This window comes from Vigna unguiculata, chromosome 7 (assembly GCF_004118075.2).
Source record: "Vigna unguiculata cultivar IT97K-499-35 chromosome 7, ASM411807v1, whole genome shotgun sequence".
NCBI lineage: Eukaryota > Viridiplantae > Streptophyta > Magnoliopsida > Fabales > Fabaceae > Vigna > Vigna unguiculata.
In genome coordinates this window covers 6711331-6783419 of record NC_040285.1, presented here as the reverse complement: position 1 = coordinate 6783419, position 72089 = coordinate 6711331, and the positions used below count along the sequence as shown (strand labels likewise).

The 72089-nt window shown below is 30.4% G+C and overlaps 5 protein-coding genes and 1 long non-coding RNA gene across 10 annotated transcripts in view; 2 read left to right on the top strand and 4 right to left on the bottom strand.

Annotated features, from left to right (window-relative positions):
• Positions 1–4435, bottom strand: part of LOC114192678 (GDSL esterase/lipase At5g03610-like) — a 6029-nt gene extending 1594 nt beyond the window's left edge. The window contains exons 1-3 of the mRNA XM_028082457.1: positions 4288–4435; positions 3926–4117; positions 2615–2886 (exon numbers count right to left, since the gene is read on the bottom strand). Coding sequence (XP_027938258.1) covers positions 2615–2886; positions 3926–4117; positions 4288–4357 — 534 coding nt within the window. The 5' untranslated portion in view covers positions 4358–4435. The remainder of the gene's footprint in view (positions 1–2614; positions 2887–3925; positions 4118–4287) is intronic.
• Positions 4436–29774: 25339 nt separating this feature from the next.
• LOC114192277 (protein LITTLE ZIPPER 3) lies at positions 29775–31586 on the top strand. 5 transcript variants are annotated; one of them, XR_003606075.1, is made up of 2 exons: positions 29775–29953; positions 31049–31586. XR_003606075.1 is itself a non-coding variant. In XM_028081952.1 (2 exons), exon 2 carries the CDS (start codon positions 31073–31075, stop codon positions 31298–31300), a length of 228 nt encoding a protein of 75 aa, XP_027937753.1. In that variant the 5' UTR covers positions 29976–30226; positions 31049–31072; the 3' UTR covers positions 31301–31586. The 5 variants fall into 5 exon arrangements, 4 of the variants coding, with proteins under 4 accessions (XP_027937753.1, XP_027937750.1, XP_027937752.1 ...); XM_028081952.1 differs by lacking the exon at positions 29775–29953 and adding an exon at positions 29976–30226; XM_028081949.1 differs by lacking the exon at positions 29775–29953 and adding an exon at positions 30360–30584.
• A 12611-nt stretch (positions 31587–44197) lies between these two features.
• LOC114192432 (CAAX prenyl protease 2) lies at positions 44198–50108 on the bottom strand. Its single transcript, XM_028082149.1, has 8 exons — positions 49667–50108; positions 48902–48961; positions 48528–48740; positions 48194–48305; positions 46668–46739; positions 46438–46500; positions 45587–45664; positions 44198–44627 (listed from the first exon to the last, which is right to left on the bottom strand). The coding sequence occupies exons 1-8, from the start codon at positions 49871–49873 to the stop codon at positions 44470–44472; spliced, it is 963 nt and encodes a 320-aa protein (XP_027937950.1). The 5' UTR covers positions 49874–50108; the 3' UTR covers positions 44198–44469.
• Positions 50109–54422: 4314 nt separating this feature from the next.
• LOC114192610 lies at positions 54423–55150 on the top strand. The gene has a single exon (XM_028082390.1). The coding sequence runs from the start codon at positions 54436–54438 to the stop codon at positions 54787–54789; it is 354 nt and encodes a 117-aa protein (XP_027938191.1). The 5' UTR covers positions 54423–54435; the 3' UTR covers positions 54790–55150.
• An 11067-nt stretch (positions 55151–66217) lies between these two features.
• Positions 66218–67478, bottom strand: LOC114192774 (CEN-like protein 2). The gene is made up of 4 exons (XM_028082586.1): positions 67226–67478; positions 67028–67089; positions 66657–66697; positions 66218–66565 (listed from the first exon to the last, which is right to left on the bottom strand). Exons 1-4 carry the CDS (start codon positions 67424–67426, stop codon positions 66348–66350), a joined length of 522 nt encoding a protein of 173 aa, XP_027938387.1. The 5' UTR covers positions 67427–67478; the 3' UTR covers positions 66218–66347.
• Positions 67479–69285: 1807 nt separating this feature from the next.
• LOC114190081 lies at positions 69286–71154 on the bottom strand. Its single transcript, XR_003605764.1, has 3 exons — positions 71065–71154; positions 70894–70963; positions 69286–69511 (listed from the first exon to the last, which is right to left on the bottom strand). It is a non-coding gene; the product is annotated as an uncharacterized LOC114190081 (long non-coding RNA).
• Positions 71155–72089: the final 935 nt, after the last annotated feature.

Genomic DNA, 72089 nt, shown 5'->3' with positions numbered 1-72089 from the left:
TAAAAAAATAGAAATAATAAAACGTGTAATATAAAAGTTATTTAATTTAATGAAATTAATGTTTTTGTTGGTAGTAGAGCTATAAATTTGGTCCATCCCACAGGGTTTGGTCTTGCTCAAGTGGGTTAGGGCCAAAAAAATCCCAAAAGGCTCGTCTCGACCATCAACTCAGACTAGTTTGTCTCGACCTTTGATCTTGGCTGACTCGTCCCTATCTTCGATCCCAGTGGACCTATCTCTACATTTGACCTCGATCGGCCAATCTCGACCTTCAGTCTTGGTTGGCCAGCCTTGACCATCGCCCGACCAACCTGTTTTGACCTTCTTCTTGGGTCAGCTGTCTAGAACTTTAGCCTGGGCTTGTTCGTCTCAACCTTTGACTTAAGCTTGCATGTTTTGACTTTTGGCCTAGGCGACCCATCTAATTCTTCAAACCAAGACAACTCGTCTCGTTCTATTGCCTGGACCGAACAATCTTGACCTTCAACTCGAGCTGACTCGTCTCATCCTTCAGCTTGGACCAACCAATCTCAAATTTTGTCCCAGAACAACTCGTCTTAAATTTTGGGCAAAGACGACCCATCCCGACCTCAACCTGGACCGATCTTTCTCGGCTTTCAACCCGAAATAGCCCGGCTCGACCTTTGACCCAAGATGAAACTATTGTTTTTAAGAATTAATTAAACTCTTGTAGTGGGGCCAAACCCACCTTGACTTTGACCCTAACTCACTTTTAGAGGGACTTTGGGGGCTAGACTTTTTTTTCCCCTGATTTTGTACCCCCTGAAATGGGATTGTTCTTGCATAAGCTGAAATGGATGCCTAAGTTGGAAACACTTGTTATGTAAACTCTCTTTCACTCTCTGGTCTCTAGTATCAGTTGAAAATCTACACTGCTTAATGGAAGCATCCCATATTTATACAAATCAGACATTTCCATTTTTCTTACGCTCGTTAGACGATTATCCAACCCATGATCGAGCCATCACAAGAACCACCTCTATGTCTTGCGGCACAAATATAGGGAGTGGTGTTAGGGGGCAAGACAATTATGTGATATTGCTCCCTACTTGACTTCTTGATGACTATTGTGGCCGAGCATTGTGATCTCTTGCCTGTTAAATGGTTATCAAACGCATGATCTACCTATTACAGTAACCGCCTCCGTGTCTTGCGACACAAATATAGGGAGTGGTGCTAGGGGGCAAGACAGTTATAGGATATCACTCCCTACTTGACCTCTTAATGATTGTTGTGACCAAGCATCATGACCCATTCCCATAATACAATACCTCGACCTCTAACCGACATCCGAAGGGAGGAGGGAGATATGTTTCCCTTGCTATGTAAGGTCGTAACCATTATGTACATTACGATGATTACTTACTCCCGCCCCAAGGCCAAGGCACGAACCACTAGCCTCCAAACTCAAAATTGCATTAGTGAGGGGTGTGTAGAACATAAGAGTGAGATCAGTTAATCTCGCCCTAAGGTCAAGGTACGAACCCCTAGTCTCCAGGCTCAAACTTGCATCAATGATGGGAGTGAAGATCTTAAGAGTGAAATCACTTAATCTTACCCCAAGGCTAGGGTACGAACCATAGGCTTATTCAATGGTGGGTCATGGCCATGGGTCAAATTAACAACTCTAGTGGGAAGTAGTTCTCCAAAATTAATTTTGAATATGGTTTAATTGGATATAAACCAACTAATAGTAATGTCATTCATTTTGTAAGGTTGAATTCTTATGAAGGACACCTCCTACTTCTTTTAGGAGAATGATGGAAAAACTCATATATTTGATGAGTACAACGCTTGATACTATTTTTGTTGTTCTACAAATTACCTCCCTTATAGGTAGCATTAATGAACTAAAAATATTTGAAAGGAAGCCTATGAATTAGATTGTTTTATTCATGTTATAATACTAAGTGGATTCAAGCCTTTTCCCATTTAGATTGGGATACGTCTAAAGTTATCATAAAGAATGTTGTTGGATATCATGATTTCTTTTATAGATATTTAATTTTGTTAAAATTCAATAAGTAATGGTTTCATATAACATAATATTTTGAGATCTAAACTTTTTTTCACTTATTTGACACTATCCTTCCAATTTTGTCTTTTCTACAAATACAAAAAAAAACTCACTTTTTAAATGACTATTATACTCCTAAAAATATATTTTCAAAAAACCATTTTCAATATATAAAATCTCATTCTACTCTTAACTTTCATTACAATCGCAAGATGATATATATATATATATATATATATATATATATATCATCTTCATAAAAAATGATATATCCCAATCTCTTTTAAACAAATGTATGCAAGTCGAGGTCTTGTAACATCCGTGACTCATCTAGAAAGAGGATATGAGGTATGAGGTATTATAATAATTGAGTTTTGTTATTAGCCTTTTATTATGTTGTTATATATGTTAGAAACCAACTCAATTAAATAGTTAGTTTTGAGTTTTAGTTCAAGTTACTATAGTTGATTTTGTACTCCTTTTATTGTACTATTAATTAATAAATGTACGACAAAATTCTCTAAATCTTTTATTTTTCATTGCAAAAAACTCTTTCAATCAATAAAGTTAATTTACCTTAGTAGAGCCATCTTTGATCATGAAAGTAGTGTAATCATTTCCACAAATGGAGAGATAGGCAACTGATTTATTGAGACTTGAGGTGGTGTACACACCTTCTTTGATCAACTGCTCTAGGTAACTGATTTGGATTGTCATATTTGGCCTGTTCACCAATGTGTCAAACACACCACTTCCACCATATGCAAAATTTATCCCGTTATGCAATTGATGCTTCATCAGTTTCCATAATTTATATGGACCTGGGGATCTCAGTCCCAAATACCTAGCTGATGAAATATATAGAAAACTTTAGAACAGGGAAAATTATATTTCTACACATTAAATACAACTTTTAAATGGTGTAGGCTCTCATGTCCTTAAAAATCCTGTTTTCGGTACCTCTCCGCGTAGATCGTGAATTCAAAATTTTAAACTTCATTTAGATTCAATCAAGAGTGTGTCACATGTAATAATTTCAAATGTTACAATAAGATCTGATACTACTTTCCTCTCCATGTAAATCATAAATTTAAAATTTTAAACTTCATTTAGATTCAATCAAGAGTGTATCACATGTAATAATTTCAAATGTTACAATAAGATCTAATACTACTTTATATCACAATCAAAACCACCCAAATTGCCACACTACATAAAATCAATGAACTCACATTTCAACTTAACATGTAATAATTTCAAATGTTATAGAATGATGTGACACTGTTTTATATCACACTCAAAACCATCCAAAGTGTATCACCAAACGAACCCTATGAACTTTATGAAGAAGAACTTGCCAAAGCAATCTCCAAAAATTGTTGGATGGCACAAACCTACCGACATGATAGAATAATGAAAGTCTCACATCGATTAGAGATAAAGTCAATTTATAATATACAAGTGACCTCGTATTGAACTTGAAAATTCCAACGAAACTTGGGCATCGATGCCTCTAGCATTGGACATAAAGTCGACGTGGAAGGAACATTTTTTTTACTAGGCTAACCATCTAAGAAACGAAAAATGGTCGAAACCTCCCCCAATAACAGGAAACTGAAAGACTTAGATGGAAAAACGTTGGAGATTATGAAGATGGTGATAAAGTTGAAAACTTTACAATTATTAAACGTGACATGTTTTTATTAAATCTACGTGAAAGGATTAAAATTTTTTTCAAGGGCCAGGGAATGATTCACCCTTTTGAAATGTTTTGAAATTTTAAAATCCTTAAAGTTAAGAAAAGAGCATCTGAATTGGACAGAGAAGAGTCTGAATTTGCATAGTTTTGTTAATTGTGTGGAAGAAGAGAAAGAGAGGAAAACGTACCAATGTAATCGGTGAGAACTCTACCGTTGGAGAATCTTCCGGATGGTTTTTCGGGAAAAGTTACACCGTAAGGGTCTTTCCAGGAACAGGGTTCGCTTAATTTCAGGTTCCCGGTATCAGCGTAGGAGTCTCCAAAAACGAACAACGTTGTCGGGGAAAGATACTGCATAATACGTTTCGATTGAGCCTCACCTAATTGCACACAACCCTATATATGTCATTTTCTTTAATCTCTTCTAACATCGTATCATTTTAAAACATAATGTTATGATACCTTTTCTTGGTTTTGAACCATAGGCCCATAGTTATGATATGTTTCTGGTATAAAATGTAATGAGAATGATGCATAGATAGATAGATACCTGAGAGAAGTAGAAGTGTTAGAGAAAGACATAGGACAGAACATAGTTGTTTTTGAGTGCCCATCATCATCAATTATTGTTGTTTCAGTTTTCAAGTAAAGTTGATCAAGGAATAGTTATTGCTTAATTTGTTGAGGGAAAGGATTCTAAATGTGCTTGATTTAGAGTAGGAAAAGTAAAGATGCATAATCGTAAATTATGATGATTGATGGATGTGAGTTTTCATAGTGAAAGGCGAAAGACGTGGCCATCGCTTCCACTTTCCTCATTTTCACACCAAGAATTCAATTTTGAGTGCCGTTTCATTTGTCTTAGGCTTAAATATATAGATTTCAATTTTTTATATTCTCAGTAACTAAAAATAAATAATTAATACCTTTTTCATATACTAAAGTTTTTTTAAATAAATATTCTTTTTGTTCTTTCTTATTTTAAAGATAATTTTCTACTTAAAAAAATTCAATAGGCAACGATGATGTTGTCTTCAAGGAAAACTCAGGCCCTCTTCCGGCGCTTCTGTACTCGTAAATTGTATTGGGCCAAAGAGGCCCAATTATCACAAATTGGATCTTTCCATATTTGTATGAGAAAAAATGGTACAAAATGTGTTCTCCCCACTCATGATTCATGTCATGAGCAGTGATGTATGTGGCTCGGTGGCTCGGTTTAACATATACTTAAGTACTCCTTTAGCACCAATTAAGGTTGTGGAAATTTACAGCATCAATATAAAATGTTTTTTTCTGAGAATAAAAAAAAACAAATAATGTTTGGACTTTGTAATATGTAAGCACAGTCCTCCCTAGTTAAAAAAAAGTAAAAAACTAGAGTATGTAGTTCACCAGTCTCACCATTTAATGTTTGTTTTAATATTTTATATTTTATATATTAAATTCTTCATAACTGGAGTGATACATTTTTTTTACTATCACGATAAAATCATTAATGTTTACAAGGTAAAACGTGTGATGGGACTCCGCGTTTTCGTTTAAAGTTAATTAATCATCCTTTCATATAATTAATTTTCCATAAAATAAAATAAAATGTTAAATTGTATGAAAAGAAACGAAATTTATTGAATAACATAAAACATAAGAAGAAAAGGCATTTGGAAAAATATTTGTTGGGAATTAGTTGTCAGACTCATGATGGGCACTCGATAGGATTGCGACAAGAAGTTAGAGAATGAAAATTTATGATTAGGAAATGGCATCCTTATAATGAAGGCTATGTAGGCTATGAAATCCGAAGCATAGTTGATTCATGGCACATGCAAAGTGAAAGTGTTACTATTTGAAGTTGAATTCTCATTGATAAGCATCATATCTTGTTCCCAATTGACACATAGATAGATAGGTTGCAATGATTCCGTTGTAGTAATTAAAGGCATTTTTGCCCCCCTTTTGTGCATCCTAAAACAAACTAATTTCCTTCTAGTACCATAACGATGTTCCTAAATAAGTCAAAGATATATATGTCTCTATGTTCTTAATCGTTTCTGATTGCACTTTTTACTTTGATGTGACCTTAAATTTGTGACACCATACCTTCTTTACCCTACCAAATATGATTGGATAAAGTTGTCTTGTAAAACCATTCTAAAGGTTCATTCATTGGTTTTCCAAATAATCTTTAAAGGAGATTCATTTTCTTGTCTTCTTCTATAAAACCTATGAACAAACAATTCTCTACCGCATTATTCTTTTTCAAAAAATAGAACATTATGAAGCGAATAATGTTGGAGCAGAAGAAACCTTTTTAATTTTCAGATTTTTCGAGTGAAGATATCAAGAAGATTTCAAATTAAGAGATGTAAATATGATTACGTAGAAATTAGGACTCTAACTTTAATTTAAAATTTTAAGGTAATGGATTTGTTGGTCTTTTATATTGTTCATCTTAGTTACTTTTATCAACGTTAGACTTTCAACTCGTCTTGAATTTTGTTCTTGCAGGACTAAAATATGCTTACAATTGGTCTCCACAAGAATTACTCCTGGATCTTCCTCTTCTCTGTTGTGGATTTAAGATGTATCATCCTATTTACCTACAAAGATCGATATGTCTTTCCTATGAGCTCTCTAGACCAGATACCTGCAAAGACACTTTGACACTCTAGAATGTGCACGAGACAATAATAAATGTCAGAATGAATACTTAAGAGTTACCTTGTGAATAATGCTATTTATAGTATCTTCATGGACTTTTATCTTGATAGGCCTAAATTACCTTTCTTAGACATTTTAGTGTTTCGCTAATCCATCTTACTTTCTTAATCTTTTTACAAGTCATATTATCCTTCATATGGAAATCCAATATGATCAAGGTGTGCATTGTTGTTGTGACCAAGATGTTTGTTCAATTAGGATGTCATCCTAGGTTAACAACATCATTTCGGTCTTATATGACACAAATTTTTAACCATATCTCTTTCAAGTGTGAATTTCTCTATATTGGAGCACCCAGAAGTATTTTACCGGTAACCAACTTTTAAACATTAGAATTCTTCACCTACTTTGTAATATACTCATATGAGTCGTCATCATAATGAACTATCAATTCTGGTACCACTGTGAAGTGTTGTTAGGGGAGACACCGAGAAGATTCGACACCACTGAATGGTGAATAAACTCATATAAGAGATTAAGACACCACTTTTAACCTAAAACCTTAAGATAATGGATTTGCGAGTCATTCTACTTATATATTCTTTATCTTAGTCATTTTTACCTAATGTAGAATTTTCAACACACCTTAAACTCCTTATACTAGAATATAATTTTGTTTTGTATTATGAACTTAGTTTATTTGAGTAGGATTAATTTACTATTAAAAGAATAATTGGTTGATTTATTCTTAATCTTAACATTTCATTCTTCTTATTCTTAGTCACATTATGCATTTTTACTACATTACATGTTCACATTAATTAATCAAGATATATGTGTATGTAATTTTCTTTTACAAAATCATTAGCATATCTTTTAGAATATGTGAATATTGAGATATTCTCTTTTTTCTTTGTAAATATATAGTTAACAATTATTCTAACAAGAAAAATAATATTATCAAAATCTTTCGTACCGAGAAATTTAATTTAATTAGACATAGTTATATTATAATTACTTTAAAATTTAATTATAGTAATATTGAAATCAGATATATTTGGATATATTTATTTATAATATTCACATTATGATTGACACAATTTATTATTATCATGAAATTTAAGTGTGTAAAGACATAAAAATTGGATATTTATAAAACTAGAGGAGATTTAACAAAATATATATGGATATTTATTAATAAAAGACTGAACTGTAAATAGGTTTTATGATTAAAAGTTCAGAAAAAAAAAATTTTTGTTCATTTGTCTAAAAACTCTTCTTATCAAATCTTCTTTGACTTCTTTCTAAGCTTCGTCATCCATCTCTCATATGTTTTTCAATAAGAGATCACTTCTGAGCTCACGACAAAAAACTCTACGCATCCATCCAATTAGAATACTCAATAGAGTAAGTTCTTCCTTAACTCCTTTTCTAAAAAAATGATTTGTTTTGTCCAGGCATATGAGCTAAGCAAGTCATGTGTAACTCTTTCTTCTTCAATTTGAGTCTCTGTGTGGTTGTGATCCTTGTAGTGGGGTCAGATAATTGATTTGAGGTTGTTTTATGTAGTTAGAGTTACCAGATGAATGGGTTGTGAAGGGAGAATTCTATAGCTTTAGGTAGAGATGCCAAAAGGGGTTCTAACTCGTGACCAAACCAGGCTCACCATAGGTTTGAGCTGGGTTGGACTGAGAAAATTTCATTTGTTTTAAAAATGGGTTGAACTAAACCCGGCTCACTTAACCCACGGGTTAAACAAGTTCGAGCGAGGTTGAAGATGGGTTGACCCACAACCCAACAACAACAACACTATTTTTTTTATAACTTTTATTTTTTTTATTATAATTATTTACTACTTCTATTTATTTAGGTTCACAATTTGATATTTTTAAATACTAGAATGTTGATCAATAATATTTGAATAATTTGAATATTAAATTTATTTGTTTGTCAAGTTATATACGTTGATACTTTAATCTTTAACTTCTATTTTTAGAATAGTATTTTGAGAATTAGGTGAACACTTTGATTCCACTATTATAACCCAACCTACCAATCAAATTTAAAATCCATTATAACTAAACCTACCCAATTGCTTCTTCCAATCTCCAGACCGGAAACCACAGCCACACCATCACAATCCTTACCTCAATCACAACCACACAAACCTGAACCACCCATATCCCAGACCATGGCTACTTGTAGCATGCATGGGATCTTTAAGCCAAAACACCAATCTAATTTGATGACAATGGTTACACCATCCCCCTTTCTCGTAACCCAGAAGTTGCCTTGTCCGACTCAAATTGGTAAACTACCATGTTAGAAGAATATTAAAAACAAGACTTGGGAGTTGGTGCTTTGTCCTCTTGATGTAAACATCATTCGCCCTATATGGATCTTTCAACATAAATATAAATTTGATAGCTCTTTTGAGTAGTACAAAGTCTGTCTCATTTTTTATGGTAGGTCCCAACAAGTAAGCGTGGATTGTGAAGAAACATTTAGCCCAATGGTGAAACCAATCACTATTCAAACTATTCTAAACATATTTGTGTCCAAATTGTGGCTCATTCATCAACTAGATGTTAAAAATGCCTTCCTGCATGGTCACCTTCATGAAATTGTTTACATGTATGAACGTTCCTAAGATTCAATCAATCTGCAATATGTGTGTCAGTTGAAGAAATCTTTATATGAACTTAAACAAGACCTACATGCTTGGTATCAACAGTTTGTTGATTTTGTCTCCACTATTGGTTTTTCACATAGCAAATATGATCATTCTTTATTTATTTATCAACAAGGAAATGACATGGCATACATACTCCTTTATGTTGATGACAGTATTCTCACTACATTCCCCAATGTTCTTCGCCAATCTATAATGTCACAACTTACTTCTGAATTTGATATGAAGGATTTGGGATCTCAAGTTATTTCTTGGGAATAGGAGTTACGCAACATGCAAATATATTATTTCTTTGTCAAAGAAAATATGCATAAGAGATTATTAAACGAAGTGGCATGACTTCTTGTAAACCTACAACCACGCCAATGTGCACTAAGGCTAAACTCATTATCTATTCAAGATCTTCCTACAAAAATCCCACCCATTATCGTAATTTAGCAGGAGCTTTGTAATATCTTACATTCACAAGACCAGATATATCTTATATTGTGCAACAAATTTGTTTACATATGCATGACGCAGAGGATGAACATATGAATGCTCTTAAACGCATCATGTGATACATTCATGGAACTCATGATTATGAATTACATCTTTACAAGTCTACAGTCTCAGGTCTCATCTCTTACATTGATGCTAATTGGGATGGATGCCCAGATACCTGATGTTTCGTGTAACATCCCTAAGGAATATTACTGATATAAAATAAATAAAATTCGAAATTTCATTAAATTCCACATTGAATGTGAACTATTTCCCAAAAAACACGGGAAATTTTAAAACTTTAACAATTAAAATCCATAAATCCAAGAATCCATGATTTATAAAAACTGGAATAAAAGTCAACGGCTCCTGTCGGGTTTACATAATATTCTCAAAAACAAAATAGTAAACGTATACATATGTATCTACAAAACATCCCATGCTAGCCCTCGCTCCGAGTCTAAGCATCTCCTGGCCCACCTGTCACATCATTTGCTCCCGGATAACAAGTTATCCGATTATCGCCACACACACACAGAAAGGGTGAGCTATGCACAATATATAAATAAAACATGAATATAATTATATTTCCCAACCCAAAAGAACATAATTAACTTCATAATTTCCAAATCACCCAAACCATGACCTCATAGTCCTTCATGAGTCATATGCATGAACTAGGTTTTGAGACTTTCCTGTGCTCCCACGAAACTAACTCATTCGTGGTCCAACCCTATGAGCCTATCCCGCTCATAGTCCTGCCCTACAGACTCCTCGCCTATAGTATAAACATCCAAGTCTCACACTTGGAGCACGCACACAATCACCATACTATGGACTCCTCGCCCAATAGTAGCCGACGGGAACATCACAGTTCCTTGCCCATTGTGCGCCCGACACATGCAATCACCATACTAAGGACTCCTCGCCCATTAGTAGCCGACGGAAACTCAACCAGTTCCATGCCCATCATGTGTCCAACCACCGAGCACATCCCAGACCCCTATTGGACTTAGTCCTTCAAGCCCAGACATCACACCACTTGCATATACAATCTAAACTTGGTATAAACAACCAAAACGCACTCACAAGCACATGTAAAACATAGCAACTCACATCAACTGGCTTAAGCCAGGGACACTCGCCCAAGCTAAGCCTCTAGCCTCGCTTAGGCTAGCTCACCTCGCCTGAGCGAGCTTAAAATAGTTACCTCAGCACGTTATCTCGCCTAGGCGAGATCCCCTCGCCTGGGAGACTCACACTTTCGCCCAACAACAAACAAACCTCGCCTAGACGAGAAAACGACAAAACCAACATGAACACACTTCGAGAACTCGCTTAGGCGAACCACTCTCGCCTAAGCGAGAGTGTCAGTCGCTCAAAATCCAAAGCCTCTCGCCTTGGTGAGAAATCGCGCTCAAACCTCCAAGTTCTCCTCGCGAACTCGCTTAGGCGAGTGCCTCTCGCCTGAGCAGGCGAGAGACTATGTCGCTCAAAACCTCTCCTGGGTCGCCTAGGCGAGACCCACGAATCAGAGCTCAACATGAGACTCTACAATTCTCGCTTAGGCGAGGTGGACCCGCTTGAGCGAGACTTGCAGGGTTTCGAGTCTGATCACGCATCCACTTCGCCAAAACCATACCAAAATACTAACCAAACGCTACCAACACAATGTAATGGAAAACAAACATCAGAACAAGCATTATCTCCAATTAAGCTACCAAAACACAATACTTAGGATTCCACAACCATTCCATACCTAAAACCCTCATTCCCAAAATATATAATGCATTACAGGATTATGTGCACAACATCAATTAATTAAGCTTTCTATCACCACACATAATGTACGAATTTCATGCCAACAGAAATCAATTGAAAACAGAATTGAACCAAAAACCATAACACATGTCAATCAATTTAAGAGCATAAGGACAGCTCCCCTAACCTGTCAATCTTTGCTTCCAAAGGTTGCCTAATCCCTGACTTTGTGATTGCTAGAACCCTCCCTTTTTGCTCTCTCAACCACCACCGCTTTGCTCTTAATCCCGTTTAGCTTTCGCACTCAAAACTCGTAATCCTTTCTCACTCAAATTTTCAGACTTCCAAAATCCTTCTAATGGCCTAATTCTCCCTTTTTATATGACTCCCAATTGTGGTAAAAAAGAATAAAACGAAAATTGACTTTTTAATGCCTATTATTACCTTTCATAAGCTATTATGGACTATTTTTTCCAACTCCCTTGGTTGCCCACTACCTATAGGGCTTTCCCACCCTTTCACATTCAAACCACAAACATTATAGCAAAAATGAAGAGATTAATTTGCTCTCATCAAGGTTTGAACCCGTGACCTTCCACCCATAATGCCAAAGTACAACCACTATGCCAATTCACATTTGATGATACACACAATCAACATATGTTTACATTTCCAACTCCACACTCTTACATATTATTAAAAAAAATCATAAAACAACAACACGAAATTGGCATACATAGGACTCGAACCCAAGTCCTCTCACATAACCAAAGTACTCTCAACCACTTAAGCTAGTACTTTTCCACATCACATTAGACAACAATTAATGCCATAAAGGCGTCTTCTACCCGCATTTATTAATTAATTAATTATTTAATTAATTAATTTTCCCGGGTCTTACATTCTGCCTCTGGATGTTGTGTTTTTCTTGGTGACAACTTGATCTCCTAGTCCTCTAAATGTCAACCTACTTTCTCTCAATCTATTACTGAAGTTGAATATTGAGGGGTTGCTAATGTTGTCTCCGAATCTTGTTGGAATCGAAACCTTCTTTTAGAACTACATTTTCCGATTCCCAAAGCTACATTGGTTAATTATGATAATCTTACTGCAATATCTCCTGGGCAATCTCGTCCAACATTAGCGCAATAAACATATTGAAATGGACATCCACTCTATACGTTAGAAAGTTGCTAAAGGACATGTTTGTGTTCTTCATGTATGTCACACTATCAAATTGTTGACATCTACACTAAAGGACTATCACACATCCTCTTTGATGATTTCCGAGCCAATCTCAACGTCCGACCACCTCCTGCTTCGATTGAGGGGGTTTGTTAGATTATGCAGTGAATATCTGCATAATCTTTTATTACTAATATGCAAATAAATGAGATTATATTTGCATAATCTTTTATTACTAATAGATTATACATTTAATTAGAGCCTAATTTCTCTTATGTACTCATGTATATATTTCACCAATAAATGATAACAAGGCACGCATAATCTCTTACAAGAAAAATATTATGCATAATATTTTTATTACTAGTAGATTATACATTTAATTAGAGTCTAATTTCTCTTATGTACTCATGTATATATTTCACCAATGAACGATAGCAAGGCACACATAATCTCTTACAAGAAAAATATTGTGCATAATATCAAGCATGTTGGTAGGATGATAAAGTAGAGAGCCTATCATACATTTATAAATTGTTTGATCTACTTTCTTTCCATTTTTTTCCTTCCAAGGACTTTAAATGTATGCATCGATGTCTTCATAGGTTTTTCACTTGACATGTTGAATTTCTCCAAATGTCCTCAATATATTTTGTTGATGGATGATGTTCTTTTCTCTTTGCTTGATATGAAATTTGATAAAGAACTTGAGCTCACCCATCATATTGTTGGGAAACACACACTAAGAAAATATTATCCTCAAGCATAAGCACACACAAATAAGAGTATAAATATAAATAAAAGCACACAGTAAATTTACCGTGGTTCGACTCCTTAAGGCTACATCACAAATACTCAACAAAAAGTATTATCACTTAAAGTGCAATTTTTCTAGCAAAAATTGCAAACCTTCGTACATTTTTTATGGACAAAACTGCAAACCTTTCAATAACACACAACTACCCAAGCCCCTTATACACCCAAGAGACTTTCATACACTTTTTATTGACAAAACTGCAAGCCCTTCAATGACACATGACTACTCAAGCTCCCTATACACCCAAGAGACTTATTGAGTTGGGGTGTTAACTCTTAAATCAACTCATCACTTTCATAGTAGTTTCCTACTTTTTCTTTCTTCCCTTTAGTCAATGTGGGACTTTGGTAAATACCCACCTCAAAACAACATATTCCCCCTTCACCAAAAGTCTCACATATCATCTCCATCATTGACTACATTTGTAGAATGAGTACTCTTAGATTTCCCTATCATTCATTCCATTTGTTGCAAGTCCTTTTTGAATTCTCGACATTTAACTTGTACGTGATCAAACTCTCCACAATAATGTCATTGAACATTAGTAAAATCTTTCGGTTGAAATTTACCTTGTTGGTAACCATATTTATTTTTTTGGCTCACCTTTAGTTACTATCAATTAACTATCTTTTGAACTTTGATCATCACCCATCATTTGTTGACCCTCCTTCAACGATCTCACCACATCATCTAGTCCCAATGTACTTTTCCCAACTAGAATTGACTACACTAGTGACTTATAAGACTTGGGCAGTGATGCTAACAAAAGTAATGATTGTTCCTCATCTTTAATCTTTAATACTCTTATCTCCTACATTCATATGTATGGATATTAATTCATTGAACTTATTAATATGATCAAACACATTACCTCCATCTTCCATCTTCAATGAGTATAAGTCTATTTTCATCATCAATCAATTGGTGAGAGATGTTGATGCAAACTTACTTCCAACAAATTCCATAAGTTCCTTGGAGAGGCCTCTCTCAACATAGTCACTTTAATTTGATGAGCTAATACCAATATAATTGTGCTCACTGTTTTTTTATTGTATTCCACTTTTAAAAAAATGATCAAAACTAACCTCTTTCCAAAAAGAACCCATGTAATGTTGACTTTGCTCAACACTTCAAATTGTTCCTCTTCCTCTCTTGATCAGAACCTCGACTTGGATACCAATATACCAATATTGGGAAACAAAGACTAAGAAAATAATATCCTAAAGTGGAAGCATACACACAAATAAGAGTAGAAATATAAATAAAAGCACACAAGAAATTTAACGTGGTTCGGCACCTCAAGGCCTACATCCACAAATACTTAATAAAAAGTATTATCACTTAAAGTGCAATTTTTCTAGCAAAAATTGCAAACCTTCATACATTTTTTATGGACAAAACTTCAAACCCTTTAATGACACAACTATCCAAGCCCCCATACACCCAAGAGACTTACTGAGTTATGATGTTAACTCTCAAATCAACTCATCACTTTTATAGTAGTTTCCTACCTTTTCTTTCTTCAATTTAGTCAATGTGGGATTTTGGTGAATACCTACCTCAAAACAACACATATCCATCTTGAACTTTCCCTACATGAACTAAAAACTCTTTGTAAAGGAACTCGTTAGTAACACCAAATATTATGTCACCAACATATACTTGGACAATAATAAAGTTATTTATGCTCTTGTCGAAATAAGCTTGTATCAACCTTTCATTTTTTGAAACTATTTTCTAAAAGAAAAATTTTCAAATATGTCATACCAAGTTCCAGGAGCTTACTTAAGACCATACAAATCCTTTTTAAGCTTGAAAGCATAGTCTTATTTAGAAACGTCTTTGAAATCTAGAGGTTGTTTAGCAAAACTTCCCCTTTCATTCAATCATCTAGAAAATCACTTTTAGCATATATTTGATAAAGCTTGTTTTTAAAAGCAATAATAAAATCATTATTGCTTCAAGCCGTGCAACTAAAGAAAAAAAGTTTTGATAAAATCTATACTTTCTTACTTATTGTAGCCCTATGCTACCCATTTGACTTTATTTCTTATCACTTTTTCATCTTTATCGAGCTAAGCTTGTTACCAAAGACCCATCTTGTCCCATTCACACTTTAATTAAATGGAGAAGGCACCAAAGTTTAGGCATAATTTCTAGTGAAATGGTTTAGTTCTTCCTCTGTGACTATAGTCTAGTCTTTATCTGTTAAAGTCTCTTCTATGTTTTTGGTTCAATCTAAGACATCAAATCCATAATAACTTCGTCTTTGAAATAAGATCTGGTTTTGATATTATCATTTGGCGGATTGAGCACTTACCATTAGGTCAAAAGTTATAGCTTATAGTCAAGTGCAACTTTTTTTACTTAAGAACACAACAATAGGAACGTCATGGTTTAATTGTAAAACTCACCTCTATCATGGAATAATTAATGCTCCAAACAACATAATTTCTCTTTCTTAAGATTTGAACTTGAGGATGAAGTGAAATATATCTCTACTCTCTCTTAGGGGTTTGCTTAAATCGAGAAGGATCTTAAAATTAAGATGAGAATTTTATATTTTTATTAAATTTTTGTTGGTATTTGGTTTTATATTCTTTGTACTTAATATGTTTTTATGAATATTATTTTTTATTAGCTAATTAGATGTAATTAGATGTCTCATTTAATGGGTCTACTTAAGATGGACTTAGTAGCTTAAACTATGATTAGAAACTTTTTTTTAGCTTTTAAAATAGAACTTTCAATTCTTATGTTTGATTTTTTTATTAAAAGAAGTTAATTTTTTTCAACCTATCTAATTGTAACTAGAGATGACAAATAAACCCGTCCCTGTAGGTATTGCCCGAACTCGTCTCCGTTTTGACGGAGAATCCCCGCATTGACTGGGTATGGGTATGGATATGGGGAATCCCCAACTTTTTCAACTGGGTATGGGGATGTACATATCCCCGTCATAATACCCGTCCCCGCCATATCTCGTCATCATTTAAATTATTAAAATATTCACAATTAATTAAATAACCCTATATATATATATATATATATATATATATATTTTTTAATTTTTTATTTCTTATAATTATTTGGTTTTTCATGAAACTCATTGGCATCTCCAATATATTTTTCATCTTATCATAACATTTATATAATTATGTTAAAATGATGTATGTCAATTAAAAAAAAATTATGTCTCATATTTGAATATTTCTATTATTTTTTAATATTTTTATTTATTGTATATTTTCCTTTCACATGAGTATGTTTAATACTCTCAATTTAAGTGTTTAATAGCATAAACATTTCATTTACTAAGTAATATAAAAAAAATTCTTTACTTATTTTTATTAATTTTTGTTTCATTTGAATAACTCTTTTGTTTTGCTAAAACAATTATTTCTCAACCATTGAGTATATATGTTGATATTTGAAAAGTGATTTTAGATGTCTAAGGTATTTTTCATCTTATCATACCCTTAATTATACATTTGTTTTCCTTTGTGCGATTTCTTTCAATAGTTTCCAAGACATACATTTGTTAATTTTTTAATATTTTTATTTGTTGTTTATTTTCATCATGTAGAATACTATTTCAGTTTATTTTATCTAATTATTTTTTATTTTCTAACTCATTATATCAATCATACTGTAATTTTTTACTATAAATAACTTTTCTTTACTACAATATCAAAATTTAATGTAATTGCCATGAATATTTTTTATCACCATCCAACATATATTGGAGTTCAAAAGATACAATATCCATATTAAATTTTTTTTATTATGTTTATTATTTGTTATTTGCGTCTTTTTGATTAAGTAATGTATTATCATTTTTATTAGTGTATACAAAAAGAGATTCATTAGAATTTAAAAAATTGAAGTAAACAAACATTTAAAATATATTTTAATTTGAATATTTGTTTTTCTTTAAATTTTTTAAAAATATTTTTAAATTTCATTAATGTTTGCAGTTTGCAAATTTAATAAATGTTTTAGTTCTCATGAAATTTTATTTGGTATTCCAATCTAAAATGTAAACAATTATAATTTATTTCAAAATTTTTGATATCGAAGAAACAACCATCCTCCTAATATTGAATATTTGATAATATTATGTTTCCTTTACCGTAATTTTTTATTATTTTATAAAAATTAATTAAAATTTATATTGAAGTAGTAAGGAAACGGGTATGAATATGGGTACGAGATTATACTCGTTACCCGGTGGGGATGAGGGTGAGATAAAACTTGAATACCCGTTGGATTTGGGTATGGGGATGAGGATAAATTGTTTTACAGAAATGGGTATGGGATAGTGAAACTCGTTCCCGCCCCATCTGGTTGCCATCCCTAATTGTAACTGCATTGCATTATCATTCATTATTATAACATTTTTCTCATTTCTATATCCTTTCACATGTTTTATCTTTATTATCCTTGGTGAAAATTGTTGAAGATAATTCATTAAGTTGGATTAAATTAGATATTCATCGTTTTTTTTATCAATTTTTTATTAAAAATAAAAATCTCTATTTCACTCTTCATAATTTTTTTAAAAATATTGTCTTTAATTTTTTTTATTAAACAAATCTTATAATTAATTTTCTTTCTGATCAAATAATAATATAACTAATCACTTTAGATTAGGTAATTGAATTTACATCAATTTATCAATTTATTACTTGCAACATATCAATACACTTACAAAAGAGTCGTCAAATTAATCATGTCATTATCAGAAACTTACATAATATAATAGTTTGTTTTATTCATACTTATTCTTAATAATTTTAAACAGTTTAAATTTTTGCAATTCTTTAATTTTGAGTTGAATTTCATTAGTTCTCTTACCAATTGATGTGATAGATTGTAAGTAATTGACCACTTTGTGAAAGATCACTCATTCATACTCTATATGAGGTTCCATCACTAGAGCAATTGTACATTATAAGAATTGTTGATAACAAGTTCACATCTTCACAATGAGTGAGTTATTTATTCACTAGGAAAAAAATTAAGAATTGTTAACAATGTGTTTTCAAATGTTATGGAGAAAAGTATTGTTTCCGAGTATCTTATAAATCTTTACAAAGAGAAATACATTATTTCTGAGACTTACTATTTCACACACACAAAAAATTACATAATTCAATTTAGGCCCTTATTTTTTGTTTAAAATTTATCCTGTTTCACAAGTTTTCTTGAATTGGCCCATTAACCTAATTCAAGGCCTATATATCCAACTAACGTTAATGAAGACTGATAATTACAAACAACATTTGAAGTATAAAAATAATTATATACATTATCATAGTTAATAAGATGAAAAAAAATGATAAATTCTATTAATGTTAAAAATGATGAATTTAACAAATTTTCATATTAAATATTAGAATCAACACAAAATATATATTAACATCCTTATTATCAATTTGACAGTTGTTATTGTCAAAAAAAATATATTAATTTATTTAAAAAGTAATTAAATTAGAAATACTAAAATTAGTGTGATTAATTAAAAAGAATGTTAATGAAACAAAAGAGGTATTAAACTCTTAATTCTTTAAAATAATGATAAAAATTTATGGTGTTACTCTCCATGTAGAAGGAAATGTATGATGGATGAGGTGATGTAATAAAGATTAATCCTTGTAGTACTATAAATGCGCCTCACATCTTTATATAAAGAAAGAACGAAAGCGTGCCTCGTATCTGAAAAGGCTAAATCTAGGTAAGAAAAAAGACAAAAATAGTTTTTGCCTAAAATTGCAAAAGGGAACTCAGAAACAGAACGTCATATTTTTGTTTTATTTTTTCCATTTTAACCAAAAATATTCTTCAACTCTCATACTTTTTATCATGGTTTTTCTATTTATTATTAAAGAATAATAATGTAATTTCATCAAAATTTTCCACCAGAGAAATTTTGGAACACCTCTGTTTTTTGTTTTTTTGTTTTCTAAACCAAAAGCACATTCTGTGAAATCAATGTTTCTCAAATAGATAAGATCACCATAAATGTCAAAGTAGTCTCTCACATATTAAAATAACTTCTTTCATTCTATCAATAAATATATTAGGTTTATCCGTTTCAAATATAAAATATATTCATTTTTTAAATAAATTAATGTTTTATTAAAAAATAAAAACAAAAAAAAGAATTTTTTCTTTAAAGATCAAAACTGTAACAACTGTAAAAAGAAAAAAAAAATAGAATACTATGTACAATCCCTATTATATTTTTCTTACAATCATACCATTAATATATATATATATAGCATAGTATGATAAATCACCTTTAGATAGATGTTCCATTTCATCAAATTCTCTTTTTCTGTAAGAAAGTTTAATTTTATATAAAATAATCGAAACTCAATACCATTTAGACCAATACCTTTTATTATAATTACCTTAAAAATTATTAGTAAAAAGGAAAAAAATGTAAAATAATTTTTATGAAGAAAATACAATCAGATGTTTGTGGATGAACAGTTATACACGTACACTCTTATTTTTATAGAGTATTATGTTGACATAAGTTATATTTATTTGACACCAATCTTTTTCTAAGCAAAAGATATTGAAAATAAAGATGTAAAAAAGGAGAGTAACTTGTGTCAAGATTATTTTATATATATTTATTAAATAGGTAAAATTAGTAATGAAGAAAAAAAAAAGGTGTTGGGAAAGCAGCAAAGTAAAGAAGGTGAAACCAAAGGATTTTGGATTTGTTGAAGTGGTCCCCCAAAGCGAAGAGAAGAGAGGCTAAAAAAATTGATGGAACCCCTAAGCTCACGTGTAGGGTTCAATGCACTTACGGACCGTAATAATGTAAAAAACCATCATTAGCAGTGCAGGGATTGGTATTATGCGAAATCATTGTAAATGACCTCAGAAAAAGAAGTAATGGAAGCTTTCAAATATTCATCAAATCATGCCATTTATCTTTCTTTCTTCTTCCACACACGCTCACCCATCATCAGCACACACATAACAAAATTCAAACCCTTTCACGTGTGTGTCTTCGTTTTCCCTCTTCTTTCTCACTGTCTCATGCAATCATCTCTCTCAAAAAAAAAATTATTTTTTAGTGTAAAAATAATAAAGATGCCTCATTACCACGCTGCATAATTGTAATTATAGACAAGGTATATGATGATGGTGGGTATTGATGAGTGCCAGTTATTTCTGTGGCCATGCAAATATTGTAAATATTTACCACTGTCATACTCATTTATGAAAAAACTAACCACCCTTAAATCATGAATGAATAAACTATTAAATGGGACTTTGCCATCATTGTTTCATTCTGACCAGATTTACCACACCCTTTTTATTAGATTCACACAACCAGCATTTAATCCAATTTACTGTCTCTGTTTTGTGCTTATGTCTTGCTTCTTTGGAGATAGATAAGATACCCTTTTTTGCTTCTTTCACTGCCACCGTCATTATTATTATTTTTATTGTTATCTCACAAGTTGAATGCAATATTGACCGAGCACATGTTTGTGTAGTGAAGGTGTTTGAAGAAATGATGGGGTAGGAACTCATGAGGCTACTACTTTTTGTTGAGCAGAGGAAGCTCTTAGCCGCAGCTATATCGCCGTTACAAAACGCAAAAGATATAGATGGGGTACTCATTTCATTCACACTAAATCAATTATGCTTCACCAATCACTACTGCTACTAATTACAAACAAATTTTACTCCAATTCCTCAAACTAAACTAACCACACTGTGGTAAAAGAAACCAATAATTTAGAACTAACCATCACAGATCATCAATGTTGGAAAATCATCATCATGGTTGTGCTCATAAATTTCCTATTCTAATGAGAAGAATATGAAAAAATTAAAGAGTGAAACTTTTCTTTTTTTATCATGTAAAGTTCATATGGGTTTGGTAATCTCAAGGGAAGCCTCTGTATGAAAGGTGTTTATTAAGATATTTGCTTTCAATAATATTATTATATCAATAGCAGAATTAAACTTATGTTTGTAAAATACGATAATAGTCTTCTGAGTCATATCTTAAAATTAATTTCAACCAAGAGTTACATTAAAAAAAAAAAAACTAAACTACTAAAATGCTATTTTAAGTTGTGATATATATAAACAAGTTGTGAATGATAAAATATATAAATATTTTAAGTAATTATATGATTTTTTTTCATTCTAAAATAAGAAATTCATTTAATAAATATATATAAAATATAGTTTTTAATTTAAAATTAACATGTTTTCACACAACTTAAATTTTTCAGTGATATGTATATAAAATTGATTACCTAATTTCAATGTGTAACAATCCTATTTTTTTAAGCAAAATTATAGATCATATTTTAACATCTTAGAAATATCATCAATTATAATTAAACTTAGTTTTATTACACTTCTTAAACTAGAAAAAGTTAGGTTCTAAAAATGTGATCAACATAATTCATATCTCAAAAATGTGAACTAAGAGCTTAATACATTTTGTTCAAAAGACTATAAAAAAACAACATATAACATATTTCTATACTACTCCATTAGTAACTCGTTCCAATTATAATGTTACTATCGTCATCAGCTCCTATATTTAAAATACGATCGTCACACAAAAAAATAAATAAAAGACACACAAAATTGCAAGGGTAAGTTAATTATCAAAGAAATGAAATCCAATTCAACAATTCTATAATTTTCACACACAAAAAATTGTCAAAATAAATCCTTGGGATGCATAAAATAAAAATCAGTCAAATATCAAAGTAAAAAGTAATATCTAGATTCAATATTTCGGAAGACTAATGTACTGAATGGACCCATGAGACTTTGCACATGTCAACCCGTCATCTCTTCCTTCTTTACAACTTTTTGTCACGAGTAACTTATACATTTCACCAGTACTGACATGGTTAACTTCACTAGTCTCATAAGTATGACTCTCTTTCATATCATACCTTTTGCCAAGTGAAACCTCATTTGACTTTCATCACCTAGTTATCTTTGTCTATATGAGTTAGATACTAGTAGAGTCAGGATAGTCCCACATAAAAAATTCCCTTTAATACACTTCAACTTACCCTAGATTAGCATTTTTTTCTTAGAAATAACTAATTTGACAACCCAAACACACTAAATCTTCACAATTTACTCATACAATATCAAGCATAACTCAACATAATTGGTAGCATACAAAGAAACTATTTAGTAACATATAAACCATTTCTAATAAAAATAATTTTAGGACATTAAATAATCACATAAATATACTACTTTCTTTATATATATATATATATATATATATATATATATATATATATATATATATATATATATATAAACATCGTGCCACATTCAATACTACATTATTCGATGCATTCTCCCATCTCTACTTTTTACACACCATGAGGATTATCAATTTAAGCATGTATCTAATTAATTCATCAATTTTATAAGAATCGCTATACCACAATAATACATTCCATCTTTCAAATACCAGTGATAAGGTTACTATAACATCATCAAGGTCACACTCATTCTTTACTTTTCTTATAGCCCAGTTCTTCTTTAACCCCTTCATGCAATATCATATTTCCAATATTTCTTTCACAACTAATTTTTCTATTTCAACTGTTTTCCAACATCATATATTTATACTCCCAGAATTCAAATCAAACACATTATTCAAATTTTTATAACTTTCTCTATTCATAAAAGACCATACCACTAACATTATTCATCAAACTCACTCTTCTCACAAATATTCTCAGCTTTACATTAAAAAGCAATCACACTATTTGTACCACAGTTTTTGAATTTAACTATAAAACATTAAAGTTTCCAAAAAGATTAGTTTCCCTTACTTTGATAAAAATTTTCTAACTCTGCTCTCATCTCTTAAACAACGTCACACATTATTCATCAAACCCACTCTTCTCACAAGTATTCTCAGCTTTACATAAACAAGCAATCACACTATTTGTACCACCGTTTTTTAATTTAGCTATAAAACATTAAAGTTTTTAAAAAGATTAGCTTCTCTTACTTGATAAAGTTTATCTAACTCTGCTCTCATCCCTTAAGCAACGTCACACAAAAATCACTATCTTCAAAATCAAATGTCAAATGTCCGATAAACGATTAAGGCAAAATTTTCAGATCATAAACAAAGAGAAATTCATTAGAAACGAAAGAGGCTAAATATGAACTTGTATGTAAAGGAAAACGGGTTGCTCTTAGAGAATGAGTAAAATTTTCGAACTCACCATTAAGAGAAATTGACCTGAGGGTTTTGATAGAGTTTTTCATGTAAATTACTCTAGTAGTGTTGAATTTTCAAAAAGGATGGAAGCTGATGATAGAACTCTATCCTTTCATTGTAGTTTTTCTTTTTAATATAACCATTTTATTGTAGATACTTTAAATAATATGAGTATATATGTTATAGAAGACACCAATAAAATTAAATAATTAAAAACATTCTAAATTTATTCGACTTATAGAAAGTGAGAATAGTGAGAAACAAAATAATTGAAAGCACACCGTTTGTGAACTAAAATGCTATGGATTTTGTTGTACCAAATAAATGAGAGTACAATGATAGACCAATAACTAATTTACATCTCACATCCCACTATGTAATCATAATTTTAGTCTTGGTCATCTTATCCTTCAATATATATTAGGTTATTTAATAAACTAGTTAGTTAAAAAAAATTAGCTTATAATTAATAAATTAATGTTTATATGATAACCTATTTATTAATAATAAAATTTTACTTAGTTGATAACTATGAAAAAATACAAATAATATGATTATATAAAGTTTATTATATATAATTTGTGTTTTTAAATAAAAATTTATTATTATGTAATTATGTTTTTAAATTTTTAACATAATTAACTAGTAATTTTATTTACCTTTTAAAAGTTATATATATTTTAGTGACTTCAAAAATAATTTAAATATATTATTTAAATGATAATGAGTATTAACTAAATTTTCTTTTAGGAATTTAATTTTTTTAATTTATAAAATTGAATTATTGATTCTGTTCTTGTATGGTTGGAATCAAGCGATCTCAAGAGCCTTTAGTCTTCTTTCTCCTTCCCTCCTTTCCTTATCATTGACTCTGATCCATCACCGGGAGTGGGGTATCTGCAAGCACTCTGATGCTTAAGTCAGAAATAATCTGATATCCGATATGAATTCAAGATTAGACACCTCTGTTAGTCATTGAATCGTTTCTTATATTACCTGACATCACTCCCGACTTTATTACCTACAGGGCGGTTTTCTTCTTTCATTAAGCACTAAGGAATCAAATGAATGTCATAACTATCCCAGACCTTAGTATAGTAACATTTCCAAATTCCAATTGATGTTGAGCCTTTGAGTTTTTGGACCTGTATGTTATCTCTTCCATCACTGGAAAGATCCTCCCCTCTGCACCACCAGTCCAAGATGTACCCGGCCCTTTAGGCTGAGATATGCATGTTGCCTTGTTGGGCCTTGGAACGCACATTGCCCACAGTGGCCCGGATGTACACGGACACTAGGCCGAGATGTACGCGTTCATCCACACCAAGCTGGGTCCATCCTCTTTTCTCCCTATCTCCTTTGATAAATGCGTCTTAATTTGAACAACATCCTCTCCGGCTGTGCACGTGTCCGGGTACATCTCTCCCACGCTTCCCTACTGTACTAATTAGTGGGACATACATGGACACCCTATACAGATTCATTGGTTCTTTTATAATTTTTATTATCTATAGTTTTTACATAAAATTATTTAATAAATATTTTAATTTTTAATATTAAATTATTTTTAAAATAGATTGCACAAAATTTAAAATATATATATATATATATATATATATATATATATAGTTATTTAATATTTTTTTTAACTTATGAGGAACTGAGTAATTTAATATAATTGAATATAAGTTTATTTAATCATTACAATAATAACTTAATATATTTTAGAAATATTAGTTTTTTTATTTTGAATTAAATAATTTTTTGTAACTCCCAAATTTCAAAGTATTAATTTAAATATTATAGAATAAACAAATTTTGATTTTAGATGTAAATGTTTTTTCAATGTCAATTATTACTTATTTTGATTCCAGTAGTTTAGTGTAAAATATATAAACACAATCTCTTTCAGAAATCTATATTTTTGTTTGGAAGTATCAAATTTGTCATCATACATGTATGATCTTCCTCTAAACAGATAAATCATGAGTGTCATTGATAATATAAATAAAATAAAATGTATATTTAGAGAAATGAAAAATAATAATTTTTTATATAAGGTAGGATAGAAATTAAAAATATATTTAAACTCTAAAAAAAAAGTTATGTTTCTAACATTTTTCTTAAGTAGTATGATTATTATGTAAGGTACAGACATACTTTTAGCATTCAGGAAATATACTCCATGTTTACAATTGAATCATTATATTGAAGATTAAAATATCATTTTGACCTATTAATTATATTTTCATTTCTATATGCTCATATATAATTATATAACAAAATTTAAACAAATTACAAAAATTCAAAATAATTATTTATAGTAATTTTCAATTAACCAAAACTAAAATAAATATTAATTTATTTCCTAGTTATATATTGATAAATAGTTTAATTTGTTTCTCTCTTTTTTTTCTTTGTTTAAACATATTTTTAAATTTTATAAAATGAGTAAAATTTACATATATTGGACAAACGAGTTAATGTCATTAGGATAGTTACCTTTCATCAAATACATAAAAATTTAACAACCTAAAATCCACTTCTGCATTTTATAATCTTACAAAAATGTGCAAATTTTATTCCTAAAAAAATCAACTTTATATTTAATACTTCATTTTCTCAAAATTAAAATAATTTTATTTCACCTTAATATATACTTTAATTAGTAAAAATATTTTATAGTGATGAAACTATTAAAAAATAAAAAATATATTTCACCAAAAGTTGATAAATATCACATTAAAATAGTAACTAAAATTAATAATTTCAAATATTTTAAAAATAATATATAACTGCTTATCATAATTCTAAATTAAATTTAGTCTTTTTTTGAAAAGCTAAAACATCATTATAATAATAATAATAATAATTTTCATTAATAATAATAATAATAATAATTTTCATTAATAATAATAATAATAATAACATGTTGTGAGTGTTATTTTTTTATAATAATAAATTACAATTTTATTATAAGTAGTTTTTATTTATTTTATAATAAATGTTTTTATTATAAATCATTATTTAGTTTAAAATAATTAAATAAAAAGAATTTAAAAAATGAAGTTAATAAAATAATTGTTTTAATTTAAAATTTTATTAAAAGATAAAATTAATATATAAAAATTAATTAAGCAAACTTGTTATCTAGAATGAGTTAGGGTTTAAAATTAATATATAAAAATTGATTGACTGGAAACATCAACAAACTTCATCATTAATTTTTTTATGGGTGAAATATAAGAAGAAAAATAAATTAATGTTTAGAGCTAAATAGTAATTTATATATAAAATAAGTTATTAAATTTTTTTAAATTTTTTTTTTAATTTATGTAAAAGATAGTTTTAGTTTAGAAAAACTTATTTTATTTCCCGTACTAAAAGTAGGTGAAATTTTTGAAGGAGTGAAAAACATAACTGAAACCTTGCAGATTAATTTTGTACAAGGGTTTTAATGTAATTTGAATTCAGGTATATTTAAATAATTGAAAAATCTCTACAATCTAATTTCAATCAAAGATTTGGTGTTGACTTTGTGTGAAATTAGTTTCTACTTTCAAAACAAAGAACATTCATACAATATCTGATTTGCATGTTATTGTTTAAAATTGCATTAAAAAGTAGTCAATTAAGTTTTTCAATAAAAAATAATCATCAACAAAGCTAATATACTTCATATCAATATTTTTAGAATGAAATAAATTATTAAACAAATAAAAATATTAGTTCAAGATCCAGTGTTCAACCCATACTAATAACAAGTGAATAAAACAATAAAATAATATTAAAGAAATGTTTTATGTCTAAAATACTAGAAAAACTAAAAATAAAACAACAATGCATAAATTTTTAACTTTATATATAATATAATAATAAATTTAGGAGATATAATGAATTAAATTTGAAAAAGTAAAATATGTAAATTGAGGTCAAACTAACATCTCTAAAATAGTTTATAGTGGTTGTGTAATATGTAATCTACTTTTCTTCTAAAATAATTTTTATAAAGTAAAACAATTCAATATTTTTCTAATTTTTTTTTTGACATATTGGCGTGTCTATGATTTCTTTTCAAAAAAGACAATCTACATAGATTCACATTTGAATTTTAAATATATAAGGAGACGTTAGAATTCTATTTTCATATCTTTCTTATGTTTTTATTGATTTGAGCTCGAGCTTAAGATAATTTTTTAGAGGTTAATTTTTTTCTAATTTTATTTACATATCAATAATTTAGTATATTCTCGTCATCTCCAAATACACAAATTTTGATAAGAACATATATACTTAATCTCTCAATGATATGGAGACTCATCCTTTCAAAAAATTGTTTTAATGTTTCTACCATTTATTATTTTTAAGATTAATATTTAAAAATAAATAAATAAATATATATGTTTGTTTTGTCTGATAAATTAATTTTACCAAAAAAGTAATATTTTACATAAATTATTAATCTAATTAAAATCATCAATTTAAATACTACAAAATTCACATTTGAATTTAGAATTTTAAAACAAAAAAAAAAAACTAAAAAGCGTGTTAAGGATGAAAGAGTAATTTGAGAAAGAGGCATCCCAGAATTAGATAACATAGATTGATGCAAGCAAAGTCCGAAAGAGGGATTGAAAGGGGGGAGTTGAAGGGGGGCACACCCATCAACTGTTTGACAACTTCACTCACAGAAGAAAAAAAATAGACGCATCCAAAATACCACCATCTGTCAACCATGATGCTTCACGTTTCTACCACTCATAACCCACGAGGCCCAAACTCTCATCCAAACAATTATTATCTCAACCTCATCTCCTTCTTTTGGCAACAAAACCAGTGCTTTACTTAACATACTACCATACACATTTCCTCATAATTATTAGTATTATTATCATTATACATAATAACGTAAAACAAAACACCATCACTGCTTCTAATTAACCTCAATAACCCACCCACAATGTGAATGGAATCTGATTTAAGAAGAGTAACAGTTGATTCTGAAACAGAGCCTGTGCCACTAAAACAACCCTGCTTTAGTATAATCACAATGCTTAACACCCCTCCATCCTTTTCTTTTTTGCCCTTTTTGTGGAACCTTTTTAATGATTTCACATTTAGTTTGTTGAAAAGTTAAAGCACTCTCTCAACCATATAAAAACAAGAAAAGCGAATTAACTCATATCATTTCTTATCATATCTTATGATACACCTACATAAATGAACAAAATCGGGTATGATCACTGAAATGTAAAACTAGGGATATTCATAATTAATATGGGAAACGATGATGGTGAAGAATTAAACACACACAAGTAGCCACTAGTAGTAGCTAAGTAGTGCCGTGCCGTGTAGTGGAGACAAGTCCATAAACAAGTGGCAGTGTTTTCCTTTCTTTCTCTCTCAGGTCTTCACAAAAATCGCCATTTTGAAGAAAAGGAGGAATAACATTACGGTAAGAAGAATGATTACTGCCAACACTTCCCAACACATGAAAATTACAGAAACGAAAGTGTAAATTATGGAGACCTAAAAATAGAAGAACCAGAGCATAAATAAAACAAAAGAGTAATTGATGATAGGGGTGAGGGGGTAAGGAAGGGTGCTGATGGTGGTTTTGGACCCAATCCGAACCATCATTGCATATCTTGGGACGGCCTAGCCCATCATCATTTTACAAACCCTAACTGAAAGCCCCCATTATTGTTCCTTCCACTTTTATTCCCACTCTACCCTCTCTCTCTTAAACCAGATCAGTTTCTTACCAAATTACTTTCGACATAAAGTTAAAGACTCATATCTAAACATACACACTTACTTGTTTCTATGTAATGTAATCTAGATTAAATATATGTGTACCAATCATGTGAAACTATAGTTGGTGCCAAATGTGAATCCTAACCAACATTTTGGGTGATGAAAGAAGAAGGAACGTACCCTTAAAAAAATACAAAAGCAAAATCAAAGGTAGAGCATCATGATTGGCATGACGCCATAAGCATCATCATAGAAGCCAAACATAAAATCTTTTAGGCTACTAACCGGCCGCCTTCCATGCTTACACATGCATGATTGTTGTGTCAGAGAGAAGAGGGGCACGTCCCCCCACCCTTTCTCTCTTTTTTTTTTTTTTTCTTTTTTTTTTAATTTATCAACATCCTTTGTGTCTGTCTGTCTGTGACTCTCTCTGCTCTTCCTCTCTCTTCTGTGTTTTTTCCTCTATAAATTAACACCCTTTGTTCCCTTTGTCCCTCACTTCCTCATCTCAAAAACTCACCCTTTTCACACTGCTACTCCTTCCACAATCCAGACTCTGCTTTCTCCACCAGACCTTCCCAACCAAAACCACCCTTCTTCAAAAGGTGATCTTTTTCGAAAAGTTCAGGAGGGAAAGACAAGGGGACCCCACCTCTTTCTCTCTCTCTCTCACACACATTATCCATCTTCTTCTTGTTGTGTTGTGCTGTTTGTTTTGTTTTTCCTCGTTACTTTCACAAACAAATGTAGACATGGTATTTTAGGCTGCTGTTGCAAAGTTAGTGTTTTTTGGTTTAGATGTCCGAGTCCGAATCACCTGTACTACTACTACTCTTGGTTGCTTCTTCTAACATAACAAGCCTTTCACATAGTTTGAGGTATCTTAGTTAGTTTCACTCCACCTTGTTTTGTGGAGGGAATGTTTTTGGCCTATCAAACCTTTTTCTCTGTAGATTCTGTTTTCTTTTCTTTTATTTTATTTCTTATTTTATAAGTTTTTTTAAAAGAATAAAAGAGAGAAAAAACACCCTCAATGTTTTCTTTGTCTTTCTCTAGCCATAGCCTTCCATTTATTTATTTCCATTTTACTTTTGGCAACTTTTGGCACTACTGAGGATATTAAAAACCTTTTGGAATGCCTCTTATGTGTGCTTGGAACACCAAGAACTGTGTTTTTTCATAGACATACCAACACACAGAAGATCTTGGTGTACGAAGCTTGTCTCTTTTACGTAGGTAGGACCTTTATCCTTTTCTTCCCTCTTGGGATAGCCGAAAGAAGCCATCTTCTTTTTTTCTGCTTTCAAGTCAGTGCCTCTCTCCCCCCCCTGCATCATCCATCTTCTTTAGTTTTTCAGACAACCCCATATGCTCCATTTATTTTACGAGGTGGTCCAAAAGACTCAATTGTTCTGCCCTCCACCCCCCCTATGCTTTTCCCTGTTCATATTACCTTCTTCTCTTAACTGTCATAATTATATCTACCAAAGCAATTCATAAAGCAACACATTCACTAGCAAGCTTGCATATTCTTCTGTCTTTCTTTTTTTTTTCTCCATTGTGTTATTATTAAGGTCCTTCTGTTCCTTTCTTGTTTCCTTACTTTATATATTTTCTTCTTCTTCTTCTTGTGAATCTACTACCCCTTTGGATTCTTTGCTCCATAGGATCAAACAATAACAATCATTTTCTGGTTTCAGGTTCAGTGCAGGAAAATTTGATCAATGGAGAGGTTGAACTCAAAGCTGTACCTGCAGAACTGTTACATAATGAAAGAGAACGAGAGACTGAGAAAGAAGGCACAGCTTCTTAATCAAGAGAATCAGGCACTGTTGTCTGAGCTCAAACAGAAACTCTCCAAGGGAAATCAGAAAGCTAATGCTTCAAACACCATTCTTGACCTGAGTCTGAGCTCAAGTGGCAGTCAAAATCCTTCTAGTTCCTCAAACTAATGTTCTTAGCCATGAGAAGCATTGTGACCCCTCTAGTGACAGTAATTGTTTTTCCTTTTTTTCTTTTAATCTTTTTGTGTAAAACCAATGTCAGCAGTGTAGTTGTAGTTTCTGTTCCATAGGACAATACTAGCAACCCTCTACCAGGGCACTATTACTTCCATTTCCATGTTTAATCAACTTTTCTTTTTTGGGGGGTTAGATGTGAATTTCTCAAACTACAAGGTTGTAAGATGGTGTTTCAGCTCTATCTGCTAGAAAGGAATATAAACTTATTATATGCTTAGCTCTGATTTTCCATGTTTATACTAACATAACCGATTAACATCATGAAATCCAGTTGATTTTAAAAGATTAATATGGAGAATGGTAATTATTATATGAGCCTCTTCCATGAAGCAAAGTGATAACAGGGATCAATGGTGTCGTGTTGCATGCTTTGTTTTATTCTTTTTCACTTTGCTTGGGAAACAAATAATTTTTGCTCGATATCAAGGTATTAGATAAATAAATAAAGTTTATTGGATAAAAAGAAAACGTGGATAGTGTGTCAGTGAGTCCACATTCAAAGTGAAAAGAAATGTTACATTTTTTTAATGAAAATTAGAAAATGAAAATGAAAATGAAGGGTGACAGAGATGGCTTATCGTTCAGATTCTTTTTGTAAGAGATCTTCTTATCAGAAAAGAAGTGATGAAAAGATTCAGGAATGAAAGTCAATGAGGATTGATTAGAATGTGTGAGGAAGAAACAAAGTAACCCAGAAAATATCAGAGTCCAGGACATGACATTGTCAATGCCTCCTACGGTTGACTGTAACGTTGATGCAGATCGTGTTATTATGATTAGTAGGTCAAATAAGTCTTAAAAATTATGTATAATTACCAAATATTAGTATTAAGAGTATTTTCATCCCATTCAGAAAAATAAAGCTCCCTTCTCTATTTATTTACCCCCCTTAAGTACATTATACCATTAAACCTATTTTTTATTTATTTATTTTTGCCTTTTTTAACTTCAAACAATTTTTATATTCAATCTATTAATGTTAAAAATATTATTAACTAAGTCTTAGAAATAGCGGGAAATTTATTTTATATAGTGGGTGAAAACTTTGTTTTACATAGTGGGCAAAAAATAAATCCACTACAAATATAATCCATAATTGTTTTTAATTTATTTTATTTTAAATCTACTTTAATGAATTTATATCAATCAAATCTATATTTTTTTAAGCTGAATCTAATTAATTGAATTTGACTTAATATACATTAAAAATATTTGGACTTTGAAAACTCAAAATTAAGTTGGGTTAAATATGCTCGTTGGTGTTTTAACTTTCAGTGAAAATTAGAATTAGTCAATTTTTGAAACTTTGGTATAATTTAGTACTCTAACTTTAAAAATGAGTGAATTTAGTCCTTTTAACCAAATGTTGTTAAGTTTATTTGATGTTTCAAATGAGTTTCAAGATAGTTGTTTACAATGTTAGTTGAAAAATGCGTTCGAAACGTCAAATAAATTTAACAAAATTTGGTTGAAATGATTAAATAAACACATTTTTTAAAGATGATGAACTAAATTGGTCCAGAATTTCGAAGAGAAACTAATTTCAATTTTTCACTAAAAGTTCAGGGATCAAAAACATATTTAACCCAATTAGGTTGAGTCTTTGATTAGGTCAAATTATGGAATGTTAATCTAAACGCACCTAAGACAAAATTGAGTTGCGTTGGACCTAATTCATGGAAGGTAAACCAAGTTGGCTCAAATCGATTACAAGACAAGTTAGATTGGACCACATCAAAGTCCTACTAAGTTTAGGTCAAACCTAGGTTAGGTAGACCAAGCCAAACACATGTTGGGTCAAACCTAATAAATCTGAGTTGAGTCGAACATAGATCAAGATAAATTTAGGGTCAAGAAGGAGCAAGACAAGTCAAGCCAAGGTAGGCTAAGTGGAGTTAGACCCATCTTGGCCCATGATGAATTGGGTTGGGTTGGGCTCTTGTTAGACTGAGTTAGGTTGATCCCACATTGGATCAAGTTGGATTGAATCAGGTTGATCCTATGTTAGTCCAAGTCAAATCTAGCCTACATCAAATCGAGTTAGAATGAATTCATATCAGGTTGAGTTAGGGTGACCTAGGGTGACCAAGAACGGTTGGGTCAAGTTGAGTCAAGCTCATGTTGAATTGATATGTTTAGCTCACGATGTGTTGATTCCATGTCAAGTTGAGTTGGTTGATCCCACACTTTTTTATTTGGGATGAGCCTAGGTTAGATAAGGATGAGCTAGGTCTACGTTTGGTTAAGTTTGGTCAAGTCCAAGTTAGGTAGAGTTAAGCCTAGGTTAGGCAAAGTCATGTTTAAGTCAAGTCGAGTCAGGTCAAACCTAACTCAGACTAAGTCTGGTTAGACCCAAGTTAAGCCTATGTTAGGTTGAGTCCAAGTAAAAAATTATGCAAAGAAACTAAATATAAGTTGACAAATCAATAGCTAGCTATTAAAACTTTTAGTGTTATATCCGAACTTATAAATCATCTTAACTATTATAATTGAGTTTACAAACAAATCTTATTTAATGTTGTAACCTATTTTAAGCATGGTCTTAGTGGTTTATTTTTAGTTGATACTTTTCAAAGAATACTTTGTTGAATGAACTCTTTCTCAAGTAAAATTCATTTTTGGATGAGTTAAAATGAATTATCTACCCCTCATTTTCAAGTATTTCTACTACATTTCCTTTTTGAAGTCTTTATTCATCTTTTATTTTAAATATGATGCAACACATTAGGATAATTTCCTATCTTTGATAGAGTTTTTATATAATAGTAGTTTTTACCATTTGAGGCTTGTACGATTGAAGATGCAAAACTTATTTACGCTAGTAAATCTAGCCTTTATGGGCCATATACTATGATGCACTGATACTTCAACTTGGGTCACGTATCTGTGTCCGACACGTATCGTGTCTGATACTTTACCGATACTTATAAATGAAATATCTAATTTATAAAGTCATAGTACAATACAATAAAATCTTTGAATAGTGACAAATTTTAGTGAAAAAATAATTAGTCACTATATAGTTTACCGATACTTATCAATGAAGTATCTAATTTATAAAGTCACAGTACAATACAATAAAATCTTTGAATAGTGACAAATTTTAGTGAAAAAATAATTACATCGTATAGTGACCAAATTGAGAATTGGTCAGTAAATTGATAATTAAAATAGTTTCAATGATAAATTGGTCACTAACATTAACTACCAAGTTTTGGCTACTAAAATAATTGGTCTCTAATTTGGAAATTTGGATTCACACATTAACAATCATATATTTATTTGTTTGTAAGAATTATTGTACACTTTTCAATATTCATGTATTATGTATGTATCACGTATATTATCCTATCATTTTGAAAATAAACGTATCGACGTATCAGATACGTGTCGTATCCGATACATGTATCGTATTTATGTATCATAGGTCACATATAGTCTAAGAAACTATCAAAAAAATAATGATTAGGGATCAAATGAAAATAACTAAAGAAGAAGAAAAAAAGAGTTATGCATATAAAAGAATGATACATTTAGTTCAAGGAAGATGATAATGTATCTTAAGAGTTTTTTTATAGTTAATCGTATTGAAAGAGTTTTACTAGCTAAAATTTGAGTAAAAGATTTGTTGGTCCAACACATGTTATCCTTCGATTAAAATTGAACCCTACTTATGAATTGTAACCTATTCAAATTATTGGTCATGGTGAAGGTAATTTGGAAGGGGTATTCCACGAAAGAAGCTACTTAGGAGAAGGAAGAAGATATGAAGTCCCGCTGCTCATATTGTTTTGAGTGGCATAGGTATGTCTTACCAATTTTCTAGGATAAATTAAAAAAGAAGAAGGAAGTATTGTAACATCCAAAATTTTTGTTAACAGAGCATTTGGTAGGAAAGTAACTCAACCTCGTTCAATTGAGTTTATGTCTTTTCTCATTTGGCACAAAATGGAGCTGAGAAATAGAAGAAAGAAAATTTCCTTACCACCCAAGGGGAGTGGATACCAAGGCATCAAGATTACAAGATTTTTCCTTCTTTCTTTTTCCCTTATCTCTCCATCACCTTTTCTTTTCTTTCTCTTCATTTCGTGATTATAGTCCTTTTAATCTAATTATGTTACATTTTTTTTATATGTAAAACATATTTTTCAACCGATATTGAAGCGGGAACATGTCAAATGATATAAACAACTGAAATGTTAACATGAAACACAATTAAAACGGCATAAAAAATTACGTAATTGAATTAAAAGGATTATATTTATTCATTTTTAAAGTTTGAAGATCAAAATATATCAATCTTTCATACAATAAGGAATTTTAAATTTGTGTCAAAGTTCAGAAACTAAACAAATACTTAACCATTAAATTTTATACTAACTTTCAAAAAATTTGATAAAAGAAATTATAAGCATGTTTGTTCAAAATATATCACTTGACTCTAAAAGGATATGAGAGTCGTGTAAGTTCAAATTCACCATATGGGTATAAATATCATGAATTCATGATGCAAAACATTATTCCGTTATAAATAAAAGGAATTCATAACACAACATTATTCCATCAAGACAAAAAATAAAAAAGCTAAAAAGATTTTTATAGACAAACGCACGTTACTATTTAATGAGTTAAATTGAGTTATTTATTTACAATTGAGATATGATTTCTTTATTACTTTTGAAACACCAAGTTATGAAATTTATTATGATTTGTTCATATACTTTGTTTTATTTATTACATTACTAAGTTAAACTTACATAGTATTATGTATTCTAGATTAATAAGTCCAAAAGTGAATTGTTCATTTTGAAGTATACAACAAATTTAGTTCTGGCACAACTTAAAAAGTTTCTTAGTTATCTTTTTGGAAGGAATTTGGTATATATATATATATATATATATATATATATATATATATATATATATATATATATATATATATATATATATATATATATATATATATGTGATATGTACAGTTATTTATTTGTATAACATATTTCATTGTTATAATGTATCTTTTGGTTAGTAAACTTAATTCAAGAATATTAATGTAGAACAAATATCATGTTACCTAAATGTCAATTTACTGTTAATTTTATTATTCATATTTTTTATTGTATATTATGCTCGTAACCTCTATATAGTATTATATAAAAAGTCTCAATATTAATTAGGAGTTAAGACTAAGTATATATAATTTATACACTCTTCTTCATAGTCCTCTCCAATTTATATCTAGCATACGAAGATAAATAATTAATCTTAAAAGACTTCAGGTTACAATCTTAACTTCTAAAAAAAAGAAGGAGAGTTCCAAAATTGGAATTCATGTATATTACTTAAAAATTTAAATCAATAATAATTTATATACACCTTATTTTTTAATATATAATATAATATAATATGTTTGAAATGTTTTTTTTGTTATTGTTTGATTATCATAGCTAATAAATATAAATTCTAATATGTTAAATGCATTATTTTAAATGTAAATAGTTATTTTTCTTTATTTTTTAAATCTGAACTGAACTCATGTATTTTTTTTTTTTTAAATTTAACCGTCTTGATTAATCTAAATATGATGAGAGACAGATGTCTCAATTTTCATTCAACCCTGTGCAATATCAATAAATAATATTTTTACTTTAAAATATAAAATAATTTAAAATGAATTAATTAGAAGAATAAAAATATATTTTTGGTTAGGTGTTAAATAGGGGTAGAATGATAAAGAGGTTTTCATGAAACCTTCTCATTAATCTAATGACTTACATTTAACTAGAGAGGAGTGGAGAAAATTGTTGCGGAGGTGGATCCATATCCTGCCATAAATGGGTACAACCCCGATAGAAAGTACCATATCTTTAGTGATTTTAAAAAAATTATTTGACAGTTATAAATTGTTAATATGATTTCAAATGAAATTTTTTCAAATAAAAAAAAGAAATTAAATAGAAGTAAAATTAAAGATCTAAAATTGTTATTTATTATTATATTTTTCACTTATATGTATTTTCTTTTAATTTATGAAAAAATATATTTAATTATTTTTATTTTAAAAAGTGAGTGTAACATTCCATTTAATAGTGAAACTATTAAATAAAAAAGTTTATAATTAATAAAGTAAAACATATGAAATTCACGATAGAATATACTTATATAGTTATCTAAAATAATTATAACTGTACATATATAAGAAGGTACTCAAGGTTTGAATCATAAAGGATTTTTATCAAAACTATGCATAAGTCCTATCCTAAGTATCAAGTTGAAGGCTCCACAAAGTTCACCGATGCTTCAATGCTTGCATCGTCCTTTGCTCATTCCAAATGGGTGGTCACAACAAAAGAAAATAAACACAACACAAGGTAGCCAAGAAAATAGATAGGGTAAGCTAATTGAACAAATGATATAGATAAATTTTAAACATTTCATATGTGAATAAGTTTCATGCTGAATATAAAGCACAATCACTCAACATAATCATATTATCAACCAAACTCTTCTATACTCGATATTATCCAGAGAAGTGTACTTGAATTGGACTTATGAAGCCAAACACTTGTGGTGATATAAAATGCTCTACCGAGCTACCACACACAAGGTTAATCCTTGTTATAGTCATAAGGATAATGGAACCACCCTTATGATAGGACCTTTTCTCCTCTCACCACCTAATCATTCTTCTCTAAATGAGTATGAATAGCCAGTAAAGTTCAGGATAGCCTCACAAAAAATGGAATAGTCTTAACCTTAAGGTGTGCTCTAGTGAAAACACATCATCAATGGGATTTTCTCCCCATAAAATACCTTAGCACAGGTAAAACATACCTTTGTTTCATAATACAAACCAATCATACACCTTATTTCACAATTACAGGACATTCAAAGAAAAACAAACAACCAAACAGTAGAAACAAGCAAAATAGGACATTTGTCGCTCAGCATTAGTGCTTAACGCCATTTGTCTTGCAAAACTTGGCGCCCAATGCTAAAGTTTGGCACTCAATGCCCAAAAGTCAAATTACTTTAGACCTATGGTGAACACTAGCGCTCAACGCCACCTGGATGTCGCTCAACACTAATCAATTCCCAAAACGTGGCGCTCAACGACGTAATCTGCCGCTCAACACCATATTAGATAACAACAAATGCATTTTGTGGTTTTGGGATAATCTGGACCTGTTTCATAGCTCAAATTGGTATTCCTCTTTTAGGAAGTGGTCGTAAATAATTTTTAAAACATAGTAGCTGGTACCAATTTGATCAATGACTTAAACTCTATTTTCTCCTAATTTCCACAAAATCAAACAACAACATACAACAATTGGTCATACAATCCAAAATACTAAATCATCTATACCAACAAGATTCATCAACATGCAAAACATCAAATTATTAGATTCACACACAGCACTAGCTTCCTTTACCTGGTGAAATTGCTCAACCTACTCTAACAACAACAAAATCTCTCCCAAGTCACAAGATACTCTATCTACACATAGAAATACCACAGAGACGATCAGATCATACTCTTATGATCATTGATCAAAAAATAACCAAAAAGAAGACTACAAGGACATAGGCGACCTCAAAGAGAGACACGTGCGAAGAACATAAATCAACCAAAAGAAGAGCTTAAAATCAACTTACTCAAACAAAGAAATTGATCAGTTAGACTTGAAGATCTCGCCGCGAGGATCACACAGGCGGTCACGTTCTTCAAACAAATGATCACACAATCAAATATTGTAGAGAAAAGGAAAAGGGTTCTCGAGGATTAGTTTTTAGAGAGATAAAATATTTTAAAGTAATGAAACTCATTTATAAAAATTTTGTTTATATTTAAACATTTATTATTAAAATAATCAAGTTTTATTATTTTAAACACAATACTAATTCTAAAATATTATTTTCTAAGCTTTAATAAAGAAGAAATTTATCTTAACTAACTAAATAAAAATGATATAGATAAGTTTATTAGAAAACAAAGTTCACTAGTGGCACTACTAGAAATTCTCATATTACATGGAAATTTTCTTGCAAATTTGTTAAAAAAAATTGCAAGAAAAGACTTTTTTCTGCCATTTTTCCTAAGAATTTTAATTGGCAAGTAATTCCTTCGTGGGTAATCATTTCCTACAAAATTATAAAATTTGCAAGTATTTCCTACAAAATTTGTTGCGAAAAGTATTTTATACAAAATATTTTACAAGAAAATTGGTAGCAATTTCTTGCAAAATTTTTTTCACAACAAAATTTGTAGGTATTTCCTACGAAAAAATTTTCAAAACAAAATTGGCAGGAAATATGAGTTTTTTTAGTAGTGTGGATTCAATAATAATAATATAAAATAATAAAAAAGGAAAAACCAAGATTACCTAATTATAGTTTTCATCACTCTTTTTTGAAAAATTGTGAGTAAAAATAGAGTATCATATGCTTAGGAATATTATACCAAAAAAAAAGAGGTTGAGTTAGGATTTAGCATTTCTAAAAAAGAAAAAACGTTTAATTAAAAATTAGAAAAGAGGAAAGGAAATATAGACTAATATTGTAAACATAAGTAATTATTATAGATAATAAATTTTCCTTTTCATATAAATATCCCACTCACTTCTTAAGGAAACAGAAATAATTTGTTATATATTTATTTATAAAAATATATTTTTATTAACTTTCATTTTTACTTAACCTTGGTCAACTTATCTCAATCGTTTCGTTGATCGGATAAGCAGAGGGAATCGAAAACTAAATTCAAAACTTCAACCCAACTTGTTCCTCATCTTTGGTTTGCACAGAGAGTAATTAAACTATCTCATGTATTTATTTTTATTTTTTATTGTTGTTTAATGTCATACTATAGTAATTGTTACGATTTTTATTATTTAAATTATAGAAAAAAAATTGGTCTTCAAATAAGAGGTATAAAATTCAATGCCAAAAATCATACTTACCTAAAATATATTTTATACTGTGAGAATCTAGAAAACGATATTTTACGATTGATAAAATGTTTAAAATAATGAATACTTGATCATTTTAATATTAAATCGTTAAAGTATGAATAAAATTTTTATAAACGATTAAGTTGATCTTCTACCTTTTTCCTCCTACTAGTTTTGATTTCTATGTATGTTGGAACTCTTGGGCCGCATGTGTCATCTTAGTTTCCTTTTTGAATTTTCATTAATTAGTGATTCTAATGATGTTCCTTGATCTTTGTTATGTTGTTCCTTGGTTGAATTGTGAGCTCTATAGCTTTAAAAGAGGTTTTGGTACTCTTTTGAGTTGTTTGAATTGCCTCACAAGTAAAGGAAACTCATTTCATTGTTTTTAAGTTACAAACATGTTAGAATTATAGATTGTATGGTTGTACTGTGATTGGTTGTATCTAAAAAGTAGAATGATTTGTGATATGTGAAAGTTATGGAATATAAGTGTATAAATTTTGTTTGTCTTGAAATGTTCATGTTTAGTATTGAAATTGAGATCAATTGGTATTGATGTTTGTGATAAACTTGAGTTTTATATGTGCTTGACATCTGTAAAGGTTCTTATGTTTTCTAAACTGGCATTAAGTGAACAATTATGCAAAAATCAAGTTCTGCAACATTATGCAGACTCCCTAGGCAAGCAATTACTTGTTGGGCGGATTCCAAGTCAAGGATTCACGAACTTGGGAGTCATTATGCGAGCAATTACTCGTCGGGTGAATTATGGAAGGATGTTCTCCTCTAGAGTCTCAGTGATACACTCGTTGGGCGAGTAATCTGTCGTTGGGCGAAAATGTACTTTTTGCTCATTGAAAAGACGTGCTCGTTGAGAGAGTGGATCAGAATCTGAGCAATTGTTGACTGATTTATTTTAGAAATTTGGTAACGTTTATGCATGATTGATTGCTAGATAATTGATGAATTAGAATTTGTTGGTACTATTTCAATTAGAATTAGTAGTTGATTGGGTAGTATATGCATTGATGTAGGAGTCTAGTTGGAAGTTATCCTAACACTCTAATAACCTTTCAAAATCTTAATTAGAGAGGAATGAGGTATGTGGTAAGAGGTCTTACCTTGACTAAAGGTGTTAACGGACTACTCTTGTATGTTGTAGAGTATAACTTTTTATTTATCATTCTGCAGAGTATAAAATGTCACTACAAGTGCACAACTTACCAGGATCTGATATCAATGCAAGTGTTTGGATAATCGAGTCATAATATTAAGTCTATATATGGAATTGAATGGTAGATTATGTATGAATTGTGTAACTTCATTTATAAAATGATTTAATCTTTTAATTCCATTAACTTACCCTTTTCTCTATGTCTTGTTTTTTTCTAGTTTCTTTTTTCTTTTGCAATGATCACTTGATTGATGTGAGCAGTTGAAGATTTTATGGCTGGATCAGTGCAAGGAAGAGGAGAAACAAATGTTTAGTTTGTATCTATAATCTCTAGTATATAAACTTTTTCTTTTAAATGAAAAACTCTTAGACTATTATATATAATAATTATATCTCAGATTATCTCATGGATGACTATAATATAATATGTAATATTTTATGCTTTGATTTTGATTTCTATCATCTATGGAATGTATTATTTAATATTTTAAACCATTAAATTAAATGGAATGTTACATTTACGATAAAATATATAAACAAATTATGTTATTTTATATTTGTGAACTAGCTTAAAGTCAACTTAATTATTTTAATGTCTGTGTGAGTCACAAACATAAAGCTAACTATTATAAAGCTAACTATTATGCACATAACCGGATAAAAAGTAGTCACAACTTTAAAAATTTGAAGAACTTGATTAAAGTTTCACTAATAAATAGTAGAATAAAATTGAATAAAATGAATACTCAATTAAGAAAAATAATTTATAAATGCAAAAATATGTATTAACCTTTAATATATACTTAGAGAGAGAGAGAAACTATAAATTTATAGATTATATGATATGATTAGAGAAAATATAAAAAGAAAAAACAAATTTATAATAAGTGTAGATAAAATGAAGGTGCTTGAATTAATTAAGATAGAGAAAAAGAGGATGAAGCATTTTGCATTGAAAATAGAAATGAAGAGTGTCGAATCAAAAATGAAAGGGATTTCACAAATTTTCATCATGTAATTCTGCAGCTAACTGAAACTGACCTCTTAAGGTCACCAAACGAAGTCAGTGTGTGAATTTTTGATATAGAATTAAGGATAAGGGCATCATGACTGAGATTCCCTTTGAAGACCCACAAGTCAGTCAAAATTTTAATAAATGGGTCCAAAAATCACCAAAGATACTTCAAAAAATATTTGATATTATTACAAAACAATAAATAAATTCAGCAATATAACAGAGCATATATATATATATATATATATATATATATATGGCTTAACCAAGAGATGCCTCATAGCATATCCACATATTTATTTACCACTGCACCTCTTGGATTTAACTTAGCTCTATTAAATGTTTCTTCAAACACTATATTCTCTTTGTTTCAGAGTATCTGCAACCTGCAGATTCGGCCATCATAACCATATCTAACACTATATTATGAACTTATAGGACGACTTTGACAAACCAAAATCAATACCAAGCAAACACACAAAATTATATTTGCCTTTTGAAAACCAAAATCATTAACTCAAGTAGCAAACTGAAAATTTAACAGGAATCTCAATAATTTAAAGTTGACTTTCGCTGTCTTTTTGCTGGGGTTTTCAATTGTAATGCTGGATCCAGTTTGCAATTTTTAGTTCACAAATTGGAACATGGAGAAAAGAAAAGTGGGGAACTTTCAAATTATGGGAATGGATGAATATATGAATGATGTTTTGAGTGAAAGTAATAATTAAAAAAATTCCAACCACCTGCCAGTTTTGTAGAAAAAAATACAGTGAAAACTATCATTGCTCCATAGAAAAGGATGTGGTTTGGTGATTGATGCAGTTTTTTAATGCGCATTTGAAAAGAAAAAAGAAAAAAAAAAGACTCATTTCTAACTAAAGAATCAAGACAGTAGTGGTTTGTTGATGCACATGAAGAAACTCACCATTTCTGAGTTTAGAAAATGGGTTGCAAAGAGTTAAGTTGGTAGTTGTGCAATTGAAGGACAAATAAGTAATGAGTGTGTTTTAGTTTAGCGCTTTGTTTTTGAAATGAACGTTTTACTAAACCTTATAATGAAACATGTGCATAAGGTTGTTGCAAAGATACTAAACTGAGTGGTGAGAGAAACCATTGCAAATCAAGTGATGAATGTGTTGCTAATCTTTGTAGCAACAAGAGAAGACATTTTGCATTTTCAAAAATGGAACTTCAAAACGCAAAACACATTCCATGTTTTGGAGTAAAATACATAACAATTATTATCTCTTAAATGAAAAAATAGATTCAAAATGTTAAAAAACTAAGACCAACATATGAAAACAAGTCCCTGAGCTTTTACAACAACTACCTTGTGTCTATCATAAATTGTAATTAACCTTAGTTAGGGATGAAAATTTAGCCTCATCAACCTTTAACAATAAGAATACTCCTCATATATAATAATTGTTTGTTTTAAAAAATAAAAATATTTACACATTTTTATTTATTATTTTATCTTTACGATATTAATATATATTCATTATTTCATCAATATAATATTATTGTACTTTTCATGATATGTTTGTCCTGATTACTTGTAGTTAATAAAAAATTCTTCAAATGTTCATCACTGAAAGAATACAGATTTTAGATGAAAAAATTGTCAACAACCATATTAAAAAGAAATTCCAGTTGCTTTCATAAGTATAAATTAGCCTACACGATAACCCAAAACAATATCAAAATTAAACCCTTTTTACAATATCAAAATTTGAATATTCTAATTATAATCTTAATTGATGATTTCTACATCTTGATCATTACTCTGCACTTTAGAGGAGCAAAATTCTTCAAAACTATAATCATGTAATGATGTGGAGTCTTTCTTAAGCTCTTTGGAAAATTCTAACTTTGAAGCAATTTTAAGGAAAACTCTGCACAAATAGAATTATTTCTTCCTTGGCCACCAAACCCCTCCTAAAAAAAACACTAACATTTACATCTGGGGCATTCTTATCCTTTCTCTCCATGTGCAGTACCCTTGCCAACAACTGCAGTTATCTATTCTATCATTATACAAATCTGGGCCCGTCATTGGGAAAAGAAGCCACAAGAAGCCCAGGAATCCTATTATGAATGTTACACTTACAATCCCTGAAAAAGAAACAGAAACAAATGAATAAGTCCAAAACCACATTTATATGGAAATGAATAGTAAGCCATAGATCACTTTATCCAGAGTTCCACCACAAAATATGAGCAGACCATGAGTACAGTTTATCGTACTAACTAACACTGTTATCCTCCCTGGCCCCCTCTTTTTTATTTTAAATAAAATAAAATAAATCTTCCTGTACATGCACAATATACGTCTTACGAAGAGTGCGAGTTCTTAGTGTGTCAACATCAGATATTAGATCTAAAACTTCAGTAATATCAGAACCATATCTCAACTTTCATGCTAAAGAAACCTCAGTTAAAATAAACATACTTTCAATCACAGAACAGGCTTTTGCTTAAACTAAACATACTTTTACTCTTGATTGATTGTTGGTGTAGAACTTCAGCCAACCATGTCATGTTGTCACGTATGTACCGAACATTAAAAGTTAAAATTTTGTCTATTGAAAGTGAAATTTAAGTTGCCTCAATATTGATCTCACACAAAATTTAGTAACTAACAAGTAACATCAATTTCAGAAAGCTAAAAAATGGTAAGTTATGAAAATACTTTTCTACATTATAGTTCTCCATTCTTTGCTTCATATTTTAGTAAAGAATTCATGATGAGAAGAGATATAGAAGAATATTAATTAATAGTACAAAGTAAGTCATTACTAATAATTTAAAGTTTATAATTATACCTACAGTCAAAGTCCAACTGAAACTAAATTTCTAAGACTATCATAACTGCAGCACTTGTTTAACCTCTACATTATACTAAGCTCAGAATAACTCAAAGAAATGAAGGAAAAAATAAATTGAAAGAAAAGAGACTTGGAATGAAAAAAAAAAGGGCGGGAAAGAGAGAATAGTAAATAATAGAGTAGTTTGCAATTTACTATTATAACCATAGAAGTCACATTTGCAATTTACTTCAATAAGCAACTTACTACTTCTCTGCGAATACAATACAGGCAGTCCCATAAAATTACAAAATATGTGCGCCACTAAAGGAGCTACAAGGTGTCCTGAAAAACATCAGCCAGAAACAAATATGAGACAGAAAAAAGGAAGAATAGGCCACCCTAAAACCCTATACGTTGGCTCCTCATTAAAACAGAACTAATCCCCAAAAATAACTTACTAGAATGTATCCAATTCCAAAAAATAACTATATCTTTTACTGCTAAGAAGGCTAAATGAACAGCGTGAATATAATGATACCAAGTCATAGTAATATAATTTCATGATGTCTTTCCAATCATGTTAACCTCAACCCACAACAGAGAAACTCTCTGTACATTAAGGCAAGTGCATTACGTTACATTTGTCCAACCAATATTTGGTTCAGTTACTATAGCTTCATCTTTTAGATGTTGGCCTCCATAGTTTCATTCTGTTAAGGTTTTGGTCTCTCTGGTATACCAAACATTAGTCTCAATTGTTGTATGACTTGTCTCTCGAAGAATGTGTGGTTTTATGTTGTTAGTGGCTGGGACAAAACCCTAATAAATCAAACTACAGGGACTAAAAATCAAACTATTATAGGAATCAAACTATTATAGCGACAGATACTAATAAAGGGATCAAAAAGGTATTTAAACCTTATAAAAAGGATTCACTGTATTTTAAACTTAAAGTGAATTCACTGTCCGGAATAAAGGGTAAATTTGAGTCATTTCCCTCATAGTCATTATCCGTTCAATTCGTCAGCAATCTTGAATGTATCTAAATTTGAGTTTCAGAAGCGCATTCTATCATCAATAATACCAGTCAGACCAAATATATTAAAGCCACATACCAGTTCTAATGAAAAGAAAAGATGCATATGACCCAAAGACAACAGTGTAGCCAAGCTGGAGACCTGTAACAAAGTTTATTTTGCAGTGAGAATATCATACAAAAATACTAAGTTGAGATTCTTTGAAATGCCCCAAAATCTTAAATGCTCTATAACAGATACAGCGACTTAGCCAGTGTGACTTTAATATAACAAATCCAGGGGCTGATGAATAACATAAACATCCATACCTATAATCACAACAGCCTTCATTATTCTGTAATTTTGCTTGGCGTAAATCTCCACAAAATGATTTAAATGTGCTGCAAACCAATAATGCAGTAAAATTTCTCAATAAGCCTTGCATTTGAAAAGGACAATAATATCTGCTAATTATTTTCTTCAATCTACAGGCAAATGAAAATTTGCTGAATATTGTAAGGCAATATATCTCACTGTTAAAACATTTATCTCCTATGTGAAACATGCATTAGTTTCACTCAAGTGCATACCAAAACTGTTTCTGTGGGTAACTGCTGAATAGGTTTGTGCACGTCATAGTATGAATGACGGACAGAATTTTATCCACTGTATTTCCTTTTCTTAGGGTACATGTAATCTTTACGATTAGTAGTTAATAATTATCCATGTACTTTGTGTAAAATATAAAGGCACAAGTTATTTTGCTCATATAGTCTAATTAAATGAGACAGTTAAAACATTGTCTGCCTAATTCATTAGAGAAATGCTACCCTGCTAAAAAAGGTACAAAGAAATCTCTTACATAAAGAAGCAAACACATACACAAATGTTTCTCAGCTTACAACCATAAAATAAATTTATTGAGTCCCTTCAAAAGTCTTCCAAACAACAGCAGCAATGGTACATTGGTGTTATATAGGATAGCACATTGGTGTTAAATATGATCAATTTTATATAAATAACCCAATCATATATAAGTTGATAAAAGCATAAGTTCTTAAAGTGAAAACATTTAAAAAAGAGCTAATTTCCTCACATAGTTTGTGATAGGGTCCAAAAAGTAAATGGGCCCAGCGAGCCTCTAGCCCATGAAATGAAGCACGTTTCAAAATGGGGAAGGGTATATGTGAAAAATAAGAGCAGGGGTAATGACATGGTCTGATTAGAATAGTGGTTAGTTAGAGGAGAGAGAGAGGAGGAATTTTTTCTGTTATTAGTATCAGGTGTGGAGAGAAGGGGAGGGGGGTCTTTGTTGTCTGGTTGAATAGAGAATCTTGTTGGTTGCTCTGGAGGAGCCTAGCTCTCGGCAAATGATTGGTTATCTTGCTGTATTTTCCTTTTTTGCGAATAAATCTTAGAGATGTCGTATATTTCAGTCATTTATCTCTTTTGTGGCTTGTTCTAGGTGTGGATCTGTATCAGTTTGAGACCTAAAAAGAGTCAATGTGGGGTTAATATAGGGTAAAAAATACATTGATTTCAAACCTATTAACTGGCTTCATGACTCAATAATTTATTTGAATTTACACGAGTGTGAATAGCTTATGAGTTTACTTAGAAAAGAACGAGTTCAATCATTTCATCTACTTAAGATCATAAACTCATGAGAGTGTAAGACTTAACTCAAGAGTTTGACAACCTTGGTTGCACTACTATGGACTATTGATGACTTCTCTTAAAACATCTTTGAATATTAAAAGACAACAGATATTCATTTACATGTGAGATTAGATAATTCTAATCTATAGCCTTAACAATCTTAAACATCTCCTAGAATTGGCATATAAATACTTACCCAAGCTGAAGAAAATAGGGCAAAGAAGTGTAACACTGTATGTTTTAAATCCTCCACACAGAAGTAAAGGTATCATGCATGCCCTAAACACCAACTCCTCCGTAAGGGGTGCCTGTTAGGTATACCATAACAAATCATTCACGTAATGCATGTGAGATACGAAACTGATCCTATAAAACGCACATCACCTAAGCTGTTTTCACAAGTTACCAAACTAAACTATTTGCTTCAGTGCTTTCAGTTTCTCATTGTAAGCACAGGGGAAAAATAGCTACAAGCTCAGTGGCTTGTTGGAAGTATAAGGATCATGAACAATGATGACAGTGGTACTAACCACAACATACTTTCGCCACACCAAAATATTTGACGAAATCTCAGATAACCAGTCCAGAAACTGCTGTAAGGCAATTTTGTAATAATCAAAGGAAAGGGCATCCCCAGAACTTGCGTGCTGCCTCCAAGAAGCCAGTAACAGAAGACACTTGTCAAATATAGACCCAGCATACATTAGGGAGGTCAAGCAAAGAGGAAGAATCACTGCTTGCCACTGTTTCATACAGAAAATCACGTTTCAGAAAGAAAATTCAGCAATGACCCTTTTTCCAAATCTGCATAAGGTAGCAAGAAATACAACTTGACATCACCACACAAGATAAAATGCTCATTCATCCCTCAATTGAACCAGCGAATCTCATACACATTACTCACAATATGGTCCCTCCGGATGCCAAATACACCAACAATGTGATGCAGTTCCTTAGTTTGCACCTGAACACATAGTAAAATAAAGCCATAAATGATCACAAGACTAAACTCAAACATTGAGACCATCTAAGCTAATATCCCAAAATAACTATAAAATCCTCACCAATTTCAAAAAAGTGTACGACTAAACTTACATGTATTTTGGTATTCTAACTAAAACTGAATGAAGTTTCACCTAGTGAATCCCCATGATATGAATTTGCATAAAAAAAAAACATCAAAACTATAAAAGTGAAACTGTAAGTATAATTGGAAAACACCAACAGTATCTAAACAAATGCATGTAAGTTTTTTGGTTCCAAACATTATTTTCCTTCAACGGCAACGGCAATCCTTCCACTGTTTATAAGGGAATTATTTTAATACAAGACAGACCTCTTACTAAACTCTCCAGTTGCTAAATGCATTTATACATTCAAATAATACATTTATTTTCTACAGTTACAAAAATAAAATAAAAATAGTCTCTGCTTTAAAATATATTTTAGTCCCTTCAAGTATGCTTTTGTATCTATTTCAATCAAACTCAAGGACTAAAAATACTACAATGGCATGTATAAAGACTACCTATAAGGGAACTAAAAATGATAAGTGTAAGAACTAAAGGACAACAGGAAATAAAAGAGAACAATTTTAATGACAGGAACTAAAACTACAAGTAAAAAATTGTAGCCATAACCAAAATAAGGGAGTAAGAGACATCCATACAGGGAGAATGAGTACGGAGAGGAAAAGGGAGAGAATAGTCGAAACGATGGCGCACAGGAAGCGTCTAATCATGTAGGTTTCGAAAGAAGAAGGAGGCGGAAGACGGAGGAGGACGGTGGGAGCGTAGAGGATGGCGACGTAGAAGAGGGCCATTGCTATGCAAGCGATCAACGCCATTGCATTCAAAACAACACCTTCTTCCTCCATTGCGGAAGCTTACTGTTGCAGTTGCAGAAACCCTAAAGAGGAAGAGGGAAAAGGGGGCATAAAACAGGGTTTCTGGAAATTGGGAATCTCAGTCTCAATTCAATTTCAATTTGTTTAGGACTAGGTTGACTATCCGAGAACGGTTACTATATGTTCCTCCACTCAAAAAGCCGTCCAAGGATCAACTTCAAGCAAAGGTTACATTTTGGCCTTTTTTCTCTCTGTCAATTCTTAACTTTTTTTCGTAGTTGTTGAGGTTTGTTTCTGAGTTAATTTATTATTATTATTAATGAAGAATTTTTTTTATAATATAACTATTAATAAAGAAATTTTCTGTTCTCTAATTATATCTAGTTACACTTTATTTATTCATCCTCATGCATTTTTACATACACACATTTATATATAAGCATATTTACATTCTTCTCTGAATAAATGGTTTAAAATAATTTTTTATCTCTTCATAAGGAATCAAATACACGTTATGATATACACAAACTATTATTCCTTACAGTCTATTATTGCTGAGCAATTCTACTTAAAACATCACCCGCTATTGTATAACATAATCGTATAAACTAAAAATAACACAAATTATACAAATATGGCAAGCTAGTATTATTAAAAAATATCAAACACTCATCAAAATCAAAATTCACGTAATCACACCTTTTCACATATCTCATTCTTCATCTAATCAACATCGTTGATAAATTAAATTGTTTAATGATCATTAACAATTAATTTTACTTTCAGAAAATTAGTGCATTCAATAGATAGTAGATATTGCATCTATCATATTATCTTCACTCACACAAAGTTATATGCCATGAACAAAGTTCTTTTATATGAAAAGGTAAAATTTCTTACGACCTACTAGTTATGGTTATTTATCCGTCCACATTCTAAGTTATATAAATCTTCATAAACTCTCAACATGTAATATATGAATTCAATATCAGTATCATCAAAGTAATCTCTTATCAAATCATCATTCAATGCATAACTTAAAACTTTCAATATAATATTTTTTTGTTAAAAATAATTACATTCACATCACACAAATATCATAATATTAGATTATAACACATTTTTTGGATACTTAATCTTACACACACAAAAGTAATAAATTATGAGTACACCTCTGACTCTATTTAGTCACAAACACAATTTTCACTCAACAAGAGGATGATTTACCAAGTGAGTTTGTGAAAAGTATAATTTTATAATTTTATTATTATTTTCATTCCTTTACTCCTTTATTACTTTTAGTTTATATATATATATATATATATATATATATATATATATATATATATATATATATAAGATAAGATTTCTTTTATTATTATAGAGATAGGTTTACTTACATTCAAAGAGTTAAGTTGATCAATTGAAGCATCAGAGATGTTATTCACCTTACATTCGGCTCCTACAAACACTAATATTTATTGTTTAATCTTCTACCAAATAAGAGATTAATAATATTTATCTCCTTAATAAAAAAATAAATTGAAAATGATAATGTTGGTGCAAAAGAATATAATGAATAGAGGTTAAATTGAGTTTCTTAAAAAAACAAATCTTATACTTGACAAATTTCTTTTTAAAAACTGAAGATTTTATAAAAAAAATGTATTGAAAGGAAAATGAAATAACTTATACTGCATTTTTGGCATATATAATTATTTGACTTAACCAACCTTTTAAAATGATATTTTTGACTTTGATTTATGATATTGGCTTTTTTGGCGTTAATTGTAAAGTTTACTTACCTTTTATAGTTAGTTCCATTTTGATACTCTCTTTTACATATTCCACACTTAGAACCTCTAGAATCGGATTTCCACGTTTTTTAATTTGTTGGAAAGTCAAGAGGTAGAACTACAATTTTTTGTTTCGAGAGAAATACCATTTTGAACTTTAAGAGGCTAAAAAGTTTAATGTAATCGCGACTCTGAACTTAAATCTTCTTTTTTTGTTCACTTTTAGAATGTAACCTTAGGTTTTATTTCTTTTTATCAGTAAAAATAAATATAACTAAATAAAAAAAATTAATTGTCCCTATTCATGTATAAAAATTGTCAAAAAAGAAAAAGAAAAAATCTATTAATATATAACCTGTAAAATTTAAGAACTCCGAAACCTATATATATATATATATATATATATATATATATATATATATATATATATATATATATATATATATATATAAAGATTGTACACACTAAACTAGATATATACACCAGTTAAAAAATGAAAAAAGTTGTTTTTGGAACTTTATTTGTAGCGTAGGTCCATGTTTTGTGCTAGAGCAAAAAATATTTTAAAGCTAATATTGTTTTTATCCAAATACTTAAAATTATCGCTACCAACATACATCACCATATTATATTACATTTATTGTTTATTTCTGAACATTCAAATCGATTTAAGTGTATTTCAGGTATATCATAGATATATCATAGTATACTCATAAAATCTCCAACCATACATCACTCATGAAATTGTTAATGTTATATTTTTTTCTCATGACATTGTGATCAAAACTTCATACATGTACACATGCTCTTAGACTTAAATCACTTTACCCATTCCTGTAAATTCTATCCATTTTTTTACCATTTCAAATTTATTTTCTTTTGTACTTTACCAATTCAAAATCAATGCTGTTTTCTTTTCCAAGTCAAGTTTTTCTTTCAATTTTCCTATTTTGTGATTCTTACAATCTTCCTTTCTTTTAATTTTCGTTTGTTTTCAATCTTGCTCTATATTGTTATTGGAATTTTATTTCTTTATTTCGGTTCACATTGTTTCTTGTCCTGAAATTATGATTCTTATAATTGAATATGGATAGCTATTCTTTTCCAACAAGTTCAAGACTCAAAAATTGTAGTGAACAAGGTATAAATTTCTTTTACATTCTTGGTTCATTTTATTTACCTTCAAGATACCGATTGCATTTTAATTAAATTAAGAACTTAGAACGTTAATATTGAACATGCTTAAACACCAAAGTAAACTCACTATAGATTGATCTTTTTCGATGAGAATTATACTACGTGATTTTAGTTATATTTTTTAATGAAATTCTCATAGAATATGATTGTGTTCTTTATTTTTTTTGTTCGAATTAATGTCTCGCACGGTTGAAGTTGGGATCAATTCTAAATATGATATATACAATATTTGTTTCTCTTTAATGGGTGCTTTCAAATATTTTTTGTTCTACGTTTTAATTTTCATAAATGCCTAAAGGTTTGAAAAATCTTCCTCCTCACTCTCGTGTGTGCTTCTATTTTGGACTCCTTATTATGTTTTTGTTTGCTTGTTTGGGCTACTACTGGCCCATCGATTACACACACCACTGGGTTCATAATCATTTTCCCTCCATCGTTATTCTAAATCTGAAGAAACAACATCCTGAATCAATTGTTTAACTATCACTGCTCAAATCACCCACTTATTAGTTTTCATTACTAAAAAAATTATATTTCTTGCTAATTTTTTTTTAATTTTTTTTTCAGAAAATATTTGCAAATTTTGCTATAAAAAAAATTATAGAAAATTATTGTAAATTATTTTGCAAAATATTTTGTATAAATTATTTTTTACAACAAACTTTGTAGAAAATACTTACAAATTTAAAAATTTTATAGAAAATAATTATCTACAAAAAATTATCTGTCAATTAAGATTTTTAGAAAAAGTTGTAGAAAAAAATATTTTTTTGCAAATTTTTTAAACAAATTTACAATAAAATTCTTATGTAATATAAAAATTTTTAGTCATGTTTGGATCTAGTGTTTGCTTTGTTCAGTTAATTTATTTTTATTTGGTAAATATAAAAAGCATGTTCCAAAACTCAATCACGAACATGGTAAAAATTAGTAATTTTAGCCAAAATTAAAATCGAAAATAAATTTCACACCACTAGATAAGTTATTTAACATTTGATATATAGATTTATGGACAATAATATTTTGACACCCAAAAACTTTTAACACTCATTTAATATTATTATTTACCATATATTTTTTTTCAAATGCAAAAGTTCACATTTTTATGATATTTTACTTGTGAAATGATTGTTTTGGTGTGAAAGAATTATTTTCCTAGATAGATTGAGTCCACATTGGGATTGTGAATGTGAATGTGACCTGCTTATACTTTTAGAAATGACAAAGCTTGAATACGAGTTTGGTGACTTGTGTGTTGGTTGGTATTCGTACTAATGTTTTATGTTCCGTCTTCTCATTGCTACTTCATTACTTTCTAACTAAGATGATGGCATCATTTTTCCATTCTGTTGGGTAGGTACCTCTACGTTTGACTCATATCATATGATTTTGGTGAAACTCAATAAAATATAAGTCAACAGCATGAGCGTTGAATTATGGTGGAGCAGCTTTCATTCTTTCATCCTTTTTGACCCTTTCACATTTGTTGGGGAGCGTTATACTTGCCACCATCCACCTCAACATCTTCCAAATTTCCACTATATATATAACCATGTTGTGTTGTAGCATTCCCTATCATGCAACAACACAAACAAGACCATGACAACTTCTTCACTTAGAAAACATCATGGAAAAGTTTCCCAAGATTCTGAACCGGAAGAGGAAGAGGATCTGTTTGAGATTGATCTTGAGGCTGTGAACTGCGTTTCGCCACCTCGTTTCTGGGAAAGTTGCTGCTACACTTCCACCGAGAACGTTGCACTTTTGGCCAATTGTTTGCTGCCAAAATCTGATGTCTCAAGTGCTGTTCCAGCGGTGTGTTCTTCTGCAGGGAACACCAATGTTGTGTTGATTGCAGAGCCCACATCGTTGGGGGAGTATCTTAGGCTACCGTTCTTGGGGATTATACACCAGAAAATGGAACCCAAGTTTCATTTCCAGTTTCAGCGTTAGTTGGTGACTTGTAATATCTGATTACAAGTTTTTATATTTAATTACACACATTTTGTTTAAAGGAGAGGAAAATATCTAATTACCTGTTTTTTTCAATACTTTTTCTTCCTTAATTTTCCCAAAGAGAAACTACTGTTTGTGCAAAAAAAGGTTGTTTCTACAAATGTTGTATCAGACATAGTATTTGTTTCCTTCTGTAATAATCTATAGTTTCTTTGTCTGTGGTTGGATTTAACATCACAATTAAACTTGAACATCTAAATATAGTTTTGAATATGTATTATGGGTATGGACTCCAACCTGCCCCCAACTTAGAAGGAGAAAATAAGAATAACTGGATTTGGGTTTTTATCTTCTTAAAGGTGGGAGATGGTGACGGGTGTTCTACCCTTTTTCTTATTCATCTATGCTCTGCCTTAGCTTGATATTTCTTTCTTTCTCTCTCATATGCTTTTCCTCTCCTATATGCTTTAAATTTTATATCCTTTCATCTTTCTCTGTTTTAATCGTACACATCACTAAAAAAAACTCATATTTTTTATAAATTTTGTTTTGAAATTTTTTTCGTAGAAAACACTTATAAATTTTGTTGTGAAAAAAAAAATTTATAAGAAATTGCTACCAATTTTCTTGCAAAATATTTTGTATAAAACACTTTATGCAACAGATTTTGTAGGAAATACTTGCAAATTTTATAATTTTGTAGAAAATGATTACCTACGAAGGAATTATCTGTCAATTAAAATTTTTAGAAAAATTGGTAGAAAATAGTCTTTTCTTGCAAATTTCAAATTTTTTTAACAAATTTGCAAGAAAAATTTCATGTAATATGAGAATTTATAGTAATTAAAAAATGACCCTAGTCCAATAGAGGATAACTTATCATGCTTCATTCCCAATATAACTTGTTTTTCTCTTAAAGAGATTTTACATTTGTTCTCGATAACTATTGGGTGATACTCTTTATCACACAAATTAAACAAACACGTTAGTAATTCGCAAATAATTTCAATGTCTAATAACATTTATAAAACATGTAAAGTCTTAGTAAAAATATGAGTAGTCCTTGATGATCTATCTTAACAAATTGTAGTCAAGAACATTAATTACTGGATATAATCCAAGTGCTACCTTATCTTAATATCTTTACCTCCATATACTATTTTACCCATAAGAATTGAGATCAACAACTTGTCAAAATACCATGTACTCGACATCTTTGGTAGATAGAGCTATGAAGTTTTGTTTCTTGATTGACCATGATATCATGTAGGATCCAATAAATTGACCTCCTTCACTTGTGCTCTTTCTATCAACTTTTTCTTTAGTATAGTCTACATTTAGGTGGCCTTCCAAATACATGAGACTCATATTTCTCTTATAAAACAAACATAAAGTTGTGTAAAGAAGAGAAAAAGAAGAAAACATCATTTAATGTTGGATGAAGCACATTTAATGTTTCTCAATTATCAAAACTTGACAAATGAAAGAAGAAGACATTCAAAATAAGTTCAAAGTCTCTCAATGACAAGGGATTGCAATAGTTATTTCTTCGTGAGCCTATTTAAAGACAATCCTTACAACCGAGATCGCGGCGGGACGACGAAAATAATTTAAAAAAAATATAGGAGTCGCCATCATAGTTTATTATGGAAAACTATAGAAAAACCTTAAAAAAGAATGGTCGTCGAAACCAAATTTGGGTTCGGGAGTCGGTTACGTGGGAAGAGTATTAGTACCCTACAACGCCCATCTTAAGACCCAAAAAATCAAACAAAATAAAAAACACATACACAAATAATAAAGATTAAAAATAAAATACTTTTTTTACTTTTTTGGCCCGACGAGGATTGTACCTCGCTCCTACGTATTTCCATTTGGAAAATCAAACATAACGTAGTTCTTTATACAAATATTTGTTGTTTGATATTTTTTTTTAATTTTAGATTTATATACATATATATATATATATATATATATTATTAATATCAAGAGAACCCGAGATTCTACATGATAAAAGATCTAGTTATCAAACAAATCCCAGACTTACATGATATTAAAAATAATTTTTATTTTTTATTTTTATTATTTTTTTTTAAGAAAAAAGAATTAAAAGCCTACAAAGGAGTGTTTTGATTACCAAGCAAGTCCAAGACTTGACATAATATGCAATACTTATATCAAAAAAATAATATTATTTTTTATTTATTTATTTATTATTATTTTTTTAAAGAGAACTAAAGCCAACGAAAAAAACCTTTTTAATTACCAAGATAATGACATTTCAAATAGAAGGAAAGAGAAGGGTTGAGCACATCAATGACAAACTCAAACCCAAAATCATCTAACATCCAGACTCCCAAACCCCAAACACATTAGTCATACAACATGTCAATCGATCATACATTTGATATTATAAGAGAATTTAAGAAGTACATGAATAACATTAGGAGCAAAGATATATATATATATATATATATATATATATATATATATATATATATATATATATATATATATATATATATATATATATATATATATATATATATATATATATATATATATATATAACAAAACAAATACATTTACCCGGACGAAATTGGGTGTTGACAAATAAAAACCATTATATATGCAAGTGTTTAATCTCTTCTACTTTTTCTCTATTTCCTAAAAAGCTTTGTAATAACACTATATTTTGCTCATTCTAGCTAAGTAGAGAAAGAACATGTAAATCTTCTACCCTAGCAAGTTTAAACTATGATCTTTTGATCACAAGGACATTGTATTTGTCTTAATCCAGGAGTGACAATACTTGTATTGAGCTAGATGTGGCTTGGAGAAAGAATACTTTGGTTGAGCCATGAGTGGCTTGTTGAAAGACTACTCGATTTAAGTCCGGAGTGACTTATTGAGAGGATACTTGGGCTAAGCCAAAAATGGTGCTAAAGAATTATGTCAAAAAGTTTCTAAAGAAGTTCAAGTTGGATGATGCTAAATAGATTGACCCATGCATCCTACAACATCTCTTGGTCTTGAGAAATAATCTAATAATGTAAATAACACATTGTATAGCAACATGATCTGGTCTCTCGTGTGTCTAACAACATGTACACAAAATATTGTATTTAATCTGTGTACTCATTTTGAAGAGAAACTAGGAGAAATATATCTTATAGTTGTTAAAATAATTTTTCATTATTTAAAACACACTACTAATCTTTGTTTGTGTTTTAAAGGATGAGAAAATTTTAAATTACAAGGATCTTGTGATGTTGGTTACACACTAGTAGAGGTTGCCACTTCATTGGTTGAAACCTAGAGCCTTTGGCTGATAAGAAGTAAGGAGCAATAGTTCTATCTACAGTTGAAACTGAGTACATATATGCTACTAGTTGTTACTTCCAACTACTATGGACCGAGAATTAACTAGAAGATTAAAACAACCTTCAAAATATTTTAGAATTAGAAAATTATGTATATCATTCTTCATATGTTTCATAGAAGAACTACTTGTGAACCTTACATATCCTATAATAGGGTGCACCGCAATTTGTAATGAAATACTATAAGTTACAATTTCTCATCCTCCAACTCATTCAACTAGTATAAGTTACAACAACTAGTCATATGAGATTCAATAAGACGAGACTTAATAAAAACAATTAAATGAGTTATAGACAACCATTGCAAATATGAAAAAATGTCATGTAGTAAGGATTAAATATGTACAACGGTTTGACATTCAAAGAAATGTTGAAGGGACTCCTCTTTATCTTTATAAGGAGAACACATGGAGCATAAATTCAACCCTCTAAAGTGAATAAAAGTTTATTTTATGTTATTTTGAACACTGATATCAAAGTTACGAAATAAGTTTGTTTTGAAATACGCAAAAAATTCAAAGTTTTTTTTAGTAACATCCTAATGAGGTGTTTCAAAGTGGCTAGCCAAATTTGGAATTTGTGTGACATTGGAATTGGAGTATTGTTAGTACCTTATAATAAAAGTAGGATTATTTCCTTGGATTTAAAACATTAGGGCTTAGTTCTATAGGTAATTATGTCTGAAGGATTGTGTGAGTGTCTAGAAATTAGATATCGCTTTATATCAATATTTAATAAAAGGTTTATTCTCGAAAAAAATTGTGTAATTTTTATATCGCCAAAACAGAAGTCCCTCCTGCTTTTTCCTCGTTAGTAATCAGAATCATTTTCCCCTTTTCAGTTTCTTAACACAAACACCATCATTATCCAAATTCATTCAATTTTTTCTTACTTTTCAACAATCATACTTTAACGATGACCAACTAGGTCTTATTCGGGGGCTCCTTTGGTTCCATGTGTCAGATTTAGCCATCAAATATGCAATGGTTAATCCAATCAATTCCTAGTGTAAGACCCGCAGAATTTAAGACCCACGGAATTGTGGCTCGGGTTGGCGAGTGTGTCGGTGTGAATGTGCTGGTTGTGGCCAGTACGGATGGGTCCAGAGGGATTGCCCTCCTCAGTGGTTGCTGACGAGTTTGGTAGTCCTAGGACGTTACGGACTATGTTCGTATTTGGGAACTCCACCTGGCGTTACGGTGTGTGATCCGTAGCATGTTTTCGCACGTGCTTTATCGGTGTGGCTGATAAGTGTTGCAGCAAGGCACCTAAAGATACTCATTAGAAGATATAGAACACTGCTTACATGGTTGTGGCCATGAGAAGAACTCAAACGAGGTTTCCTGATGTACTTGTTATGCATGGTGGTGGCCATGTGGAGGGAAGGTAACGTGACTTCCATTAAGTGCATCAGTGCACATGGTGGTGGCCATGTGATGGAAATAGAGTAAGATTCTGTGGAAAGAGAAAGGATACCTGATAGGGTTGTGGCCAAGCAGTATAAAGAAGAATTGTGTTGTTGTTATACTATTTGTATTGGTTAACATGTATATGCATATGTAATATATATATTTTGTATGATTTAACTGTTAGCTCACCCTATCTGCTTGTGTTTGGCGATGATCGTGTACGTGGTACACGTGAGCAGGTGATGATGCAGGTGGAGCTGGTGAGACTTAGCTGCGGAGAGGGGCTGTTTATGGGGATTTTTATGTTCATGTTTTTGTCACTCTATTTTAACATATGATGTAAAGGCTCATGGCCTACTTGATTAAACTCACACTTTTGTATGTATGGACTTAATGGTGGTTTTAATGAAGTTTTTACTTTCCCGTGTTTTGGAAAATGAGGCATTATTAATGAATGAGTTTTTACATAAATGATGCTGATGTAATATTTTGTTTTATTTTTGTTAAATCCGTAATATCTGCTAGGGATGTTACACCTAGCCCCTTGTTAGGTTTCATGACATATTTTCATCCAAGTGCACCAAAAAATTGTTTGGACAATATTTGTGTCAAATATATAGCGCAATTTTCCTTTTCCGATTGGAATTTGGTTTTCAGAAAACAAAATTCTTAACTATAATTAAGAGAAATTTGATTGAAAATGAGTTATTGATTTTTAAAGAACTGAATTCTAACATATTTTAATCTTTCTCTTTTTCATTTAAAATAAGATATTTTTGAAAACAAATAATTGCAAAAAATTATAAAGTTTAGAATTTAGTTTTTCGAAAATTAGGTTTTTTTAAAACCAAATTCAGTCTGAAAAAAGAACAAAAACATTTTACGTGTAAATATTCGACACAATATATTATCTGTTTCGGGTGTAGGGACCAAGAACCTACTAAGAACCTCTTCAATTTTACTCTCTTCTTGAAATCTCCTCTCTTCACAACTGCAATAGCTTCTCCTCCAAGAAATCTACCTCCTCACTCGATCGGTTAAACAGACGATCAGGGTACCTGTCTAAAAGGCTTCAATGCTTAAGTCAGTTGATGGGCCAATCGGTGTATAAGTGTAACTGCAGTAATAAATGCGAAATTAAGATCCTCACCAACCTACCTTTGGGCCCTATTTATAGTTTCTGGTGTGGGCCTGGGATTAGGGTTCCTGAATCACGGCCCAATGATCCTCTAATCAAAATTACTGACTTGTTTAACGTTAATTAATCCAGCTGGCTGGCCTCGTTTGGCCGGTCGACCGATAGCCGCTTGACTAGGCTGGTTATCTTATGATTTTAACAACCTTAAGTGAATAATTAATCTATACGGCCGATCGACTGATGGTCACATGTAAGGCGCTACATGAACCACCTATGAGACTGATCGACCGATGGATTTCCATGGGTTGATGCGCGATCGACCTGGGAACCGATCAATCGATTATCCTTTACAAGTTAAGGCGATGTTCGTGTGTGGGACCGAGCGACCGATGGTCCTTTACGAGGTAACGAGTGGTTTGTCTGTGAGACCGATCGACCGAGGGTCCCTTACAGAGTAACGCGTAATTTATGCGTAGGACCGATCGACCGATGGTCCCTTTTTGGGGTAGCGTGTGATTTGTTTGTGGGGTCGATCGACCGATGGTACTATATAATTCATCTGTGGGACCGTTCGACCGGTGGACCTGTTTTATATACGAGCCCTCCCAGCCTTGTTCGATGGACCAGAGGACTGCACGTGGCCAATGGCCCGATGGGACATACAGTACATTATCCAAGTAACTTTAGAATGAAAGTATTATTTATGTTGGAAGTCCTACATAATTATTAGATATAAGACCAAATTATATTACAAAAGTGAGTCTAAACTTCATTTTATAAGTCAGATTTGCAAGACTGAATTAGACTTAAGTCTACATCTTAACATGGTATCAGAGTCATGAGTTAGAATCCGTCCTAACAAAATCTGTTATTTGTTGGACTTATTGTTCCAAATATTATCATATCACACTTTAGTATATAGTCTCATACTCGATATGTATATTCTTCAGCTTGAGGAAAGTGTGTTGAAAGTTCCACATCGATTTATAAGGTCAATTTTTAATATATAAGTGAATATAAACATTAACTTACAAGCTCATATGTAAGATTGAGTCAAGGCTGACTCAAGGGTAAAACATTAACTTCATGCCTCCAAAAATAAAGGTCTACTAAATTTTATATTTAACGAGTTAAAATCTTTTTTCAATAAATTATATAATCAATTTTGATTCTATTATTCCTTTATCTTTGAGTGACTTTGATTCTATTTTTTTCTTTTGTTTATATATTTGCATTTCAATTTTCATTTTATTTTCTCTTTTTATCTCTATACGACTTCAATTTTGATTATATTTTCTTCTTTTATCTCTTTGTGACTTTTTTTGATTTTATTTTCTTCTTTTATATTTATGTGACTTCTTATATATTGATTCCACTCATTGCATCTCCTAGTTTTCTTCTATTCTGGAGTTTTTCTTTTGAGAATTTTGACATATTTCATTCATTGAATTTCATATTGTGCGTGATTGTGCGTGTATACCAATCTTTTTATTTTCTGGTTAGTTTGTTTTTCTCTCTATTTGTGTTGATGTTATTTTTATTTTATTTAATGAATTTGTAGTAGGATTATAAATCTATTTCTTTTGCTTGATTTTATTTAGGGATTAAGGTTTAGGGTTTTAGTTAAGAAGAACAATATTTTTTAAATTATTTTTATTAATGATTAATATCAAAATAAACTTTGCAGGTTTATGAAAAAGTTGAGACTTGAAAAAAAAGAAAGACACCTGAGATTTCAAAATACTCAAAGTCTATGATTGAGTATATTTTCTTGACAAGTAAAACCAAGTTTTTATTGTTTTAACTTATTCTTTTTATATACTTATTTTTAGTAGTGTTTTATATATTATAATTTTTTTTCATATAAAAATATATAAATATATAAATATATCAACTAGAAAATTTGAATCAGGCTATTCAAAAGTCCAAAAAAAAAGAAAAATTGAGACTTTTATTGAATCACAAAAAACTATGAATAAATTTATAAAAGTATATAAGAAAAATGAATTAGAAGATATAAGTGAGTGCTCTTTGAATGAACTAGATAATAACAATATAGATAAATGGGAAAGCAACAATAACGAGACAAATGTGGTTAGATATGATGATAAATCTCATCTCAAACTCATGATAACTATTAAAAATATATAAAAAGATTAAACGGATTAGTTTTATTATCTATTAAAATAAAAATGTTAATGAAATTATAATTTTGAAAATTCAATAAATTATTTTGTATTAAAAAAGTTTAAAAAATTAATTTTAAATAAAAAAATATTACTTTTAAATTTGTTTTAAGTCTTCCAAATTTTTGAATAGTCTCTTGATTGAATTAGCTATAAAGTCGACCATAAAGTCGAGCCTTAACAATTCAAGTGAAAAGATGGTTTCCCGTAGAGATATTCATCCAAAAACTGGGTTCTGTTGGTTTGAATTTTACACATGCACAGAAATTTAGAAAAAAAAAAATGGGAAGAATCTGGTAACAGAAGCCGGAGATAATGTGGAGTTAGGGTAAAAAAGTTAAAACGTAGGTTTGCCAATTTCATAGGAATTTCACAATGTTTATATATTTTAGTTTGGTGTTGGTGAATAAAGTAGAGTATGCAGCTAGCAATGTAGGGTTATGAAAAAAGCAATGGAAAAGGTAGTGAAGTGGGAAAATATATCACTTTTTTTAACTGGTTTGCCTAGAAAGTAGCATGTGTGAGTATAAAAATGAGCTCACTCCGCAGTTTCGCCTTCTATCCCTACCTTTCCATGCCTCAGCTCAAGGTAGTGTGCTGAAGAGACATAAGAAAGACACTTCTTCAATTCCTTTATTTTATATATCAAGCTAAGGAATTTATAAAGATCACTGCTTCCTTGCCCAAGCATTTGTTTTCTATATTTACTCTACAACCACACTAAATTACTATTTTACAACAATATAATATTCTATTAAAAAATACTTATACAATGCATGTTATTTATTATGAAATTATTCTAATCCAATTGCAGGAAATTGTTTTGATATTTTAAATGACTTTTTTATTGAATTATTTATACTATTCGATATATTCTAACTTAAATATCAGTTTAAAATATCGTTTAACACAAAAAAAATTAACATCATTGATTTAAAAGAATTATATCTATTTATTTTAAAATTTGAATACTAAAATGTATCAAAATTTAAAATAATAACAAAATTTAATTTTATATCAAAATTTAATAACTAAAATTATATTTAATCTTTGAGATCTGGTAAAGATTTTGCAATTTATTGTTTATTTATTTTTAATTTATTTGATTGTTGTATGATATATTTTTTTTCATTTTCTTTTCACTTATTATTGAAAAACTCGGTATTGTATACTCATGTTATGTTATAGGTGGTGAGAGTCGTCTTTGTATTTATAATGAAATATCTCCTTTTAAGTTTTTTTATAAAATCACAAATATATAAGTTCTAGTTTCATATCATATTTCTATGCTTTTACAAAGGAAATGTATGAAGGAGACTATACACATAAATTTAGGTTATTGTTACTGCTGACGACCCTGACCCCTTCTATGAACATATGTCATAGGTCTAAGTCTAAGATATTTTTGCCTAGAAGCCTGACTATGTGTAGAATTTCTGCCACAATGTATGGATGCTCCTTTTGTTTTACCCCTATCTAATAAACACATTCAAAAATACATTAAAATTAAAATTAATTACAAATAGAAATTACGACACAACATAAAAACATTAACAAAAAGACGTAAGAAATAAAATAAAAAACATAAATAAATTATTTCAAACATCTTCAAAACAATAAAATTTTAAATAAAAAATAAAAAATAAAATTCATAGAACCGACTATAACGAAATGTCGACAGAAATCCCAACTACATGACAAATTAAATAACTAAAATAATCATCTAAATTATTAAAATATTATTAAATAACATTCTAATATTTAAATATCAAATTGTCAACATGTATATTTAAAAATAATAAATAATTATGATACAAATAATAAAAAACAATAAAGAATTATTAACTCATGCATTAAATGAATTGAATTCAGTTTAATCTATATTTAAAAAATTAGAATTTTTTTATTCAACCCTATTCAAACTTATTTCAGGTTAACTCATGGATTGGACCATTTTGACATTTGTATAGTGTAGTTTGGAATTGTCTCTATGGTTCATATTCCTCCATGTACCATATCTAAATTCCAGAATTTCCTTCCACAATACTCCACCCTCTCTTCCTAGCCGCCACTTCCACCTTCTTTGGTTTAGCAAAAAAATACAGGAACAAAAACTGAATAATTAATATTGGTCTTCAAAAAAATTAAAGGCACCATACTTTTAAAGCAGTGGCGAAACCATAAATAATATTTTCAAAATGTATTAATAAATATTTATTTATATAAATTATAATTAAAATTTACTTTTTAGAATATCAAATATATAAAAAAAAAAAATCGGAGCTGAAGCACTTCACTCTCAACAAAAGCTCCTGTGCTGTTTGTTTCAAAGTTATAATGCTCTTCCTAAACTTTCTGAAAACCCTTTTTATTTGTCATGTTATATTTTTTTGTCTGTCATATATATATATATATATATATATATATATATATATATATATATATATATATATATATATATATATATATATATATATATATATATATATATATATATATATATATATTTGAGTCAAACAAATTAAAATTTAAACTTTGGAAGTGGATATTGCTATATACTTTTCATATAGGTTTACTTTTCTTCTCCATATATAGCTTAGTAAATATCTCTAGCCAACGTCAATTTAATCAGAGATTGCAGATCATTTATATAAATATTTTGCAAGTTATTAATTAATTAAGATTAGTCCCCTTTATAAAAAAATTTCACACTCTTTAATAATGGCCATGCTTAGTTGAAGTTGCTCATAATTGAGGTAGACACTAGACAGCATTTCATATTCCAATAAAAATTGACAAATAATTTGGCTTTTTGGAAGAAAAATTATTCAACCCTCTCGTACTATCTCATGTGCTTAAGGTTCTAGTGAATCTCTATGTGATTAATCAGTTAAACTTTTCAATTTATTATAAAAAATGAATAACAATTTCTCCTCCTTGCTAATCAAGATTCATTTCCTTGCCTATGATGAAAAAAAAAAAAAACTCACTTCTATTTAACAAGGAAACACAGTGAATTTAAACTCTAGGTTACACTTACAAATAAAAACTATTATTTCACTTTATTATAGCACCTCGTGTACTATATAGCCCACAACTTTATAAAAAGTTAAGCATGATGGACACATGCACATAGAGACTTTCTATATCCAATTATCTTCACCTTCAAAACAACTTCAAATACATATGGAATAGTATTGTAGTTCCCAACACCATTTATATATATGATTTTTCACCAAAAACATAAAAAGTTACACAACCATTTAAATTTTACCTGCGCCAGATTATTTTTCATTAAAAGAACTCAAGAGTTACTAAAAAAGAAAACATTTCTGCGAGCTATTTCAAGCGACACGATGGTTTAGAAGTGAAACTAGGCCCCTACGTGAAGATAACGTTATTGAGTACATTGGTTGCATTGCAGAAGTAGCCATATATATTAGCGTCTTCTAGCAGCAGTTTCCCTCTGTGCATTGAAGTAGACAGCAGCAACAGGGAGTCCAAGGTCGTTCTCGGATGAAAATTTTCGAGTGTTAAAGTTGTCCCTCGAAGAAGGTGGAGTAACACACTGCCTACGTTTTTGCTGGAACAGGACAAACACAAACCTGTGTATCCCTATGTTAGGCTTTGGCATTTCATAGCTAACCAACACATTCCCTACCCCAAAAAGAACGGAACAAAAACATGGATTAAGTATATTTCTGATCATACATTTTTTTTAGTACATCTTAAATAAATATAAAGTTACCAAATGAAGCATTTGTTGTGCCTGGTATGTCTGTCACCATCCTGCAAAAGGGCACAATTTCAGCTGAAACCTGAAAATTTCTTTGCTTTGATTTGCACAGTAGTGTGTGTGTGTGTGTATTTATCCACACACAGTAAAATTAGGTCTTTGGTTAGAACTTAGAACTTTTATAACCCTTCATGGAAAACCAATTTGGTGCATAGAATTGATTTTCAATGTCAAAATTTGATGTTTTAAAATATTTATAACTGTTTCAGAGTTTTTCCTTCTCTCAGTTTAGAATTGGTTTGGTTTTCAGGTAAATATATTATTCAGCCAATAAATGAAGAAAAATACAAACGGTTAATTTCAGGCAATATCTGTTAAAGTACCAGTGCAGATGTTCTCTCAGATAAGGGTCACTAGGTCCTGGGACATCAGGGTCTGTCATAATCTGCAAAGAGAAAAAGGAGACATTTATTTCAAATGATTGAAGGTTTTTTTTTCATGCCTACATGATTGAAGTTTTGAAAGAAATATATATAAAGTTCTTTTTTGTTCAATAAATAAAAGGAAATAAATATATATACCAGTGTAAAGAAGGATCTCAAATCTCCTCCACCAATCTCAACCCTGGGCCATGTGGTAACTGTGGAAGGAAAGAGTTCATGGCCATTGTAGACTTGCTTCTTACAGAATGTTACAGTCATTTTTATGGTTGGAGTGAAAGAATCAAGAACATCTCCTATCACTCTCCCAATAACCAGTGGATCTGTGGATACTCTTGCCATGGTTGCAGCAACAAGGTGAAGGAGGAAACAGAAGAATGGAAAAAAAAAAAACTAGAAAATATTGTTTGATAACTGGTGAAGAGAATGGAAGCATGAACTACATATTTATAGCCTCTTCAAGGCTACTATTAAGTAGGTTCTTCCTCTTCGAGGCTACTTTCACTGTAGTTTTTTCAATGTTTTTCATTTTGTTACCACCTTAATTAAAACGAAATGCATGCATTTACGTGAATAAACATAAATGAATAAATTGGTTTATTATTTTATTCAGACTCAGAGAGAAAGAGATAAAGTTATTCTTTTTTTCATTTTGTTCCTGTTTTACCTCTGCAAATTCTCACTATTTATAGTTTAATATATTATTATCGTTTCCCCCTCTTCTCCGCTACTCTAACCTACAGAAATGTTGCAAAGCACATTCTTTCACTTCCAACGATATCTTTCAAATACGTTGTTATATTTCCGTTAGAATTAAATTTGTAAAGAGATTTTCAATTTCAAGGATAACTTTATTTTAATATGGACAAAATATTTTACTTTAAACAAGTGAAAGTAGTTATGGTTAATGTGGTTGATAAATAGTCCTATCTATGATTCCAAGTACAACTTTTAAGTTTATGAGTATAAATAAAATTCTAGTATTGATATCTATATTTATCTCAATTATTGACTAAACTATTATTCCGGTTAAAAATAAATAATAAGACAAAGTCATCTAGGGTTTTGAGGATAAGCTTGAAGATTCGGTGTTTGGAAACTATAGTTATGAAGGTAGAAAAATTTAGATTTAGATGGTAACAAAATTATCTGTTTAGGTTTTGTTTAATTTTAATCCTCAGTATGATCAATATTTTTGCTTCAAAAATCATAGTTTAAAATAAATTGAATTAATTAATTGGGTTTCTTTTTTTTCTTTCTTTTTTTTGTATCTGACTCTTGTATATTAGCTTATTTATTAGTGTAACCATTGCATAAAGAAAAAAAAATTATCTCTAAATAAAAAGTAGATAAAACCTAAATAAAAATTCGAAACAAAATATTATTTTATTACTTATTGTTTAATCATCAGTGTTATTTATTACCAATGCGACAACACGAAGTGAGAAGTTGGTCAATATCCTTTTAACTAAAATTTTGAAAAAATCGAGTTAGACAAGATTTAAAACCAAAAACAAACATTTGTGTAATTTGATGAAAATTGTTTTATAGCTATAAGTACTTTTCCTTTTACTCTTTAACGAAGTTGGTAGTAAGAGCTTTCTTCTTCTTGTTTTGTTAAAAGCACTATGTTCATATCATCATTTTTTTTTTAAATTACAACTCAATAAGTTATTATTTTATTATAACTTTGTATTTATATGTCTTATTATTATTATTATTATTATTATTATTTGTTTTTAATAAAATATTTTGTTATAAAAAATAATTATAAAATAAATTTAAGTAAGAAAAATGAGTGTAAAAGAATATTATTTCTTATTATAATCTGAGTTGGGGGTGAGGGTGTAGATGATGGAAGAGGTGAGTTGAATAAGAAACTTCTGAGAATTAACAGAAGTACGAACTGCGAACCTTGGAACTGTGGTTTTTGTACACCAATTTCAAGACTTCTGAAAATTATACGGATATTTATAAATATGAGAAAAATATAAAAATATTTAAGAATTTTTTTTAAAAGATATTTAAGAAATTATTTATAAATAGTGAAACAGATAGACCAAAATGCGAGAAATTTAGTTGATGAAATTTTTACATTTAAAAATTTAAAAACAATAACAAACATCATTACTTAAGTACTAATCTTTGTAACGCCCCATTTAATTTATATACGTAAAATTAAAGGAAACGTCACACAGAGATAATCAACAATGCAGTCCCGGGGTTCATAAAGCTACCTCTACAACTAGGCATAACGCGATGCCAACCAAAACAGAATAACGGTTCGACCGAAAGTTTACAAAACCAAGAACAACGACATACAGGGCCATAGCCCTAAAGAAAAGTACAACAACGAATATACTCCAATCCACGCGGACTAAGCGGCAGAATCTCCATTTCCTTGCTGACCACGAGGACCTCGCCCATCTGCTCCCATCAACCAAGTTGATGATCATCGCAAGAAAGAACAGCCACATACATCACATGCAACAAAACGGGTAAGCTAGAGCCAATCAACATATTCAACATGCAATCAAATATATTTTCATCATCTCATCCACATAGCAACCAAACAGGTTATGACTCTTCATTCAATACACTACGACTCGACTCGACTCGACTCATCCGGATACGTATAACTCGGTCGGATTCAGCGGATGCTTGCACTTGTGGTGGATACCCCCGCTCGACCCTGAGCTGCTCGATCCTGAGCTATGTGTTACCAGTGTTACGATGAATCAAAAATCTCTCCCACCATAAGGTTAGCCCTTAATGAGTTTCAGGCCTCCTGCTACTCCCACCACAAGAGTCAGTCCGCTCTAAGTGAGACTAACTGGTTCCTCGGAGCGTCAGGATGCAACCTTACCTTGAATCCTTACCTAGTTATACAGATGGGGCACCACCATGAACACCCACTAGCAGGGGCCATGGAATTACGTCCCGACCACTGAAGCGCGACCCCGGAGGTCTCACCTAGAGACCCCAAGGAATTACACGCTGACACGGACCAACGTTCGTAAATCAACAATAAGAGAATAATAAAATCATATTTTTCAATTCCATATCAACCCTTGGAGTTTAATCCTCATATCAATCACATCCCAAATCCATACCTCTGATCATCACCGCCCCCATGAGCCTAGGGCCTCGTCTCATATTAATCACGTATCCCTTTAGTTTCAAACCGCATACTCATTTCATATGTTAAGTCCCCACCACACTCATCATTCATTATTTATGAATCATGTCACGCATATATAGCAACTCATTAGGCATATATTCATACATCAGTACATGCATCTTATCATAGTGGTCATACCCAACCAAATCCAAGCACAAGAGAACAAAAATGCAATCCAACACCACACTGTTTCGCCCAAACCCCTCGCTCAGGCTGAAGGGTCTCGCTCAGGCGAGACAGGCTCGCTCAGGCGAGCCCCCCCTTCGCCTAGGCGAGGGCTCAAGGAAAACCAGGGCCTGGGCAACACGGGATCTCGCTTAAGCGAGATCCCTCTCGCTTGGGCGAGTTGCCTGCTCGCTCAAAAGTTGAGCGAGCCGCCTGGGCGACTTTTCGCGCAATAAACCTAGGCGAGCTCCCTGTTTCATCTCGCCTAGGCGAGATGGACTCGCTTGGGCGAGATTAACAGGTCTCGCCATTGTTCTTCACTGCCACAGCCATGTTTATCAAATCCATCAAGCACAACAAGCATTTAATCACACCAAAACGAAGGATTCATTCATGAAATCATTAACTCACTCAAGAACAGCCAAGACAACACCTAAAAGACTGAAACCCTAACTTCCCGTACCTGGAAAGCGGCTAACAGAACTTCGACGCGGGACCTTGGAGCACAGCAGCTCGAGTGATGGACCTAGGAACTGATGGAACAGCGAAGGACACGATTATTTTCGGGCTTTAATCGGTGGAAAACGAATGTAAAGCTTTAGGAGGTAAGTACAATAGGGTTAGAGTTACTTACGTGGAGCAGGAATCGTTAGTCGGGACGAACTGGTTCGAGACAAGAACAAACCCTAGCAGAGCTCTAGTGCGGAAGGGCGACGGCTGCTGATTTCAGCAAGTGTGAGAGTAAATTGTGAAATTAGGGCAGACTTAGTGACTTTATACGTTGGGCCGGCCTTAGGCCCACTAACTTTAGGGCAGAAAAGTTAACATATTTTAAATGGGCCTTACAATCTTTATTAAAAGTTCCATATCAAATAAAATTGTTGGTAATAAAAATATATATATTTATATATTTAATAGTTTAAAATAATTTAAATACATTTTTTTAATATTTATTGAGATATTTCTTAAGGATGAAATTGTTATAAGAATTACAATTTCCGAAAAAGGTAATATTTCAGATGTGTTGTATGACCCTAATAATATTATTTGATCAATTTCAGTAATATTCGTTATTTAGTAAATAATAAGTAAATATTTTATTAACAATATTGAATAAAATTTTTAATTATTAATAAAAATAATTTTGAAAAATAAATTATATTTTCAAGTATATAGATTCATAGAAGGCACGTGATAAAGAAACAAATTTAATTTTTGATTTTCCAGAAAAGAAATAGAAATACTTTAAACAATGTATTTGATATTTTTTAACAATGGAAAAGTTTAATTAGAATGCGTTCTTAATATAAAAAACATTAAAAAAAAGTAATCAATAAAATTATTGTTCAGTTTTAGAGATAACTATCATAAAACTTAATAAACTAATTAATATTCTTATTTATAGAGTTTTCAAAGTTTGTTGAGTGACATTATCATTCTTTATCAGAGATATTATCTGTTTTGGAGTTAGATTTTTTTATAGTTTTATTATTGAGAAATATTTAAATTGTCTTAAATTAATGAAACTATCGATGAAATAGAAAAACATGTCAAAAATTTTCCAATACATTTAAGGAAGTGTAAATTTAAAATGAATCAATAAATTTTTGGATTTGCAGAAATAACATTAAATAATAGAAAATATCTATTTACATTATT

What these genes read in the sequence shown, in the direction of transcription:
- LOC114192277 (XM_028081952.1), top strand. Translation starts at nt 31,073, where the DNA reads ATGGAGAGGTTGAACTCAAAGCTGTACCTGCAGAACTGTTACATAATG.
- LOC114192432 (XM_028082149.1), bottom strand. Translation starts at nt 49,873, where the DNA reads ATGGAGGAAGAAGGTGTTGTTTTGAATGCAATGGCGTTGATCGCTTGC. An exon ending in CCCTATTTTCTTCAGCTTGG is followed by an intron (nt 46,740 to 48,193) that starts GTAAGTATTTAT and finishes ATTGGTTTGCAG; the next exon opens with CACATTTAAATCATTTTGTG. An exon ending in ATTGTATTCGCAGAGAAGTA is followed by an intron (nt 44,628 to 45,586) that starts GTAAGTTGCTTA and finishes TTTCTTTTTCAG; the next exon opens with GGATTGTAAGTGTAACATTC.
- LOC114192610 (XM_028082390.1), top strand. Translation starts at nt 54,436, where the DNA reads ATGACAACTTCTTCACTTAGAAAACATCATGGAAAAGTTTCCCAAGAT.
- LOC114192774 (XM_028082586.1), bottom strand. Translation starts at nt 67,426, where the DNA reads ATGGCAAGAGTATCCACAGATCCACTGGTTATTGGGAGAGTGATAGGA. An exon ending in TGAGATCCTTCTTTACACTG is followed by an intron (nt 67,090 to 67,225) that starts GTATATATATTT and finishes TTCTCTTTGCAG; the next exon opens with ATTATGACAGACCCTGATGT. An exon ending in CTGAGAGAACATCTGCACTG is followed by an intron (nt 66,698 to 67,027) that starts GTACTTTAACAG and finishes GCCCTTTTGCAG; the next exon opens with GATGGTGACAGACATACCAG.